At 36.7% G+C, this 72,089-nt stretch overlaps 2 protein-coding genes, 1 long non-coding RNA gene, 1 other non-coding gene and 1 pseudogene across 4 annotated transcripts; 2 read left to right on the top strand and 3 right to left on the bottom strand.

Annotated features, from left to right (window-relative positions):
• Positions 1-5,206: 5,206 nt before the first annotated feature.
• LOC148550818 (small nucleolar RNA R71) lies at positions 5,207-5,314 on the top strand. The gene has a single exon (XR_015892881.1). It is a non-coding gene; the product is annotated as a small nucleolar RNA R71 (small nucleolar RNA).
• Positions 5,315-33,542: 28,228 nt separating this feature from the next.
• LOC107608224 (uncharacterized) lies at positions 33,543-36,596 on the top strand. Its single transcript, XR_002351369.2, has 3 exons — positions 33,543-34,246; positions 34,441-34,598; positions 35,930-36,596. It is a non-coding gene; the product is annotated as an uncharacterized LOC107608224 (long non-coding RNA).
• A 14,606-nt stretch (positions 36,597-51,202) lies between these two features.
• LOC148550817 (uncharacterized) lies at positions 51,203-52,741 on the bottom strand (annotated as a pseudogene).
• A 2,331-nt stretch (positions 52,742-55,072) lies between these two features.
• LOC107609171 (glutamyl-tRNA reductase 1, chloroplastic) lies at positions 55,073-58,554 on the bottom strand. The gene is made up of 3 exons (XM_016311025.3): positions 58,029-58,554; positions 57,394-57,635; positions 55,073-56,536 (listed from the first exon to the last, which is right to left on the bottom strand). Exons 1-3 carry the CDS (start codon positions 58,273-58,275, stop codon positions 55,400-55,402), a joined length of 1,626 nt encoding a protein of 541 aa, XP_016166511.1. The 5' UTR covers positions 58,276-58,554; the 3' UTR covers positions 55,073-55,399.
• A 9,347-nt stretch (positions 58,555-67,901) lies between these two features.
• Positions 67,902-69,369, bottom strand: LOC107609562 (cysteine synthase-like). Its single transcript, XM_088492492.1, has 5 exons — positions 69,358-69,369; positions 68,784-68,921; positions 68,638-68,658; positions 68,188-68,247; positions 67,902-68,096 (listed from the first exon to the last, which is right to left on the bottom strand). Exons 1-5 carry the CDS (start codon positions 69,367-69,369, stop codon positions 67,902-67,904), a joined length of 426 nt encoding a protein of 141 aa, XP_088348618.1.
• Between the last annotated feature and the right edge of the window lie 2,720 nt (positions 69,370-72,089).

The following is a 72,089-nucleotide window of genomic DNA, read 5'->3' as shown; positions in this document are numbered from 1 at the left end:
GCGCCATTTTGAGTTCTGTAGCTCCAGAAAATCCACTTTGAGTGCAGGGAGGTCAAAATCCAACAGCATCAGCAGTCCTTCTTCAACCTCTGAATCTGATTTTTGCTCAAGTCCCTCAATTTCAGCCAGAAAATATCTGAAATCACAGAAAAACACACAAACTCATAGTAAAGTCCAGAAATGTGAATTTAACATAAAAACTAATAAAAACATCCCTAAAAGTAACTAGATCCTACTAAAAACATACTAAAAACAATGCCAAAAAGTGTATAAATTATCCGCTCATCACAACACCAAACTTAAATTGTTGCTTGTCCCCAAGCAACTAAAAATCAAATAGGATAAAAAGAAGAGAATATACTATAAATTTCAAACTATCAATGAAATATAGCTCCAGTCAGATGAGCGGGACTTGTAGCTTTTTGCCCCTTGAATAGTTTTGGCATCTCACTTTTTCCATTGAAGTTCAGAATGATTAGCATCTATAGGAACTCAGAGTTCAGATAGTGTTATTGATTCTCCTAGTTCAATATGTTGATTCTTGAACACAGCTATTTTATGAGTCTTGGCCGTGGCCCTAAGCACTTTGTTTTCCAGTATTACCACCGGATACATAAATGCCACAGACACATAATTGGGTGAACCTTTTCAGATTATGACTCAGCTTTGCTAAAGTCCCCAATTAGAGGTGTCCAAGGTTCTTAAGCACACTCTTCTTTTGCTTTGGACCTTGACTTTAACCGCTCAGTCTCAAGTTTTTACTTGACACCTTCATGCCACAAGCACATGGTTAGGGACAACTTGGTTTAGCCGCTTAGGCCAGGATTTTATTCCTTTAGGCCCTCCTATCCACTGATGCTCAAAGCCTTGGGATCCTTTTTATTTACCCTTGCCTTTTGGTTTTAAGGGTTATTGGCTTTTTGCTCTTGCTTTTTGGTTTTAAGAGCTTTGGCTTTTTCTGCTTGCTTTTTCTCTCTCTTTTTTTTTTCGCTATTTTTTTTTCTTCTGCAAGCTTTGTTCTTTGCTGCTTTTTCTTGCTTCAAGAATTATTTTTATGATTTTTCAGATTATCAAATAACATGTCTCCTTGTCATCATTCTTTCAAGAGCCAACATATTTAACATTCTTAAACAACAACTTCAAAAGACATATGCACTGTTCAAGCATTCATTCAGAAAACAAGAAGCATTGTCACCACATCAATATAACTAAACTAAGTTCAAGGATAAATTCGAAACTCATGTACTTCTTGTTCTTTTGAATTAAAACATTTTTCATCCAAGAGAGGTGATGGATTCATAGGACATTCATAACTTTAAGACAAAGTTACTAAATACTAATGATCATGTAATAAGACACAAACATGGATAAGCACTTAACATAAAGAAAACGAAAAACAGAGAATGTAAGAACAAAGAATGAATCCACCTTAGTGATAGTGGCATTTCCTTCTTGAGGAACCAATGATGTCCTTGAGCTCTTCTATGTCTCTTCCTTGTCTTTGTTGCTCCTCCCTCATTGCTTTTTGATCTTCTCTAATTTCATGAAGGATGATGGAGTGCTCTTGATGTTCCACCCTTAATTGTCCCATGTTGGAACTTAATTCTCCTAGGGAGGTGTTGATTTGCTCCCAATAGTTTTGTGGAGGAAAATGCATTTGAGGTATCTCCGGGATCTCATGGTGATGAGCTTCATGCGTCTCTTGAGCTCCATGAATGGGCTCTCTTGTTTGCTCCATCCTTTTCTTAGTGATGGGCTTCTCTTCCTCAATGGGAATGTCTCCTTCTATGTCAATCCCAGCCGAATTGCATAGATGGCAAATGAGGTGAGGAAAAGCTAACCTTGCCATAGTGGAGGACTTGTCAGCCACCTTGTAGAATTCTTGAGGTATAATCTCATGAACCTCCACCTCTTCTCCAATTATGATGCTATGGATCATGATGGCCCGGTCTATAGTAACTTCAGACTGGTTGCTAGCAGGAATGATTGAGCGTTGAATGAACTCCAACCATCCTCTAGCTACAGGCTTAAGGTCCAGTCTTCTCAGTTGAACCGGTTTGCCTTTTGAGTCAATCTTCCATTGAGCTCCTTCCACACATATGTCCATGAGGACTTGGTCCAACCTTTGATCAAAGTTGACTCTCCTTGTGTAGGGGCGTGCGTTCTCTTCCATCATTGGCAAGTTGAACGCCAACCTTACATTTTCCGGACTAAAATCTAAGTATTTTCCCCGAACCATTGTAATATAATTCTTTGGATTCGGGTTCTTACTTTGATCATGGTTCTTATTGATCCATGCATTGGCATAGAAATCTTGAACCATTAGGAGGCCAACTTGTTGGATGGGGTTTGTTAGAACTTCCCAACCTCTTCTATGGATCTCATGTCGGATCTCCGGATACTCATTTCTCTTGAGTTTGAAAGGGACCTTGGGGATCACCTTCTTCTTGGCCACAACATCATAGAAGTGGTCTTGATGAGCTTTGGAGATGAATCTTTCCATCTTTCATGACTCGGAGGTGGAAGCTTTTGTCTTCCCTTTCCCTTTTCTAGAGGATTCTCCGGTCTTGGGTGCCATCAATGGTAATGGAAAAACAAAAAGCTTATGCTTTTACCACACCAAACTTAGAATATTGCTCGCCCTCGAGTAAGAGAAGAAAGAATAGATGAAGAAGAAGAAGAAAATACGGAGGATAGGAGGGAGAGGTGTATTCGGCCAAGAAGGGGAAGAGAGGGTTGTGTTGTGTGAAAATGAAGAAGAATGGAGGGCTTTATATAGGGAAGGGAGAGGGGGTTAAGGTTCGGCCATATGGGTGGGTTTGGGTGGGAAATTGATTTTGAATTTTGAAGGTAGGTGGAGTTTATGAGGTAGGTTTATGGGGAAGAGTGGATGATGTGAGTGGTGATAGGGAAGAGAGATTGAGGTGATTGGTGAAGAGTTTTGGGGAAGAGTGTTTATTGGGAAGAGAGGATGAACATTGAGAAGAGGGAAGAGAGTGAGTGGTGGTAGGTGGGGATCCTGTGGGGTCCACAGATCCTGAGGTGTCAAAGATTTGCATCCCTGCACCCATTAGGCATGTAAAATGCCTTTGCATACAATTCTGGCGTTTAAACGCCGAACTGATGCTTGTTCTGGGCGTTCAACGCCCAGATGCAGCATATTTCTGGCGTTGAACGCCAGCCAGATGCTTGTTTCTGGCGTTCAGCGCCAGCTCTTCTTCACTGTGCATTTCTGGCGTCTGAACGCCAGGATGCTGCTTGTTTCTGGCATTCAACGCCAGAAACATGCTCTGTTCTGGCGTTGAACGCCAGACAGATGCTCCTTACTGGCGTTTAAACGCCAGTGAGATCCTCCTCCAGGGTGTGATTTTTCTTCTGCTGTTTTTGATTCCGTTTTCAATTTTTATATTTATTTTGTGACTCCACATGATCATGAACCTAATAAAACATGAAATAACAATAAAAATAAAATTAGATAAATAAAAATTGGGTTGCCTCCCAACAATCGCTTCTTTAATGTCAATAGCTTGACAGTGGGCTCTCATGGAGCCTCACAGATGTTCAGAGTATTGTTGAGACTCCCCAACACCAAACTTAGAGTTTGGTTGTGGCCTCCCAACACCAAACTTAGAGTTTGACTGTGGGGCTCTGGTTGACTCTGTTTTGAGAGAAGCTTACTGTGCCTCTTTTCCATGTTTACAGAAGGATGTCCTTGAGTTTTAAACTCAAGGGAGTCCTCATTCAATTGAAGGACTAGTTCACCTCTGTTAACATCAATCACAGCTCTTGCTGTGGCTAGGAAGGGTCTTCCAAGGATGATGGATTTATCCTCATCCTTCCCAGTATCTAGGATTATGAAATCAGCAGGGATGTAAAGGCCTTCAACCTTTACTAACATGTCCTCTACTTGTCCATAAGCCTGTTTTCTGGAATTGTCTGCCATCTCTAATGATATTTTAGCAGCTTGTACCTCAAAGATTCCCAGTTTCTCCATTACAGAGAGTGGCATGAGGTTTATTCCTGACCCCAGGTCACATAGAGCCTTCTCAAAGGTCATGGTGTCTATGGTACAAAGTATTAGGAACTTTCCATGATCCTGTTTCTTCTGAGGCAATCTCAGTTGATCCAATGCATTTAGTTCATTGGTGAACAGGGGAGGTTCATCTCCCCAAGTCTCATTACCAAATAAATTGGCATTCAGCTTCATGATTGCACCAAGGAACTTGGCAACTTGCTCTTCAGTAACATCCTCATTCTCTTCAGAAGAGGAATACTCATCAGAGCTCATGAATGGCATAAGGAGGTTCAATGGAATCTCTATGGTCTCTAGATGAGCCTCAGAGTCCTTTGGTTCCTCAGAGGGAAACTCCTTATTGATCACTGGACGTCCCAGGAGGTCTTCTTCCTTGGGATTCACGTCCTTCTCCTCTCTTGTGGGTTCGGCCATGATGGTCAATTCAATGGCCTTGCACTCTCCTTTTGGATTTTCTTCTGTATTGCTTGGGAGAGTACTAGGAGGGATTTCAGTGACCCTTTTACTCAGCTGGCCCACTTGTGCCTCCAAATTTCTAATGGAGGACCTTGTTTCATTCATGAAACTTACAGTGACCTTAGATAGATCAGAGACTAAGTTTGCTAAATTAGAGGTATTTTGTTCAGAGTTCTCTGTCTGTTGCTGAGTGGATGATGGAAAAAGTTAACTATTGTTAAACCTATTTCTTCCACCATTATTAAAGCTTTGTTGAGGCTTTTGATCCTTCCATGAGAGATTTGGGTGATTTCTCCATGAGGGATTATAGGTGTTTCCATATGGTTCACCCATGTAATTTACCTCTGCTATTGCAGGATTCTCAGGATCATAAGCTTCTTCTTCAGAAGATGTCTCTTGAGTACTGTTGGATGCAGCTTGCATTCCATTCAGACTCTGAGAAATCATATTGACTTGCTGAGTCAATATTTTATTCTGAGCCAATATGGCATTCAGAGTATTAATTTCAAGAACTCCCTTCTTCTGAGGCATCCCATTACTCACAGGATTCCTCTCAGAAGTGTACATGAACTGGTTATTAGCAACCATGTCAATGAGTTCTTGAGCTTCTGCAGGCATTTTCTTTAGGTGAATGGATCCACCTGCAGAAGTATCCAATGACATCTTAGCTAATTCAGACAGACCATCATAGAATATATCCAGGATGGTCCATTCTGAAAGCATGTCAGAAGGACACTTTTTGGTCAGTTGCTTGTATCTCTCCCAAGCTTCATAGAAGGATTCACCTTCCTTCTGTCTGAAGGTTTGAACATCCACTCTAAGCTTGCTCAGCTTTTGAGGAGGAAAGAACTTGGCTAAGAAAGCCGTGACCAGCTTATCCCAAGAGTTCAGGCTATCTTTGGGTTGAGAGTCTAACCACACTCTAGCTCTGTCTCTTACAGCAAAAGGGAAAAGCATGAGCCTGTAGACTTCAGGATCTACTCCATTAGTCTTAACAGTATCACAGATCTGCAAGAATTCAGTTAAGAACTGAAAAGGATCTTCAGATGGAAGTCCATGAAACTTGCAGTTTTGTTGCATCAGAGAAACTAATTGAGGTTTCAGCTCAAAATTGTTTGCTCCAATGGTAGGGATGGAGATGCTTCTTCCATGTAAATTGGAATTAGGTGCAGTAAAGTCACCGAGCATCCTCCTTGCATTATTATTATTTTCGGCTGCCATCTCCTCTTCCTGTTCGAAAATTTCTGACAGGTGCTTGCTGGATTGTTGTAATTTAGCTTCTCTTAGTTTCCTCTTCAGAGTCCTTTCAGGTTCTGGATCTGCTTCAACAAGAATATTCTTGTCCTTGCTCCTGCTCATATGAAAAAGAGGGCACAGAAAAATAATAATAATAGGGATCCTTTTTACCACAGTATAGAGGTCCCTGTGTGAGTAGAAGAAAAGAAGAAGAAAAGAATGTAATGTAAAGAAAGAAACACAAGGGTGGGGAGAGCAGAGATGTGAGATGAAGAGAAGTGTTAGTAGATGAATAAATAAATAGAAGGAGATGAGAGAGAAGGATTTTCGAAAATAGTTTTTGAAAAAGGTTAGTAATTTTCGAAAATTAGGAATAAAATTAAAATAAAAAATTAAAATAATTAGTTAATTAAAAAGAATTTTTGAAAAAGAGGAAGATATTTTTGAAAATTAGAGAGAGAGAGTTAGTTAGGTAGTTTTGAAAGAGATAGGAAACAAACAAAAAGTTAGTTAGTTAGTTGAAACAAATTTGGAAATCAATTTTGAAAAGATAAGAAGATAAGAAGTTAGAAAAGATATTTGAAAATCAAATTTTTGAAAAAGATAAGATTTTTAAGAAGATATGATTAGAATTAGTTTTGAAAAAGATTGGATTTTTAAAATCACAATTAATGACTTGATTCACAAGAAATCACAAGATATTATTCTAGAACTTAAAGTTTGAATCTTTCTTAACAAGCAAGTAACAAACTTGAAATTTTTGAATCAAAACATTAATTGATGATGTTATTTTCGAAAATTATGTGATAAAGATAAGAGAAAGATTTTTAAAAAATATTTTTAAAATTTTCGAAAATAACTAAGAAAAATGAAAAAGATTTGATTTTTGAAAAAGATTTTGAAAAGATAAGATTTTAAAATTGAAAATTTGATTTGACTCATAAAAACAACTAGATTTTAAAATTTTTTGAAAAAGTCAATCTAAATTTTCGAAATTTTAAGAGAGAAAAAGGGGAAGATATATTTTTTTTTATTTTTGAATTTTTAATGATGAGAGAGAAAAACATGAAAATGATGCAATGCATGAAAATTTTGGATCAAAACAATGAATGCATGCAAGAATGCTATGAATGTCAAGATGAACACCAAGAACACTTTGAAGATCATGATGAACACCAAGAACATATTTTTGAAAAATTTTCAAAGCAAAGAAAACATGCAAGACACCAAACTTAGAAATCTTTCATGTTCAGACACTATGAATGCAAAAATGCACATGAAAAACAAGAAAAGACACAAAACAAGAAAACATCAAGATCAAACAAGAAGACTTACCAAGAACAACTTGAAGAACATGAAGAACACTATGAATGCATGAATTTTCGAAAAATGCATAGAATTTTTAGAAAAATGCAGTTGACACCAAACTTGAAATTGACTCAAGACTCAAACAAGAAACACAAAATATTTTTGATTTTTTTTTTGATTTTGTGATTTTTTTGTATTTTTATTTTATATTTTTCAAAAATTAGTGTGAAAAAGGAAAAATAAGGATTTCAAAATTTTTAACATGAATTCCAGGAATTTTGCACTCTTATTCTAAATCTCCAATCTGAGGGTTAGACATGGCTTAATAGCCAGTCAAGCTTTAGCATGTAAATCTTTTGGATCTGGAACAGCAGCAGGTGGATTAGCAACAACTAGCTTGCTCTTGATAATGTTGGGTTGGAAGCCCCAGTCCAAATGAATTTAGACATGGCTTTACAGCCAGTCAGGCTTCAACATGCTTCATGAAACACTAGAATTCATTCTTAAAAAAAAATTTTAGAATAATTTTCGAAAACAGATGAGAAATTTTTGAAAGATTTTTGAAAACAAATTTTTTTTGAAAACAAAATAAGAAGAAAATTACCCAATCAGAGCAACACAATGAACCGTCAGTTGTCCAAACTCGAAAAATCCCCGGCAACGGCGCCAAAAACTTGGTGCACGAAATTGTGATCTCAGGCAACGGCGCCAAAAACTCTGTACGCACGTCTTAATAAATTGTTTTTCATTCACAACTTCGATACAACTAACCAGCAAGTGCACTGGGTCGTCCAAGTAATAAACCTTACGTGAGTAAGGGTCGATCCCACGGAGATTGTTGGTATGAAGCAAGCTATGGTCATCTTGTAAATCTCAGTCAGGCGGATAATAATTGATTATGGAGTTTTCGAAAATAATTAATTAATAGGCAGAAAATAAAGATAGAAATACTTATGTATATCATTTGTGAGAATTTCAGATAAAGGTATAGAGATGCTTTCGTCCCTCTGAACTTCTGCTTTTTCTTCATCCAATCAGTCATACTCCTTTCCATGGCTGGCTTTATGTAAGGACATCACCATTGTCAATGGCTACTTTTCATCCTCTCTGGAAAATGGTCCAATACGCTGTCACTGCATGGCTAATCATCTGAGGCATCACCGTGGTCAATGGCTGCATCCTATCCTCTTGTGAAAATGGTCCAAATGCTCTGTCACAGCACGGCTAATCATCTGAGGTTCTCGATCATACTGGAATAGGATTCACCCTCCTTTTGCGTCTGTCACTACGCCCAGCACTCGCGAGTTTAAAGTCCGTCACAGTCATTCAATCCCAGAGTCCTGCTTGGAATACCACAGACAAGGTTTAGACTTTCCGAACTCTCATGAATGCCGCCATCAATCTAGCTTATACCACGAAGATTCTGATTAAGAGATCCAAGAGATAATCATCCAATCTAAGGTGGAACGGAAGTGGTTGTCATGCACGCGTTCGTGGGGGAATGATGATGATTGTCATGTTCATCACATTCATGTTGAAGTGCGAATGAATATCTTAGAAGCGGAATAAGTTGAATTGAATAGAAAAACAGTAGTACTTTGCATTAATTCATGAGGAACAGTAGAGCTCCACACCTTAATCTATGGAGTGCAGAAACTCTACCATTTGAAAATACATAAGTGAAAAGTTCATGCATGGCCGAATGGCCAGCCCCCATGATCTAAGAACCAGACATCCCAAGATGATCAAAAAAGATGAAAATACAATAGTAAAAAGTCCTATTTATACTAAACTAGTTACTAGGGTTTACAGAAGTAAGTAATTGATGCATAAATCCACTTCCGGGGCCCACTTGGTGTGTGCTTGGGCTGAGCTTGAATTTTACACGTGGAGAGGTCATTCTTGGAGTTGAATGCCAGTTTGTAACGTATTTCTGGCGTTCAACTCTGGCTTGTAACGTGTTTCTGGCGTTTAACTCCAAACAGCAGCGTAGAGCTGGCGTTCAACGCCCTTTTACGTCGTCTAAACTCGGCCAAAGTATGGACTATTATATATTGCTGGAAAGCCTGGATGTCTACTTTCCAACGCAATTGGAAGCGCGACATTTTGAGTTCTGTAGCTCCAAAAAATCCACTTTGAGTGCAGGGAGGTCAGAATCCAACAGCATCAGCAGTCCTTCTTCAACCTCAGAATCTGATTTTTGCTCAAGTCCCTCAATTTCAGCCAGAAAATACCTGAAATCACAGAAAAACACACAAACTCATAGTAAAGTCCAGAAATGTGAATTTAACATAAAAACTAATAAAAATATCCCTAAAAGTAACTAGATCATCCTACTAAAAACATACTAAAAACAATGCCAAAAAGCGTATAAATTATCCGCTCATCACTCGTGCGCAAGGCACCCTTCCTGCACAGCTCCCGCGTAAATTTTTGTAAGGTTTAGTGTCGCATGTGACGCGTGCGCGTGGTTCACGCGCACGCGTAGGATGCCTTTTTCTCTTTGTTTTTTTTTTTTTATGAAGAATGCAAAATGCAGAGATGAATATGCAGAAATTATGAATGAATACTAATAAAAATAAAATAAAACAAAACTAAGAATAAAAATGAAAGATCATAGCATGGTGGGTTGTCTCCCACCTAGCACTTTTAGTTATTGTCCTTAAGTTGGACATTGGATGAGCTCATTGTCATGGCGGCTTGTGCTTGAACTCATCTTGAAACTTCCACCAACTCTTGGACTTCCAACAATCTCTATCAATTCCAGGTACATTCCCCAAGCTTTGATAGAGTTTTTCACAAACTTTGAGCTCCCAAAGTTGATCCCCTTGTATGCCCGGATCCCAAATCTTGATTCTACACCCGTCTTCAAGTTGATCATCATGATTCCATCCGGGTGGTAAGCAATCTGAATTCTCACTAAGGCATCCAAACAGCTTCCTAGACCCATTCAGTTGAGCTTTACACCAACCTTTGCATTTAAACTTTGATCCTTCCATCATATTGAATCTTGCATGACAACTCCTACCACTAGCCATCTTCCTCTTACTCGTAAAGCCACAAAGAGCTCGAAGTTGACCATCTGTCTCAAGTAAACCAGATTCAAGTGGAATGAGAAAGCTAAGAGATATGAATTTTACCCACTTGAATGTTGTGAAGGATGATGGTGACTTAGGGGGAGAGGTCTCCAACAACTTTGGCAAAGTAATTTCAAGCTCTACTCCCTTGTGCTCTTCCTTGACAACTTCTACCTCTTTGCAAGCTTCTTCAAGTTTAACCTCTTCCTCTTGGTAGCTTTCTTCCAATTCAATCTCTTCTTCATTACTCACCAAGGGCATGGGAGGTTGTGCTTCTTCTTCTTTAAACTCCATCTCTTGATCAACTTCTTCAAAGTCTTTAGCCATGATATGCCTTGGAGGTTGTACACCCTCTTCAACATCAAATTCAAACGTCTTGGAAGGAGGTTCTATGACTGGACTTTCCCATGAAGGTTCTGCATCTCCCAAGTCTTCAACCATTTCTTCCTCTTCAATAATTACTGCTTTGTCCAGTTGTTTTAGTATAAAATCATACTCATCCTTGATGATTTCCTTTCCATGACAACTCGTTTCAACTATTCCTTCATCTTCAAGGGTCTTTCCTACCTCCACATTTTGGGCCTCCTCTAGCTTCTTATGAAGTATGAATTCGCAAAGATGATCCCTTTTCTCTTTTTCCTTGTCAATAGCATAGCTAGGATCATCTTGCTCTTGGATTGATGGATGTGGGTGCTCTTCCATGGAGGGTGGTGATGGGATGGGAAGATTATTATGTGGTTGAAAAGGAAGCGCACTAAAGCTTGAGGGTTGAATATTAGAGGTAGAGGGTTGGTTCATGCGGGATATAAGATTTTGGAGTGTAAAGGTGAGACCAATAATGTTAGAGATGAGTGTGTTGTTATCCAATGGAGGTTGGGGTGGATAGGAGGGTTCATTTGTTGAGAGGAAGGGCTCATAATACGGAGGTTGTTCTTCTTGATAAGGATATGGAGATGGTGAATATTGAGGTGGTGGTTCTGGGTATGGTTCATGTGGTGGTTGGTGTAGTGGATGTGGGTTAGGGTCATATGGGGGTGTTTGGTGGTAAGGTGCTTGTGAGCATGGTGGTTCAAAGTTATGTTGAGGAGGGGGCTCATAAGCATATGGTGGGGTTTGTTGGTAACTACAAGGGGTCCACCATATTCATCATCTTTCTATGCTCCCTGGAATGGCTCTTGACCATAGTAATTTGGTGGAGGTTGGTTGTCACGAAAAGGTCTACCATAACTATTGTCTTGGTATGCATCATAGAATGGTTGTTGGTTATAGTGCATTGGAGGGGGTTGTTGCCAAGAGGGTTGATCAAATCCTTGTGGCTCCTCCCATCTTTGATTCTTCCAACCTTGATGCCTATTTTCATTATAGTTTCCATTCCTTACAACAACATTGGAACCAAACTTGAAACCAGAGGGGTGAGAATTCATAGTAGTTAAAGAAAATAAAAATTAATAAAAATTAATGAAAATAAACTCCTAATACTAGAAACACTAACAAAGAAACGAAAAAGCAAATATTTACAATAACCAATAATAAGGCACACATTTGCAATTCCCCAGCAACAGCGCCATTTTGACGAACGGATTTCTTCTAGTAAATAATTCACAAAAGTAATCACGTTGTAAGTATAGTTTCTAAACTAACAGAAAATCCTTTTGTACAAAATTTTGGTTGTCACAAGTAACAAACCCCTAATAAAATTGATAACCGAAGTATTTAAACCTCGGGTCGTCTCTCTAGGAATTGCAGGAAAGTATGAATTATTATTGGTTATAGAAAAATGTATGTTTTTGGGTTTTTAAAATAAGGAACAAGAAAATAAATTGGCAAGAAAGTAAATTAATAATTAGAAAAACTCTTGGCAAGGTATGAGAATTGGAAATCCCATCCTAGTTATCCTTATCAGGTGTGATGAGAATTGTTATTGCTCGCACTTAGTTAACCCTTACTAAATAAAGGAAAGTCAAGTCAACTAATCAATTTGATTCCTCAAGTCCTAGTCAACTCCTATGGAAAGACTAGCTTTAGAGGGATCCAAATCAACCAGCAATTTCCAACTTTCCATCAACAGCTAAGTTTTACAACTCAACTGTCACCAATTACTTAACCAAAGCCAAAAGGGAGAAAATCTATTCGAATAAAAATGCCTTAAATTGGAAGCAGCAGTAACATAAATAAAAGAAAGAAATCTTAAATCTGAAATACCTCAATTTGCATTAAATAAAGAAATCAAATCCAACATGGAGAGTTCATAAACCAAATTAGGAAAATAAATAATTAAAGTAATAGAATAAATAAAAGTAGAAGAGAAACTAAATTAAAGGAACATTGAACCTGGAATCAAGAAGAGATAAACCTAAAACTAAGAGAAATCCTAAATCATAAATCCTAAGAGAGAGGAGAGAGCCTATCTCTCTAGAAAACTACATCTAAAACCTAAAATTGTGAATTATGGAGTTGTGTGAATGAATGAATGGATTCCCCCACTTTATAGCCTCTAATCTGTATTTTCTGGGCCAAAAACTTGGTCAAAAACTGCCTAGAAATCACCCCCAGTAATTTCTGATACATCCAGCACGCGGCAAAGACACGCGTACGCGTCGTCCACGCGTACGCATGGATTGAATTTTCTCCAGGTCACGCGTACGCATGATCCACGCATGAATGTCACCTATCTTCAGGGAAGCTATAAAAAATTATATATCGTTACGAAGCCGCGGATGTTAGCTTTCCACCACAACTAAAACCGCCTCATTTGGACCTCTGTAACTCAAGTTATGGTCGATTTAGTACCACGAGGTCAGGCTGGACAGCTTTAGCAATTCCTTCAACTTCTTGTATTCCTTCCACTTTTGCATGCCTCCTTTCCATCCTCTAAGTCATTCCTTCCCTGTAATACCTGAAAATACTTAACACACATATCACGACATCGAATGGTAATAAGATAGGATTGAGATTAGCTAAATTAAGACCAAAGAAACATGTTTTCAATTATAGCACAAAATCAGGAAGGAAAATATAAAACATGCAATTACATGAATAAATGTGAGTATAGTGGATAAAATCCACTCAATTAAGCACAAGATGTACCACGAAATAGTGGTTCATCAAATCTCCCCACACTTAAATATTAGCATGTCCTCTTGCTAAGCTCAAGAGGAACTATAAGAGTGAAGAGGAATGGTAGAAAGTATGTAATGCAACCTATCTATATGAATGCAACTATATGCAAAATGCTTTTACCTACTTGGTTTAAAAGTAACTAAATTCTCCAAGAATAAATATGCACTGGATCTCACTAATTCAAATCACAAAATAAAGTACAAGTGAACTTGCAAGAAGAAAATAGCTCATGAAAGCCGGGAACAAAGAATCGAGCATCGAACCCTCACTGGAAGTGTATACACTCTAATCGCTCAGGTGTTTAAAGTTCGACTCTCTCAATTCTCAACTAACCTTGCTTTCTAAAGCTTGATTTTTCTCTACCAATCAACACAAATTTGATGCACAAATATACATATCAAGAGGTCTTTTAAGGGTTGTAATGGGGTTAGGTTAAAAGGTAGGATTGTATTTGGTCAAATGGACTAAAATCTGAATCCTTAATTAACCTAAACTTCCTACCTAACTTAAGACAATCCATGTAATCACAATACAAAACCTAACTGTCCATTAACCATATTTTGCACATATTCATGCATCCTGATTTGAGTATAGTACATATGCATTGCTATCACCATTTACTTTGGGAAATTTTGTCCCCTTTTATTATTTGCTCTTTTTTCTTTTCTTTTTCTCCTTTATTTTTTTCCTTTTTTTTCCTTCTTTTTTTTTCTTTTTATTTTATTTTATTTTATTTTTTTAATTTTCTCAATGCATATGATTAAATTATTGAATGCATGAACATGTCCTAAACATTTCTTTCATATTCTCATAAAGATATACAACGCCCAATTCTTAAACCAAACGTTTCCAAACCCAACATCCCCACACTTAAATCATGAACACTCTTACTAGTCTAAGCTAACCAAGGATTCAAATTAAGGACATTTTTGTTTTCCGCTTAGAGTTAGTGATGAGCTAAAGTAAAGAATAAAGGGGTAAAATAGGCTCAAAATTGGTTTGCAAGGGATAATAAAAGGTAAGGCCATATGGGTATGTAAGCTTAGTGAAATAAGGCCTCAATCATATAAGTACATGCATACATCAAATAATAGAAATATAGAATTAAGCAAGACAAAGATCACAATCTTAGAGAGAACAACACACACCAAAAATAAAATATTGGTTGATAAAATGCAACCAATTCAAATAGGCTCAAAATCTCACAGGTTTTGTGTGTTCGAGCTCTAAACCATGTTCTAGTATAATATTCCTTCAAACAAGTTTATCAAAAATTTTAAATCAAATTAGTAAAATGTTATAAAAAGTTTCTTGAAAAAGAAAATATTACTTCAACCAAGTAGTGGTAAAATATGCACAAAATCAAGCAAACATGCAATCAAACATGCAAATGCAACAATGAACTAACAAAGAAAATTAAACATTAGTGCTGAAAAGAAGGTAACTAACCCACGGAAGTCGATATCGACCTCCCCACACTTAAAAATTACACCGTCCTCGATGCATGCTAAGATGTGCAAGTGGACGGGTTGCTCCAACTGACACTTTTCTCGATAGATTGTGCAGATGGACTTGTCTTTCGCCCCTATTGAAAAGCTTCTCGTTTCCCTTCTCGGTGGCCATCCTGAAAGAAGAGGAAAGAAAAGAAAAGTAACCCAGAATTAAAGATAAGAAAATAAATAAAGTATTGGTGGGTTAATGCCGAATAATGAGGGTCTCAATTACATGGTAGCTATAACATGCAAGTGTGAAAATAGTAGAAGCAAATGGCATATCAATAGTGCAAAAGTTGCAACAATGGGGGAGAGAGTGTGGGTAATGCACGATAATATAAATTCATGTCAATGCAAAAGGGATACAGGTATCATAAAAGATTGGCATTTACAGATAAATAATGTCATAAAAGATTGACCATCTGTCTCCAGTAGCCCATATTCAAGTGGAATGAGAAAGCTAAGAGATATGAATTTTACCCACTTGAATGTTGTGAAGGATGATGGTGACTTAGGGGGAGAGGTCTCCAACAACTTTGGCAAAGTAATTTCAAGCTCCACTCCCTTGTGCTCTTCCGTGACAACTTCCACCTCTTTACAAGCTTCTACAAGTTTAACCTCTTCCTCTTGGTAGCTTTCTTCCAATTCAATCTCTTCTTCATTACTCACCAAGGGCATGGGAGGTTGTGCTTCTTCTTCTTTAATCTCCATCTCTTGATCAACCTCTTCATAGTCTTTAGCCATGATATACCTTAGAGGTTGTACACCCTCTTCAACATCAAATTCAAACGTCTTGGAAGGAGGTTCTATGACTGTAATTTCCCATGGAGGTTCTGCATCTCCCAAGTCTTCAACCACTTCTTCCTCTTCAATAATTACTGCTTTGTCCAGTTGTTTTAGTATAAAATCGTACTCATCCTTGATGATTTCCTTTCCATGACAACTCTTTTCAACTATTCCTTCATTTTCAAGGGTCTTTCCTACCTCCACATTTTGGGCCTCCTCTAGCTTCTTATGAAATATGAATTTGCGAAGACGATCCTTTTTCTCTTTTTCCTTGTCAATAGCATAACTGGGATCATCTTACTCTTGGATTGATGGATGTGGGTGCTCTTCCATGGAGGGTGGTGATGGGATGGGAAGATTATTATGTGGTTGAAAAGGAAGCGCACCAAAGCTTGAGGGTTGAATATTGGAGGTAGAGGGTTGGTTCATGCGGGATATAAGATTTTGGAGTGTAGAGGTGAGACTAATAATGTTAGAGATGAGTGTGTTGTTATCCAATGGAGGTTGGGGTGGATATGAGGGTTCATTTGTTGAGAGGAAGGGCTCATAATATGGAGGTTGTTCTTCTTGATAAGGATATGGAGATGGTGAATATTGAGGTGGTGGTTCTGGGTGTGGTTCATGTGGTGATTGGTGTGGTGGATGTGGGTTAGGGTCATATGGGGGTGTTTGGTGGTAAGGTGCTTGTGAGCATGGTGGTTCAAAGTTATGTTGAGGAAGGGGCTCATAAGCATATGGTGGGGCTTATTAGTAACTACAAGGGGTCCACCATATTCATCATCTTTGTACGCTCCCTGGAATGGCTCTTGACCATAGTAATTTGGTGGAGGTTTGTTGTCACGAAAAGGTCCACCATAACTATTGTCTTGGTATGCATCATAGAATGGTTGTTGGTTATAGTGCATTGGAGGGGGTTGTTGCTAAGAGGGTTGATCAAATCCTTGTGGCTCCTCCCATCTTTGATTCTTCCAACCTTGATGCCTATTTTCATTATAGTTTCCATTCCTTGCAACAACATTGGAACCAAACTTGAAACCAGAGGGGTGAGAATTTATAGTAGCTAAAGAAAATAAAAATTAATAAAAATTAATGAAAATAAACTCCTAAAACTAGAGACACTAACAAAGAAACAAAAAAGCAAATATTTACAATAACCAATAATAAGGCACACATTTTCAATTTCCCAGCAACGACGCCATTTTGACGAACGGATTTCTTCTAGTAAAGAATTCACAAAAGTAATCACGTTGTAAGTATAGTTTCTAAACTAACAGAAAATCCTTTCGTATAAAATTTTGGTTGTCACAAGTAACAAACCCCTAATAAAATTGATAACCGAAGTATTTAAACCTCGGGTCGTCTCTCTAGGAATTGCAGAAAAGTATGAATTATTATTGGTTATGGAAAAATGTATGTTTTTGGGTTTTTAAAATAAGGAATAAGAAAATAAATTGGCAAGGAAGTAAATTAATAATTAGAAAAACTCTTGGCAAGGTATGAGAATTGGAAATCCTATCCTAGTTATCCTTATCAGGTGTGATGAGAATTATTATTGCTCCCACTTAGTTAACCCTTACTAAATAAAGGAAAGTCAAGTGGACTAATCAATTTGATTCCTCAAGTCCTAATCAACTCCTATGGAAAGACTAGCTTTAGAAGGATCCAAATCAACCAGCAATTCCCAATTTTCCATCAACAGCTAAGTTTGACAACTCAAGTGTCACCAATTACATAACCAAAGCCAAAAGGGAGAAAATCTATTCGAATAAAAATGCCTTAAATTGGAAGCAGTAGTAACATAATTAAAAGAAAGAAATCTTAAATCTGAAATACCTCAATTTGCATTAAATAAAGAAATCAAATCCAACATGGAGAGTTCATAAACCAAATTGGGAAAATAAACAATTAAAGTAATAAAATAAATAAAAGTAGAAGAGAAACTAAATTAAAGGAACATTGAACCTGAAATGAAGAAGAGATAAACCTAAAACTAAGAGAAATCCTAAATCCTAAATCCTAAATCCTAAGATAGAGGAGAGAGCCTCTCTCTCTAGAAAACTACATCTAAAACCTAAAATTGTGAATTATGGAGTTTTGTGAATGAATGAATGGATTTTCCCACTTTATAGCCTCTAATCTGTATTTTTTGGGCAAAAATCTGGGTCAAAAATAGTCCAGAAATCGCCCTCAGTGATTTTTGATACGTCCAGCATGCGGCAAAGTCACGCGTACGCGTGGATTGAATTTTCTCCAGATCACGCGTACGCGTGATCCACACGTGCGTGTCACCTATCTTCGGGGAAGCTATGGCAAATTATATATTGTTGCGAAGCCCCAGATGTTAGATTTTCAACGCAACTGGAACTGCCTCATTTGGACCTCTGTAGCTCAAATTATGGTCAATTTAGTATCAGGAGGTCAGGCTGGACAGCTTTAGCAATTCCTTCAACTTCTTGTATTCCTTCCACTTTTGCATGCCTCCTTTTCATCCTCTAAGTCATTCCTGTCCTGTAATCCCTGAAAACACTTAACACACATATAACAGCATCGAATGGTAATAAGAGAGTATTAAGATTAGCTAAATTAAGACCAAAGTAACATGTTTTCAATCATAGCACAAAATCAGGAAGGAAAATGTAAAACATGCAATTACATGAATAAATGTGAGTATAGTGGATAAAATCTACTCAATTAAGCACAAGATGTACCAAGAAATAGTGGTGCATCAATCCATCTTTCCGACATATATCACAGAAGAAGCAGAACCTCGGCCTCGAAAAGAAGCATGCATTCTTGGTGGAAACAAAAAAAAACTGATAAATGCTGGCTTCATACAGGAAATCCGATTCACAACATGGCTGGCAACCGTCGTCATGGTAAAAAAACATAACGGTAAATGGTGCATGTGTGTTGATTTCATGGATCTCAACAAAGCATGCCCAAAAGATTCCTATCCTTTTCCCTCTATTGACTGTTTAGTAGATAATACTTCAGGTTACCAAACATTAAGCTTCATGGATGCATATTATGGTTATAACCATATTCTAATGCATCCATCCGACCAAAATAAAATTGTATTTATCACTGAATATGGAAATTACTGTTATAAAGTTATGCCATTTGGACTTAAGAATGCAAGGGCAATATACCAACATCTTATGGATAAGGTATTCGCTGATCAAATCGGCAAGAACCTAGAAGTTTACGTCGACGACATGGTGGCAAAAACAAAGCTCGGAAAAAGTCACCTCGACGACCTCTTAGAGGTCTTCAACCAAATACGGCGATACACTATGCGACTTACCCAGAGAAATGCGCCTTCGGAGTGCAGGGAGGAAAATTCCTCGGCTTCATGCTTACTAACCGAGGAATCGAAGCCAATCCCGAGAAATGCCAAGCTATACTGGACATGGCAAGCCCACAAACAATCACAAAAGTCCAACGATTAACAGGGAGACTTGCTGCATTATCTAGATTCCTGCCCTGTTTAGCATCTAAATCTTTTTATTTTTTCCAAACACTAAAAAAGAAAAACGACTTTAGTTGGACTAATAAATGTGAAGATGCTTTTGCTAACATAAAAAGAATTCTTTCAAAACCACCCATTTTACAAAAACCCCTTCAGGGGGAAGCACTTTATTTATATTTATCTGTCACTGACTGGGCAACAAGTTCTGTTCTTGTTACAGAAAGGAACAAGCAGCAACAGCCGACTTAATTCATTAGCAAGTCCTTACAGAATACCGAGTTTTGCTATCCAAAGATAAAAAAATTGGCTTTGGCTTTAGTCTTCTCAGCTCGGCGTCTTCGACCTTATTTTCAGAGCCACATCGTCCACGTCCGAACTGATCAGCCCTTAAGACAAGTGCTACAAAAACCAGAACTGGCTGGCCGACTAATAAAATGGTTGGTAGAACTCTTCGAGTTTGATATCAGATACCAAAGCCAAGGTCCAATAAAGTCTCAGTATATTGCCGATTTCATAGCTGAGTTCATTGTACCAAGCTCGGAGAACAACCTATCATAGTGGACTTTATATGTGGATGGGGCATCCAACCCCCAAGGCTGCAAGGCCGTAGTCTTGCTTGAAGATGAAAATGGCATAGTGCTAGAACAGTCTCTACACCTCTCCTTCAGGGCGAGCAATAATCAAACAGAGTATGAAGCTCTAATTGCAGGCCAAAGGCTTTCAGCCAAACTAAAAATTTTGGACTTAAAGGTATACTGTGACTCTTTGCTCGTTGTCCAATAGGTAAATGATTTCTTTCAAGTGAAAGACCCTCTATTGGAAAAATATTTGGATATTGTCAAAAAGATTATTTCTAATTTTTCAAAATTTGAGATTCTTCATATACCTCATGAGCACAACAGCCGATCTGATATCTTATCTAAGCTAGCCATCTCACAAACACCGACTTCTACACTATATCAATCTGTGCTACACGAACCGAGCATAATACTAACCAAAATTCTAAGTGTTACACAGGAAGAAGATTAGCGTACGCCGGAGTTATTCCAGACAACATTGACAATACTCGGCGATTCCGCCGGCAAGTATCTTTCTTTACCATATATAACAATTTTCTATATAGACGAGATTTTTCTCGTCTCCTTCTTAAGTGTCTTTCCAGGTCGGGGGCCGAGCTTGCGCTTGCCGAAGCATATGAAGGTATATGTGGTACTCATGTTGGAGCGCGAAGGTTGTCATCCAAAATACTACGCGCTGGTTTTTTTTGGATAACATTGCAACAAGATTGCAACAACAAAGTGAAACATTGTAACAATTGCTAGAAGCACAACCCCATCACACACCTTCCGGCTGAGGCCCTTCAGAGTTCCGAAATAAGTTGGCCTTTCAATCAATGGGGGCTCGATATCCTCGGCCCTTTTCCTTTAGCAAAGGGACATGTAAAATTTTTAATAGATGCAATTGATTACTTTTCAAAATGGATAGAGGCAAAGCCTCTAGCTAAAATAACATCGGAACAGATGGTCAGCTTCGTATGGAAGAATATCATCTGCAGATTCGGCATACCTCGGCACATTATTACTGATAATGGTCGCCAATTTGCCGATAAAAAATTTACCTCTTTTTTGTAGAATTTAAATATCCATCAACATTTCTCATCAGTAGAACACCCGTAAACAAACGGCTTAGCAGAAGCCACAAAAAAAGTTATCTTACACGCCTTAAGAAAGAAACTGGACGATGCAAAAGGTTTATGGGCTGAACTAGTACCAGAATTAATATGGGGGTACAATACCACCATGCACTCAACAACAAAAGGGACGCGTTTTCGGCTTGTATATGGATCCGAGGCTATGATACCATTAGAAATATCTCAATCCTCTATCAGAACTCAAATGGACGACCATAATAAAGCTCGGAGTATATACCTTGACCTAATCAAAGAAGTAAGAAACATCGCAACCCTTCGTCACCGAGCAATGTGGCAAATAATTTCTAATAGAAACAACCAAAGGGTCTATCCCCGATCATTTCAAGTAAACGACTTGGTTCTTCGCAAAACAGAGCAAGCTCGCCGACCATCATCACATGGAAAGCTCATCGTAAACTGGGAAGGCCCATTCCGAGTTATCGAAGTCCTCGGAAACGGGACATATCGACTACACTCTTTGAATGGTACAACTATACCTAACACTTGGAATGTTTCTTCTCTAAAATAATACTATAGCTAAAGTCAGGGACAGGCTTGTACTCCTTTTCCTACTACCAAGATTTTTCCCAAAAAAGGGTTTTGCTTGGAGAGCTTTTAACGAGGCATACCTACCTGCACATTTGCAAAAAAAAAAAAAAGTCAACCAATATATGATTCAATATTGTTATCTTGATCTGTCTTGTTCCAACACTCTAATACTTATCATAACTAGCACTCTAAATCACTGACTTATGGTTCACAAAGGCAACAATCGGATTTCTGAGCAAAACAATACAACCTCAAACAATGCTCGCCAATATTAACAACCAAATTATATCTCTCCAAGATATAACAATCAATCAAACTATTAACTAAACGTCAACCAAATATTAATACAATCAGTGTATTCCTACTTCTATTAGGAAAACAATACAAATATCTACTCAAACACATAACAATCTAAATCAAATCATGCAACAAATCCAACTAAAACAATTTGTGCAGAATGGCTTAAAAGCCAAAATGCTCCATAGAAGAGCACAACAGACCAAAACAAGTTTCAAAGTCAAACTACACAAAATAAATATTTCATCAACATAAATCACTCTAAATTCTCGTCTTCCTCTTCAGCTGCACCATCATCATCCACCATAGCTCCATCTTGAACTATCTTTTCCAGTTTCATTTGAGAAAAATCGAAGTCTGGAACCAAGAACTTCGCCTACAGTAGAGCATGTTCAAAACCCTCTTTGGAATAATATTTCTGCCTCTTTATTTTTCTCCATCTCTTTCAACTTTGCAGTTACTTCAATCACTTGGGCGTTCATACTAGAAAGGTTGGCCTCCTTCTTCTTCAGATCTTCAACCTCTTTTACATAATTTTCTTTCATCAGTTTCAATTCTTTTTCCTTATCAGATAATTTAGATTCCAAATCAGCTATTGTAGTCTTTTTCAATGCCAACTCCTCTTTCAAACTCTCCTGTCTCTCTCCAATAAGCTTTTTATGCTTATTCTCCTGGCTACGCCCTAAGCTAGCCAAACAAAAACCAAGAACCTTGCAAAAACAAGAAAAAAAAACAAAAAAACCCACACCAGTTTACAAAACCAAATAGAGAGCAATACCTGCATGTATTGGCCAATTGCGATGTCCCCAACCTCATTCGCCAAAGATACATCTGCCGACAATTGGCAAACCTCGTCAGCAACGACCATATAAGAAAATTCCTTTTCCCAAACAGACGACCCATCACTTTGGTCGGTAGCTTCATGCAGTTTCTTTTGATTATCCATAAACGCATGTATTTTCTCAATAAAAACCTCGTCCCTATCTTCATCAGAACCCTCAAATAATCTACCACATCAGTTTTCCTTTTCTTTAGTATGACTTTCTTCCTTCTCGACTGAGGTTGATTAACCTTGCCACCGCCAGCAGCCTTATCTGGCTTTGATGTTGAACCTTCCTTTTCGAGGTTTTAATTTTTACCCGAGCTCTTAGGGTAGCAGCAGACACCCCAAGATACTTCCCCCCTACAACAACACAAACAGTTAGCAGAATGTTAACTCAAAAACCTACAAATATATATTTCAAAACCTCACCTAAATATTCTACAACAGCTTGCATATTTTCTTCCCACTGAAGCAAATCAAAAACAGAAATCAACTCTTTCCGATCAACCACCTCCACTAAATATTCAATAATACATTCATTTCTCAGACTAATAGTTTCGGGCCCCAGAATATTCTGAGATTTGAAGCACCACCACAAGGAAAAATTTTTCCCCAAATGTTCATCCAAATAAAATGGAAAATCACCCTCAGCATTCCTAACCTTCAAGTACATTTCCTTAAAGTCTTTAAAAGAAGATTTATAAAGTTTGAAAACAGCAAACCTGGGCGAACTATTCAAATTCACCCAGCTACCCTTCTAGACACCCTTGGCCTGGAATAAAAAGAAAAGCAACTCTAGAGAAGAAGCATCCTCCAGAAACTCCATTAACACCTCAAAACTTTGTAGAAAAGCCTAATCATTAGGGTGAAGTTGTGAAGGAGCACAATTTAATTGCTTCAAAACCTAGCATTGAAAACCCGTGAAGGGAAGCTTCACTCTCAATTCTTTCAGAACGCAATTGTACATATAGAAGAACTCAAAACATTCCCCCTATGAAAAACATGATTACTACCAGAACATGGCAGTAACTCTAACCGAATCCCAGAACCATGTCTTACAATCTTATTCTTATCTATTTCCTTGATAGCTTCTTCATCCACAAACAAAGAAGACCGCTTTCTAACATCATCATTCACCCAGTCATACGACCAATCTATATTCTCCTTTTTATCCTTCTCAAAATCCATCGACACAACCTAAGAAAAGAAAAAGAAGAACAGAAAATGCAGAGAACAGAGAAGTAAAGTAACGTACCTCTTTTGCTCATTCTTCTTCAAAAATATTTTTGATAACAAGCGAAAATAAGTGCAAACCAACACACCATTTTGGATTCCAAAGCCTTTAATTAAACATCACAAAAACTATTTAGAATCCACCCCAACCATCCTATCAGTTACATCAAAGAGAACACAAAACATTGGAAACACGCGCGTTCTTTAATGAGTTTTCAATTTTTCTCTCTTCTAACCATATTACTAACATTTCAAATTAATTAATCTTTTAATAAAGCACCTTGATCTGGGGGCTCCAGAGCTAATTCAATAACCGACTTATGGCTCATCAAAAGCTCAATTTGCTTCATTAAAACACATTCCCAGGCCAAGCTTGGGGGCTATGATATGGCTGTTACAAATAAAAATCCATAACTCGACGTTATACGTTATAAATCGGCATCATGCGTTATAATTTGGCTATAAATGAATTATAACCTAGAATAAAAACGTTCGGCCAGATGCTGTAACCTACCAATCTATAATATTTACTCTTCAATATAGATGACTAACGGAACCTTAATCGACCTGTTCTACCTCACCTATAAATGTATGATATTTTATCTTCTTAAACACATTGAATTCACAATACTAACTTAAGCATCGAAGTGCTTTTTGCAGGTTGATAAACCACTATTTTATAGTTTATCTTGTACTCAATTTAGTGGATTTTATCAATCTTTCATACACTTATTCATATGATTTGCATGAGTTTACGTTTTCCTTCCTGATTTTGTGCTATGATTGAAAAAATGCTTCTTTGGTCTTAATTTTGATATGTTTAATCTTCTCTTATTACCATTCGATGCCTTGATATGTGTGTTAAGTGATTTCAGAGATTACAGGGCAGGAATGGCTCAGAGGATGGAAAGAAAGCATGCAAAAGTAGAAGGAATACAAGAAGTTGAAGAAATCGCTAAGCTGTCCAGCCTGACCTCTTCGCACTCAAACGGTCATAACTTGAGCTACAGATATCGAAATGACGCGGTTCCAGTTGCGTTGGAAAGCTAACATCCGAGGCTTCGTAAACATATATAAATTGCTATAGCTGCCTCGAAGCCAAGCTACGCGAATGCGTGGATCACACGGACACGTGACCTGGCAGAAACGCAATCCACGCAAACGCGTGGACGACGCTTCCGCGTCACTTTTCCGTGACCTATACATACCAGAATACGCTGGGGGTAATTTCTGAGCTGTTTTTGACCCAGTTTTCGGCCCAAAAAATACAGATTAGAGGCTATAAAGTGGGGGAATGCATCCATTCATGAAGAGGTCTTCCATTATTCACTTTTCATAATTTAGATGTAGTTTTTAGAGAGAGAGGTTCTCTCCTCTCCCTTAGGATTTAGGATTAGGATTCCTCTTAAAGGATTTAGGATTTCTTATTATTTCAACTTACAATTTCTTTTGAGTTCCAGGTTCAATGTTCCTTTTACTTATTTTCTCAATTTAGTTTATGAACTCCTTATGTTTAGATTGATTTTCTATTTAATATAATTTGAGGTATTTCAGAATTATGATTACTTTCCTTTATTTATATAAATAATTTAGATTTTCTCTTTTGGCTTTGGTTGATTAATTGGTAACTCTTGAGTTGTCAAACTCATCGTGATTGATAATTGTTATCTTTGCTGATTGATTTAAATTCCTATAACTCTAGTCTTTCCTTAGGAGTTGACTAGGACTTTAGATGTTAAATTGATTTATCCACTTGACTTACCTTCATAGTTAGAGGTTGACTTAGTGGGGAGCAAAATATAATTCTCATCACCATTGATAAGGATAACTAGGATAGGACTTCTAATTTTCATACCGTGCCAAGAGTTTTATTAGCTATTGATTTATTAATTCCTGCAATTTACTTTCTTACCATTTACTATTCTTACTTTTTATCTTATACATTAAAAACCCCCAATTTACAAGACTCATAACCAATAATAAATTATACCTCCCTGCAATTCCTTGAGAAGATGACCCGAGGTTTAAATACTTCGGTTATCAATTTTTAAAGGGGTTTGTTACTTGTAACAACCAAAACGTTTGTACGAAAGAATTTTCTATTGGTTTAGAATCTATACTTACAACGCGATTACTCTTATTCTTTACTGATAGGAAATCCGATTCGTCAAAATGGCGCCGTTGCCGGGGAATTGCAAATGTGTGCCTTATTATTGGTTATTGTAAATATTTGCTTTTTACTTGTTTATTTGTTTTTATTTTTGTTTTTATTTTTGCTTTTTCATAAATTAAGAGGTTATTGGTTTTTATTTAGTTATTAAAATTTTTTTCAAAAATTTTTTCTTCGTGTTCATCTTGATCTTCAAGTTGTTCTTAGTCGTTCTCTTCGTTTTGATCTAAAAATTTTAAGTTTGGTGTCATTTTATTGTTTTCTCTTTCCTCATTTAATTCAAAAATATTTTTTCTCTTTATTTTAATTAAATTTTCGAAATTTGCATAAAAAAATTTTTAGATTTCTATTTTAAAATTTTTATCTTATCTTATCTTAGTTTTAAATTTCAAAATTTAAATCTTTTTCAAAAATCATATCTTTTTCAAAACCTTATCTTATTTCAAAATCAAATTTCAAATTTCAATATTTAAAATTCAAATTTCAAATTTTAAAATTCAAAAATTCAAAATTTAAATTTCAATAACCTTTTAATTTAAATTTGTTTTTATTTTTGTTTTTAATTTTTATTTGCTATTATGAGTTCTAACCCCCATCGCTTTAAGTTTGGTTCCAATGTTGTTATAAAGAATGGAAACTATAATGAAAATAGGCATCAAGGTTGGAAGAATCAAAGATGGGAGGAGCCACAAGGATTTGATCAACCCTCTTGGCGACAACCACCTCCAAGACACTATCAACAACCATTCTATAATGCGCACCAAGACAATGGTTATGGTGGACCTCTTCGTGACAATCAACACCCACCACAAAATACCTATGAACCTCCTCCTCCACGTAATTTTTAACCATCATACTCACAAGTCCCTTACCACCAAACACCACCATATGACCCTAACCTATATCCACCACACCAACCACCATATGAACCACACCCAGAACCACCACCTCAATATTCACCATCTCCATATCCTTATCAAGAAGAACCACCTTCCTATTATGAACCCTTTCTCCAAAATAATGAACCCTCATATCCACCCCAATCTCCAATGGATGACATCCTTCGTGGTCTTCTTCAAGGGCAAGCGAAGATGCAAAGGGATGTAGTGGAACTCGTGACTGCCTTAACCGAGGTAGTAAATAAATTAGCTTCTCAACATCTGAGCACTCAAAGTACTCCCATGGCTGCATGTGGAGAATCAAAAGAAGAGCGTAGCATGAAGGAGACACTAGAAACTTCGGTGGACAATGAGGAACATAGCTTTGTACTGGAACAAGTGGAGGAAGCCATAATAGTTGCAGAGGAAGAAATGGTTAAAGATTTAGGAGATGCTGAACCTCCATGGGAAAGTCAGGTTATAGAACCTCCTTCCAAGGCGATTGAAATTGATGCTGAGGAGGGTGTACAACCTCCAAGGCATATTATAGTTGAAGACTTGGAAGAGGTTGGTCAAGAGATGGAGATTAAAGAAGAAGAATCACAGCCTCCCATGCCTTTGGTGAGCAATGAAGAAGAGATTGAATTGGAAGAAAGCTACCAAGAGGAAGAGGTTGATATTGAAGAAACTTGCAAAGAGGTGGAAGTTGTCAGAGAAGAGCACAAGGGAGTGGAGATTGCAAATTCGTTAGAAATACCTCCCCCTAAGTTGCCATCATCCTTCACAACATTCAAGTGGGTAAAATTCATATCCCTTAGCTTTCTAATTCCACTTGAATATGGGCTACTGGAGACAGATGGTCAACTTAGAGCTCTTTGTGGCATTAAGAGTAAGAGGAAGATAGTTAGTGGTTGGAGTTGTCAAGTAAGGTTCAACATGGTTGTGTGCTCAAAGTTTAAATACAAGGGTTGGTGTAAAGCTCAACTGAATGGGTCTAGGAAGTTGTTTGGCCGCTTTAGTGAGAATTCAAATTGCTTGCTACCCGGATGGAATCATAATGATCAACAAGAAGACGGGTGCAAAAGCGAGATATGGGACCCCGGAATTCATTCTGGCAATCAACACTCTTGGGGCCTTGTCACTTGCTTTAACTTGCTTGAAGGCTTTCTGCGCCTAGTTTGGGATCCCGGAGGATACTGAAATTGCAAACATTGGTGGAGATTCAAGGATCAGTACAAGCACAAGCCACCATAACAAAGGATTCCCCAAATGTCCAACTTAAGGACTTTAACTAAAAGTGCTAGGTGGGAGACAACCCACCATGGTATGATCGTTCCTTTTTCAATTTTAATTTTATTTCGTTTTGTTTGTTTTTAAGTTTTATTTTATTTCATTGAACCTAAAATTATTCATGACATCCACATTAGCATTGCATTTTGCATTCTACAAAAAAATAGAAGAAAAATGGCACGGGACGCGACAGCGTCGCCAACGTGTCCGCATCATATGTGCGCTGGGAAGAAAACAAGATTGAATAGAGAATCACGCGAAAGCGTGGCTGGAGGCGTGCCTTTGGCACAAATTGATCCACACGAACGCATGGCCCTGTAAAATCGACGTAAACGGGTGTTTGGCAGCAAGTTAGGATGGAATGGGGCTGGAACCGCGCTAGAAGCACAAGTCCCACCACGCGAACGCGTGCCCCACGCGTCTGCGTCGTTCTTCAAAGTATGGCCATTCACGCGATCGTGTCAACCACGCTACCGCATCACCCAGATTTTTGGAAAAATGCATTTAAAACAGAGAGTTGCGCGACCGCGAGGCTGCCCTCGCGCTAATGGCACAAATCACTCCACGCGAACGTGTGACCCACGCGTCCGCGTCACTTCATAGAAGCGCTATCCGCGCGAACGCGTAACCCACACGCTCGCGTCGCCTGCGCCACACAACTTATCCAGATCAGCGCCAATTATCTTATCTTTTCTTTTCTAATCCTAATTTCTTTTATCTTTTCTTCTTTCTTCTTCCTTTTTTTAATTTCTTCTTCTTCATCTCTTTAACTTCTCATCCCTCTTCACTTCCATTCTATTTCATTTAATTTATTTGCATACTTTCTTTCATTGCATTATTTTCATTGGTGTTAGAAATTTATTTGGGTCATTATTTTTTATATTTTGCTTGTGGATTATTAAAGGAATTGTTTGACAATTATATATTATTTTTTAAAGGGTTGCTTGCATGTTCAATTTAATACATTCAATAACTTAATTACCATGCATGCTATGTGTTGGCATTGTGCACTATTTTTAGATTTCTTTTATTCTACTACTCTAAATGCTTGCTTTTCACAAAATTCTTTTTATATTTTATTAATTAAATATAATTGTTATTCCAACATGTTAGTTTGAAAGACTCGGTAATCTAACTTGGACATGGAATGCTTGATCTATGCTACTCATGCCTTTGCCAGCATGCCAATAAACATCTTGCATTTAATTGTCATTACATGCACTTGCTATATTTCCATTGATGAACTTTTCACATGTAGTCATGACCATGTGTTAACGTCATTCTTCTTTATTGTGCATTGATTACCACCTTTCCCGCTCTCTTCCTTGCTCTAACCCTTAGCTTTAAAAGTTATATTCTTTTTCTCTTTTCAGGATGGCCACTAAGAAGGATAAAGAGAAAGCTAATCCCAAACCACCGGCAAGGAAAGGAACAAAAAGAGCCCCAGCTGAGGAACCACAACCCCCATCCACTTGCACATCTTAGCATGCACCGAGGACGGTATAATCTTTAAGTGTGGGGAGGTCGATACTGACTTCCAGAGGTTAGTTACCTTCTTTTCAACACCAATACTCTATTTTCTTTGTTTGTTCAATATTGCATTGCATAATAGATTGCATGTGTAGTTGATTGTTTGCATTTAAGTACTACTTGGTTGAAAAATAATAAGTTTCTTTTTAAGACCCTATTTTTGAAAATTTTCACAAATTTAAATTAAAAAAAATAAAATTTTCTATGTGTTAAATTTGTTTGAAGATCGTAAATTGGAACATGGTTTTTGAGCTAAAGAACACACAACATGTGAGATTTTGAGCTTATTTATATGGTTACATTAGTTAACCATAAATATTTTATTCTTGTGTGTTTTCTTCTCTATAATTGCAATCTTTACCTTGTTCCACTCTATATGTCCGTTATTTAGTGTATTTACATGCTTGCATATGATTGAGGCCATTACTTGTTTTCACTCACTTATCCCAAATAAGCCTACCCTTTTATGTCACCCTTGTTAGCCACTTTAAGCTTTTTAACCCCTCTCTATTCCATAACCACATTACTAGCCTTAAGCAGAAAAATAAAATAAAAATTCCAAGTTGAATCCTTGGTTAGCTTAAGATAGATATTGTGTATAATTTAAGTATGGAGAATTTTATGGGAACATGGGATGATAGAAAAAAAGGGGAATTAAATTGAATAAGTTATTTGAAAATTTGGGAAGCATGTTCATGTGAAATCAAAATAATTAAATTACCATGTGCATTGAAAAAAAAATATTAAGTAATTAAATAAGGGGATACAAAAAAAAAAGAAAGAAGAAAAAGAGAAAAAATAATATTACCCCAAATGCAAAATAAAAAGAATCAATGCACATGGGACAAAATTCAAAAATAAGTTTGATACACGAGCATGTAATACAAAAGTGGAAAAAATTTGGGTAGCTAGGTAAAGCATTTTAAATTATATAAAGTATGTATATGTTAGGTGAGATCTTAGACTAATCAAGGATTCACTTTGTTAGCTCACTTAGCCTTATATATATATATATATATATATATATATATATATATATATATATATATATATATATATATATATATATATATATATATATATATATCCTTACCTTTACCTCAGCCCCATTACAACCCTGAAAAGACCTCATGATGTTTGCATTGGTATACTAAATATTTGTTGATTGGTTAGATGAAGAATAAGGTTGAGAAAGCATGACTAGGAAAGAGTAGAGTGATTGACCCTAGACACTTGAGAGTTAGAGTGATATACACTACCAGTAAGGGTTCAATGCTTGATTCTATATTCCCTGCTTTCATGAGCTATCTTCTTACAAGTTTACTTATTTTTACTATATGGTTTGAATTAGAGGAATTTGATTTATGTTTGTCTTGGAGAACTGATTTATTTTTAACCAAGTAGGTAGAAGCATTTCACATTTATTTGTATTCATATAGATAGGATTGTATTTCATACATTTTACTATTCCTCTTCACTCCTTTATAGCTTCTCTTGAGCTTAGCATGAGGACATGCTAATGTTTAAGTGTTGGGAGGTTGATAAACCACTATTTTATGGTTTATCTTATGCTCAATTGAGTGGATTTTATCAATCTTTCATACACTTATTCATATGATTTGCATGAGTTTACGTTTTCCTTCCTGATTTTGTGCTATGATTGAAAACATGCTTCTTTGGTCTTAATTTTGATATGTTTAATCTTCTCTTATTACCATTCGATTCCTTGATATGTGTGTTAAGTGATTTCAGAGATTACAGAGCAGGAATGGCTCAGAGGATGGAAAGAAAGTATGCAAAAGTGGAAGGAATACAAGAAGTTGAAGAAATTGCTAAGCTGTCCAGCCTGACCTCTTCGCACTCAAACGGTCATAACTTGAGCTACAAAGGTTGAAATGACGCGGTTCCAGTTGTGTTGGAAAGCTAACATCCGGAGCTTCGTAACGATATATAAATTGTCATAGCTGACCTGAAGCCAGACGACGCTTCTGCATCACTTTTCCGCGACCTGTATGTACCAGAATACGCTGGGGGCAATTTCTGGGCTGTTTTTGACCCAGTTTTTGGCCCAGAAAACACATATTAGAGGCTATAAAGTGAGGGAATGCATCCATTCATGAAGAGGTCTTCCATTATTCACTTTTCATAATTTAGATGTAGTTTTTAGAGAGAGGAGTTCTCTCCTCTCTCTTAGGATTTAGGATTAGGATTCCTCTTAAAGGATTTAGGATTTCTTATTATTTCAACTTACAATTTCTTTTGAGTTCCAGGTTCAATGTTCCTTTTACTTATTTTCTCAATTTAGTTTATGAACTCCTTATGTTTAGATTGATTTTCTATTTAATATAATTTGAGGTATTTCAGAATTATGATTACTTTCCTTTATTTATATAAATAATTTAGATTTTTTCTCTTTTGGCTTTGGTTGATTAATTGGTAACTCTTAGTTGTCAAACTCATCATGATTGATAATTGTTATCTTTGCTGATTGATTTAAATTCCTATAACTCTAGTCTTTCCTTAGGAGTTGACTAGGACTTTAGGTGTTAAATTGATTTATCCACTTGACTTTCCTTCATAGTTAGAGGTTGACTTAGTGGGGAGCAAAATATAATTCTCATCACCATTGATAAGGATAACTAGGATAGGACTTCTAATTTTCATACCGTGCCAAGAGTTTTATTAGCTATTGATTTATTAATTCCTGCAATTTACTTTCTTGTCATTTACTATTCTTACTTTTCATCTTATACATTAAAAACCTCCAATTTACAAGACTCATAACCAATAATAAATCATACCTCCCTACAATTCCTTGAGAAGACGATCCGAGATTTAAATACTTCGGTTATCAATTTTTAAAGGGGTTTGTTACTTGTGACAACCAAAATGTTTGTACGAAAGGATTTTCTATTGGTTTAGAATCTATACTTACAACGCGATTACTCTTATTCTTTACCGATAGGAAATCCGATTCGTCATAGGTACACTCCCCCTCTTTGTTCTCTTCACAACGTGGTACACTCTCGGACTTCCAAGCTTATAATTCAGTGTCAGCTACCAGAAACCGAGTTGTCCCAAGTTCATCCACACAAGAGCATATCCTATATAAAAATGTTTGAGCAGCGTAACTTTAAATTAACACTAATCTAAATATTATGTTGATTCAATTCTAATTATTTTTTAATTGAAATGTGAATAGAATTGAAAAACAGGTTAAAGTTTACTAAGCTGGTCCATGTAACTCGCAAAAAAAGTGGCCAAACTTAAAAGGCTAACTGTTCAAAAAATGCATGCTCGTCAAATTCCCAGCCTGACCCACGCTGATTTTCAAGTTATTTTGTGAGAACTTCGATTATATTGGTGAATTTTCATAACCTCTAAACCTTCTTTTCTCAGTTACTTTACATTGATGTGAATTTTTTGTCTCACATTGTAAGATGTAAGCACTCTAGATTATTAAAATACACTTAGGTTATAGCTTTTGGCATAACTTCTTAAATCTTATCAAAAAATTGTAGAATAACATTTATAATTAAATATTTCAAAGTCACTACTATTTAAATATTCTTTTCCAATTTCGTTCAAAATGACTGTGAAATTGAGGGAGAAAAATACGTTTTCAATTTCGTAGCCAATGAATACAAAAATTTTTTTCTTAGTTTTATCTGCACAATCTGTAAATTCAGAGATAATGCACAATAACATAATTTTGCTACAATGATTTAAAATAAAAATAAAAAATTTTTACTTAAATAAAAAAGACAATATTAACCTAATATTCTATCTTCTGTAGAAAATAAAAATAGTGTTAAATATCCATTTGTATTACCCGATTTTTGTCAAAATTTGGAGAATTCCATCGATTAATTAATTTTATTGCACATGTCATTATTTACTATTTTTATTTTTATTAGTATCATTATTATTATCGTTATTATAAATGAATAATACACTAAACTCAATATAAATATAAAAATTAAATATGAAGTTAAAATATCAATTAAAATTTAAATTTTTTACATTGATTTTGACAAAAGAAAAAGTTAACTTTAATTTTGTGTTCTAATTTATTTTTTTATCTTTTTTTTTCTTGGATATGATGAGAGCCGGGCATATCCAGCCTACACCCAAGCAGGACTCGAAACCAGAGACCCACCCAGACCTACACCTTCTAATTCAAACTACCTTTCCCTCTCACCTTCGGTCAACTTCCTCAATGCTAAACTCCGACAACAACTATTCTCACTCCCTAAATTAGCACTGTGTACAAGACCGGAAGATTACAAACTGCTACTGCTCTGGTAAGGACGATTCCCACACTCTCTATTGTTGGTTCTGCGTTGATGGAAGTACGGTTGTTCCAATGATGGTGAAGGGAGATGGGTATTGCTGCTCCGTCGATCGATGTGCATGATGGAGAAGATGGCGCGACTGTCAGAGAGGAGGACGCTTGGACGCAGGAGGTGTGACGCTCTGGGTAGGCACTAGGGGCATGCTTCCATTGGTAGCCTAGAACCACGACTGAGATTTACTGGCTCTTGGCTGCAAGTTCCTCCCATGGTTGTGGAATGTTGGAACTGGAGACAAAACTTTATTTCTGACGCTGGTTGTGATCTCTGAATCCGTTGCTGGGTTGTACTAAAAAAGATTGGACAGGGATAAAATGGGGGATCTCCGGTCTCTTTTTTTTATGATGTCTGCTACCTGAGTTTGGGGATTAAGAATCCATGAATTGAGTAGCTAGTTCTAGTGTTTTAATTGTGCTAAGGATGTATGCCAGTTTGTTTTCCCCGCGAGGCGTCCAGGTAAAACCAGAAATAAATATTCTTCTTTTGATTTTCCTTATGTCCTGGATTATTGGATCAACCTCCCAAATTGTACAGCCTGTTTTGAGGATTTGAACTAGTAATTGACTGTCTGATTCAATGGTAGCCTTTTGAATTCCTAGGTTGTCGGCCAGAATTATAGCTTCTCTAACTGCTTGTGCTTCTGCTAACAGAATTGATTGTGCTGTGATTTTGGTAACTGTTCCTCCCAAGACGTTTCCGTTGTGGTCTCTGATCACTGCAGCTACTGTGCCTATTTTAGTTCCGTCTGATAAGGCTGCATCGATATTTAGCTTGAGCCAGCCCTGTGGTAGAGGTTTCCATTTAACAGGTACTTTGCTTGTTATGTTTGTCTCCATTACTTTGATGTTGATTTCCTTTGTATGGCTGATATACTCTTGTTCTAATTTTCTTGCTTTGTTAATGATTAGTTCGGGGTTAGGTTCTATATAGTTGTACACATGCATATTCCTTTCCTTTTATATAGACCACGTAATGATGCCAATTCTGCTCCAATTCTGAGTTGCTTCTATCTTGCACACCCTCTTACCACTCCTATACATCACCTAGAGCCAGTCTCCTATTGATTTTACATTCTCCTTCGAGAAGATGCATTGTGACTGAGAGCCAAACCACACTACTGCTCTTGTCCAATCACATAAAAGTAGAGCATGTTCACTGGTCTCTTCTTCCGAAAAGCAAATCTTGCAAATCTTGGAATTAGTAAGCCTTTTTTTTTTTCAATAAATTCGCTCTTACCGGTATTATATTTTGTGTAGCCTTCTAGATAAACATTTTAATTTTCTGTGGAAACTTCATATTCCATATCCCTTACCATAGTTCCTCTATTGAGTTGCTTGTCGAGGGGTTGTCCTTGGGTTTTTTACTTCTTCCTCTTTTTTTTGGCCGCATAGTATCCTATTTTTGTTGAATATTCTTCATCTTTCCTGTACGGCCAAATAAGCTTATTTGAATCTGAGGTTTTGCTGATTGGAGTCTGAACTATCATATTTGCTACAATTGGGGGAAAACTCCTTTGAATTTTCTCTTTTCCCCATGATCTGGAGTTGGTGAGAAATTCTTCCACTCTTTGATTGTCACTGCAGCCCCTTTTTTAGTGGTTCATTGATACCATGAATCCAATTATCACCCTAAATTCTCACCCCACTTCCCTTGCCTAAATTCCATTTATCTTTGCTTTTCAAAAGATCTCTTCCTTGTAATATGCTATCCACATCCAAGATCCGTTTCAGTGCTTCTGCGCTTCCCAAAGTTTGCAATTTGAAAAGTATATGGCTTTAAGAGTTTGCAACCAAATGGCTTCCGGGGTTTTTTTTATTATTCTCCATGCTTATTTGGCCAATTGCATGGTGATTTAATGATAGAATTCTTTGAATCCCAAACCTCCCTCTTTTTTGCTTCTACATAATTTTGACCAGGCTTTCCAATGCACTCTAATAAACTCCTATTTTATGATGTATTTTGTGCTCAAATTGAGTGTTTTTATCAATTCTTCACCCACTTATTCATATGAATTGCATGGTTTTACTATTCCTTTCTTATTATATATGTGAAAACATGTTTCCTATCCTTTAAAAATATTAATTTTAATTATTCTTTATTACCATTCGATGCCGTGATCTGTGTGTTAAGTATTTTCAGGCTTCATAGGCCAGGAATGGCTTAGAGGACGAAAAGAAAACATACAAAAATGGAAGAAAAACATAAAAATGAAGTTTTGAAGAAAAGGCAGTGATGCAAACGGATGGACGACGCGAACACGTGCCTAGCGCAAAATGGCAGCGACGCGTACGCGTGGACGACGCGGACGCGTGCCTTGAGCAGAACGCAAAAGACACGTACGCGTGACTAGGAAAAACTCCAAACCACGCGAACGCGTGACCCACGCGCACGCGTGGCGGACGCCACGTATAGGAATCTGCAGAAAACGTCCTCAGTGATTTCTGGACCCTTTTTCGGCCCAAATCCAAGCCAGAAACACAGAATATAAGCCAGAGAATGGGGGAATCAAAGAGAACAATTAAGAGGACACATACAACATTCATAATACATAATTTTAGGATTTAGATGTAGTTTTAGAGAGAGAGAGAGACTCTCTCCTCTCTCTTAGGTTTTAGGAATTAGGATTCCTCTTATTTTATGATTACTTCTTCAATCACAGGTTCAACGTTCCTTTAATTTACTTTCTAGTTTTATTTATTCTATTACCTTAACTGTTATTTATCTTTTCAATTTGATTTATGAACTTTCCTATGTTAGAATTGATTTCTCTATTTAATATTATTTGAGGTATTTCAGATTAATGATTGTTTTATTCTATTTCTTTTGATGCTTTCAATTTAATTTATGATTTATTTTCTTCTTTTGGCTTTGGTTAAGTAATTGGTAACGCTTGAGTTATCAAACTCAACAGTTGATTGGAAATTAGGATTGCTGATTGATTTGGACCCCTCTAAAGCTAATCTTTCCATAGGAGTTGACTAGGACTGAGGAATCAAATTAATTAATCTACTTGACTTACCTTTATTTAGTAAGGGTTAACTAAGCGGGAGCAGAATCCAATTCTCATCACATCTGATAAGGATAACTAGGATAGGATTTCCAGTTCTCGTACCTTGCCAAGAGTTTTCTTTATAATTATTAATTTATTTTTCCTGTCATTTAAATTATTTGTTCCCTATTGCAAAAACCCAAAATTCTACCTTTTCCGTAACCAATAATAAATCATACCTCCCTGCAATTCCTTGAAAAGACGACCCGAGGTTTAAATACTTCAGTTATAAATTTTATTGGGTTTTGTTACTTGTGACAACCAAATTTTTGTACGAAAGAATTTTCTGTTAGTTTAGAAATTATACTTACAATGCGATTAATTTTGTGAATTTCTCTACTAGCAAAAATCAGTTCGTTCAAAATGGCGCCGTTGCCGGGGAATTGTAAACGTGTGCCTTATTATTGGTTATTGTAAATATTTTATTTTTCTTGTTTATTTGCTTTTATTTTTGCTTTTTAATTTTTATTAGCTACTATGAGTTCTCACCCCCGTCGCTTTGAGTTTGGTTCCAATGTTGTTGCAAGGAATGGAAATTATAACAGGAACATGCATCAAGGTCAAAACAATCAGAGATGGACGGAGTCACGAGGATCTGATCAACCCTTTCGGCAACAACACCTTCCAAGATGCCAGGGACAACGACCATTCTACAATGCATGTCGAGACAATAGTATTGGTGGACCCCTTCGTGACAACCAACACCCACCAAATTACTACAGTCAATAACTATTCCGAGGTGCATACCAAGATGATAGATATGGTGGACCTCCTTGTAGTTACCAACAAGCCCCATCATATGCCTATGAACCACCTCCTCAACATAGCTTTGAACCACCATACTCACAAGCCCCCTACCACCATTCACCTCTATATGACCCTAACCCATATCCACCCCAATTCCAATCCCATTACCCCCAAGAACCACCACTTCCCTATGCACCATGTTCATATCCATCGACCCAAGAATCACGGGAGCGTCTCAAGGAAATAGTGGAAAAATTTCATGCAACCCTTCACCAACTGGAGCAAGCGATCAATCAATTACCTTCCCGATGTTCGGATACTCAAGGAATCCCCATGGCTTCCTGTGGGCAATCTAATGAAGAACGTAGCATGAAGGAGAAACTCTAATGGACAGTAAGGAACATGACTTTGTACTGGAACAAGTGGAGGAAGCTGACATTATCGAAGAAGAAGAATTGGTTGAAGATTTAGGAGATGCTGAACCTCCATGGGAATCCAGAATTGTGGAGAATTCCGTCGAGGAATTTGCAATTGATGCTAAGGAGGATAGTGCACAGCCCCCAAAGCAGGTATCTTATGACGAACTGGACGGAACAACTCAAGAAGCGAGTTTCCTTGATAATGATAATCACAAGTCAAGTTCTCCTAGTAATGAACTTGCATCCGCAAGTGAATTCTTTGAGACTGAAGAATCTTCCCCAAGTGAATACGAAGATGATGTGGAGGTAGAATTCTCTCAACCTCCAACTTATGACTTGAGTGATGAGGAGGATATCGAAGACTTTGATCAAGACGTGGTTACAGTTGAAGAAGTTTGCAAGGAAGTGGAGGAATTCACAGAAGAATACAAGGGAGTAGAGCTTGCAAAACCACTGGAAACACCTATCCCAAGGCCATTACCACCCAATACAAACTTCAAGTGGGTAAAATTCTTAGCCTTTATCTTTACTTTTACACTTGAATATGGTTTGCTTGAAACAGATGGCCAGCTTAGAGCTCTTTGCGGCTTTAAGAGTAAAAGAGAAATGGTTCGCACTCGGAGCTGGTATGCAAGATTCCATGAAGCTCCACACTTCAATTTGAGGTACAAGGATTGGTTTCGAATTCAATTACATGGGTCTCGGAAAATGTTTGGTCATCTTGGTGAGAATACAAATTCCATACCGTCCGGCTGGACAAATGCAAATCAAAACAAAGGCGGATATAAAAGCAAGGTTTGGGATCCTGGAATCTATTCTGACATTCAACACCCAGGGAACCTGAACACCTATTTGAATTTAATCAAGGGCTTTATATGCCTAGTTTGGGACCCCGGAGGCTGTTGGCATTCCAAACATTGGTGGAGATTTTTGGATGAATTCAAGCATAAGCCACCATAGTAGGAAGCTCAGCAAATGTTCAACTTAAGGACTTTAACCAAAAGTGCTAGGTAGGAGACAATCCACCATGGTATGATCGTTCCTTTTCTTCAATTTTGATTTTATGTCGTTTTGTTTGTTTTTGAGTTTTATTTTATTCTATTTTCATTGAACCTGGAATTATTCATAGCATCCACATTAGCATTGCATTTTGTATCCTGCGTATTATGAAAAAAAAAAAAGCACCTCACGCGTGCGCATGGGCCACGCGTGGGCGTCGAGTTGAAATCGGCGTAAAAAATCCAACGCCCAGAAAGTTGGGCTAGAATCGTGCGGCTGTTATGCATTAGGCACAAATTGGGCCACGCGTTCGTGTCAGTGACGCGAACGCGTCACTTTCACTTCACACACACCACGCGAAAGCGTGAGCGACGCGTATGCGTCACGTGGAAATCTTAGACCCCTAATTGGAAATAGAGAGTTGCGCCAAAACGACGCTGGAATCATGCGTTTAGCACAATTCTGAGCGACGCGTATGCGTGTCCCACGCGTACGCGCCAATTTCATTATCTCTCAATCACGCGATCGCATGATCCACGCGTTCGCGTGGATTCGAATCCACTAAACACCACCCACGCAAAACCCCAACCCATTTTGCGTCACTTCCCCCCAATCCCCCTCTGCACTCTCTCTTATCCACTCCCCAACCACCATACCACCACCATCGCCGACCAGGAATGCCGCCCCCGCCGCGCCGTGCCCCTACCACCACGCCGCCCTCACAGCACCCCCCTCCTCCCTTCTCTTCTTCTCCCCCTCTTCCTCCCCCACCACCATCCTCCCTTCTCGACCCCAGCCCCGTCCCCGATCTGCCCCAGCACCGCCGCCACCTCTCTAAACCTCTGGTCGACCACCACCACCATCTCCCTGAGCCCAAATTCTTGTTCCTCTGCACACCAGGTTCTGCCAAACAGCGGTTCCTCTTTCCATTAGTTAGTTGCATTTTTTTCAGATTATGTTCAAATTAGGATAGTTAGAGATCGCATGATCCACGCGTTCGCGTGGATTCGAATCCACTAAACACCACCCACGCAAAACCCCAACCCATTTTGCGTCACTTCCCCCCAATCCCCCTCTGCACTCTCTCTTATCCACTCCCCAACCACCATACCACCACCATCGCCGACCAGGAATGCCGCCCCCGCCGCGCTGTGCCCCTACCACCACGCCGCCCTCACAGCACCCCCCTCCTCCCTTCTCTTCTTCTCCCCCTCTTCCTCCCCCACCACCATCCTCCCTTCTCGACCCCAGCCCCGTCCCCGATCTGCCCCAGCACCGCCGCCACCTCTCTAAACCTCTGGTCGACCACCACCACCATCTCCCTGAGCCCAAATTCTTGTTCCTCTGCACACCAGGTTCTGCCAAACAGCGGTTCCTCTTTCCATTAGTTAGTTGCATTTTTTTCAGATTATGTTCAAATTAGGATAGTTAGAGATCGCATGATCCACGCGTTCGCGTGGATTCGAATCCACTAAACACCACCCACGCAAATCCCCAACCCATTTTGCGTCACTTCCCCCCAATCCCCCTCTGCACTCTCTCTTATCCACTCCCCAACCACCATACCACCACCATCGCCGACCAGGAATGCCGCCCCCGCCGCGCCGTGCCCCTACCACCACGCCGCCCTCACAGCACCCCCCTCCTCCCTTCTCTTCTTCTCCCCCTCTTCCTCCCCCACCACCATCCTCCCTTCTCGACCCCAGCCCCGTCCCCGATCTGCCCCAGCACCGCCGCCACCTCTCTAAACCTCTGGTCGACCACCACCACCATCTCCCTGAGCCCAAATTCTTGTTCCTCTGCACACCAGGTTCTGCCAAACAGCGGTTCCTCTTTCCATTAGTTAGTTGCATTTTTTTCAGATTATGTTCAAATTAGGATAGTTAGAGATGCATGATCGTAGTGGATTCTAGGTGGTTAGGTAGCTAGGATATGGTTAGTGGATTTAGGCCTGATAATTGCGCCGTTCTTGTTAATTGTTTAATCTGTTTCGCAATTTGAATTTGCTGTGATGATAATGCTGTTCATATGCTGCTCTTTACTATTCTTTGATGCAGATTGAGTTTGTTTATTTTGAATTCATGTGAATTACTATTTGTTACTCTTTCCTACACTATTTTATTATCATATGAACTGTTTTGGCTGTTGTTTATTACCCAGGAATGTCCAATTTTTAGACGAAATGCTGCCCAATTTTTTTTCAGCAAAATGTTTCAATCAATTCCCATTCATGAAATAGTTTTGGAAATTTTAAGTTTGCACTAATTGGTTTCAACCAAAGCAATTCATGAATGCACGTGCTAGCTTTCTTATTCTTTCCGATTCTCTTATTTGATTAAATCAAATTATTGATGATTTCACTTTAATTTTGCAATTATTTTCTATAACTAATCATCAATAATCTGCAATTCTTACTTGAATATGAGTTACTTGTTAGTCAATTTTGTGCAATTTTAGTTACTTGGAAACCACAACCCCTTGCCACTCACTTTAACTTCATTTTAACTCTTAACTACTTTAACGTTCTAACTTTTTTGTTTTCAACTAACCACTTTCAAACCACTTCAATGCATGTTTAGTGTTGTTCCTAATTAACAAACAATTCTGCACATCAAAGATTTTAGATTGTGATTTTTCTTCTCCAACTTTTAACTTGCCTACAATCCAAAATTTCACATCAATTTAACTCAATTCATGCTTATATTGCCACTTTATTCCTCTTTTGCCCCTCTATGCTTCTATTGATATATTCCTATTTATTTACCTGTTTTCCTGCTTTAGTTCTTAAACTGTATCCTGAAATTTCTGCTTTTTAGGATGTTTGACCCTAAAAGTAAAGGAAAGGGTAAAGCAACCACAGGCAAAAGGAAAAGAGGAAAATCCTCTACCTCTATTTTGGATATCCTCCATGACGATTCCTGGCGAGAGAAGAACTTTATCCCGCAGGAAAAGGCTGATCAGCTACTGCCTGCCACAGACCCAGTAAAGTTTACCAACAGATACTGTGAGCTAAAGTATCCAGTTTTTGCCACTTCCAGGAACCTATACCTGGAAAGGACCCTCAAAATTTCAGAAGAACTCAAACAATACACTTCAAAACAAATTAAACAGAGAGGCTGGTTGTTCTTGGAAAGAAACTTGACTGAAGTCAACTCATCCTGGGTCAGAGAATTCTACTGTAACTACTTCAAAACGTCCCTAGATGCAGTACAGCTTAGAGAAAAGAAAATTCTGATTACTGAGGAAGCCATTGAAGAAATCCTCCAACTTCAGCCTAAGTCAGATCAGCCAGACGATTACCAAAAGGCTGAGGAGGATATGAGATTCATGAGATTTGACTGGAACGCAGTCAAGAGGACTATAGCTCTTGATCCTACTGTCCCCTGGGTCATGAGCAAATCCACAGTGGCCCCAAAAGGAATAAAGATTATCTACCTGAATGATGAGGCTCGGCTTTGGCAGCAGATTTTGAGTAATTACGTGATGCCGAGCACTCATGAGACGGAGGTGCTAGCTGCCATGATCACCCTCATCTAGTGTGTGATGGAGGGAAAGGACTTATATCTCTCCCGCTTTATCAGGTATTACATGGCCAGAGTCCATGTTAGAGGCACCCTCCCTTTTCCATATTTGATTACTCAGTTGGGCCGCCGAGCTGAGGTGCCCTGGGATCTAACAGATGAGAAGCCAACCGCCGCCGACTGCAAGAAGATCATCCCTCACAGCAGGAAGTTTCAGGCCTTGCGCTACCGACCTTCTTTTCTCACTGACTCTGCTAAGGCCGCCACATCTTCTACTGCCCCTTCAGCACCTACTGCCCCAGCTACCACTACTGCACCCTCACCAGCTTCAGAGCCCATCTACCACCTCGTGCATCGCCTATTTGACCGGTTGGACCAGATGGAGCGCCGCAACCAGCGGCGATATGAGAGATCTGAGCGTCGCAACAAGCGACGCTATGAGCACTTAAAGTTGATGATCCGATCTGGCCACCACAACATCCCCTCCGAGCCTGACACCCCTTCTGAGCCATCTGATGCGGAGGCGGACGATCACGAGGAGGAGGCACGTACAGAGGCTGAGCAGGCAGGACCTGAGCAGGCTGCCCCACATCATGAGGAGCCCCATCAGATACAGCCAACTGATCCAGAGATCCCTCTACAGACAGAGCCTCCGCTTCAGCAGGCAGACCCTCCGACACTCATAGAAACTGCAGACCCTCAGCCCACCACCGAGACACCAGCAGCACATCCTTCCGGAGATGCCACTTCTTCACACACAGTTTGATAGAGCATCGAGGACGATGCTATTAATTAAGTGTGGGGAGGTCGCCATCTCTGGCGAACTTTATCTTGGTGAACCACTTTTTAGACTCTCTTTTATCCTATTTTGCTTATTTTATGTATTTTTATTTTTTATTTTTATTTTATCTTATCTTATTTATCTTTCAGTACTTACACATTTTTCTTTTGCTGTATTTTTACTTTATTTCTGCATTTTTCACTTTGGTTTATATATATAAATCTTAGATATTTAGTTTAGATTGCACTTTTAGTTTATTAGTTGTGATATAGAATATATGGATTAATTAGTTTAGTTTACCCTTTTAGCGTATGTTGAATTGATTTAATTGAAAATAAAAAGAGTAAACTAGAAACTTTAGTTTAACAGAATCATAACAATCCACACACACACTATATATATATATATATAGCAATAAATGTTGATTAATTGACAACAATTTTCAAGGAAAATACTTATTTTATAAACAGCCATTCAGAGATTCACATTGAGTTGAATGTAACTTCTTGATTTCTACTTGCATGACATACATAACTGATATATGGTTTTTGAGCCAAAGAGCACACAACCCGTGAGTTTTTTAGCTTAATTGTATGGTTACATTTAACCATAAATTTCAGTCCTGTGTGTTTCGCCATTCTTTTCTATGCTTATAATCTTTACTTTGTTTCAATATATATGTCCAATATAGAATGTAGATACATACCCACATATGATTGAGTCCATTGCTTATTTTGCTCACTTATCCCAAATAAGCCTACCTCCTATATCACCCTTGTTAGTCCCCTTAAGCCTTTTAATCCCCTTTTTTGTTCTATAACCACATCACTAGCTTTAAGCAGAAAAATAAATTAAAAATTCCAAGTTGAATCCTTGGTTAGCTTAAGATAGAGATTATGTATCCACTAAGTATGGGAAAACGTGGGAACATGAGTTGATAGGAAAGGATTAAATTAATAAGAATAATCAGAAAATTGGGAGCATGCTCATGTGAAACCAATTTAAATTAAAATATCATGTGCATTGATATATGTTGTGTTTGGATTTAAAAAAAATCCTTTTTAATTAAATAAATAAATAAGAGGACAAAATTACCCCATTAATGAGTTTAGTAAAGAAATCAATGCACATGAAGGTAAAATCAAAAATAAAATTGGTGCATGAGTATGTGACACAAAAGTGAAAAAAAATTGGGAAGACCAGGATAATTTTAAATTTTTATAGAGAATGTATATGTTAGGTGAGATCTTAGACTAATCAGGGATTCAACTTATAGCTCACTTAGCCTTATATACATCCTCACCTTTACCTTGCCCCCATTACAACCTTCAAAAAGACCTCATGATGTTTGTATGTATACATTATATATTTGTTGATTGGTTAGATGAAGAACAAAGTTTTAGAAAGCATGAATAGAAAAGAATAGAGTGATTAACCCCAAACACTGAGTAATTAGAGAGTAAACACAAAAAAATCCAGTGAGGGTTCAATAGCTCATCTCCATAAATCTAAATTTAATTATTTAATTGTCTTGCAAGTTTATGAATTCCTTTAAACTCAACTCAATTGTGAAAGTGCTTTAACATGACTTAGGCTTGGCTATGCATATGTGATTCCTTGAAATTATGAATCAAATTAACCACATGTAAGCTCTATATAAATAGGTGGATAGTAATTAGAATTTCATGATTCATTTAGGTAGCTTGCATTTAGAATAGGTTGCATTGTATAAGATTCCACCATTCTACCTTTACTCTTTTCTCTTGGATTTAGCATGAGGACATGCTATTGTTTAAGTGTGGGAAGGTTGATAAACCCCTATTTTATGATGTATTTTGTGCTCAAATTGAGTGTTTTTATCAATTCTTCACCCACTTATTCATATGAATTGCATGGTTTTACTATTCCTTCCTTATTTTATGATATATGTGAAAACATGTTTCCTATGCTTTAAAAATATTAATTTTAATTATCCTTTATTACCATTCGATGCTGTGATCTGTGTGTTAAGTATTTTCAAGCTTCATAGGACAGGAATGGCTTAGAGGACGAAAAAGAAACATACAAAAATGGAAGGAAAGCATAAAAATGGAGTTTTGAAGAAAAGGCAGCGACGCGAATGCATGGACGACGCGAACGCATGCCTAGTGCAAAATGGCAGCGACGCGGACGCGTGCCTTGAGCAGAACGTAAAAGACGCGTACGCGTGACTGACGCGTACGCGTGACCAGGAAAAACTCCAAACACGCAAACGCGTGACCCACACGCACCGCGTGGTGGACGCCACATACAGGAATCTGCAGAAAACGTCCTCAGCGATTTCTGGACCCTTTATCAGTCCAAATCCAAGCCAGAAACACAGAATATAAGCCAGAGAATAGGGGAATCAAAGAGAACAATTAAGAGGACACATACAACATTCATAATACATAATTTTAGGATTTAGATGTAGTTTTTAGAGAGAGAGAGGCTCTCTCCTCTCTCTTAGGTTTTAGGAATTAGGATTCCTCTTATTTTATGGTTATTTCTTCAATCACAGGTTCAAGGTTCCTTTAATTTACTTTCTAGTTTTATTTATTCTATTACCTTAATTGTTATTTATCTTTTCAATTTGATTTATGAACTTTCCTATGTTAGAATTGATTTCTCTATTTAATATTATTTGAGGTATTTCATATTAATGATTGTTTTATTCTATCTCTTTTGATGCTTTCAATTTAATTTATGATTTATTTTCTTCTTTTGGCTTTGGTTAAGTAGTTAGTAACGCTTGAGTTATCAAACTCAATAGTTGATTAGAAATTAGGATTGCTGATTGATTTGGACCCCTCTAAAGCTAATCTTTCTATAGGAGTTGACTAGGACTAAGAAATCAAATTAATTAATCCACTTGACTTACCTTTATTTAGTAAGGGTTAACTAAGTGGGAGCAGAATCCAATTCTCATCACATCTGATAAGGATAACTAGGATAGTATTTCCAGTTCTCGTACCTTGCCAAGAGTTTTCTTTATAATTATTAATTTATTTTTTCTGTCATTTAAATTATTTGTTCCCTATTGCAAAAACCTAAAATTCTACATTTTTCATAACCAATAATAAATCATACCTCCCTGCAATTCCTTGAGAAGACGACCCGAGGTTTAAATACTTCGGTTATAAATTTTATTGGGTTTTGTTACTTGTGACAACCAAATTTTTGTACGAAATGATTTTCTGTTAGTTTAGAAACTATACTTACAACGCGATTAATTTTGTGAATTTCTCTACTAGCAAAAATCAGTTTGTTCACACTCCTCTTTCTTTTCTTTGGTTCCTTCACCAGAATTTCACCACTTTAGCATTCAATTTATTACATAAAAATTTGGGAAATCTAAGGTTGTTCATGGCATAGATTGGTATCGCTTGTATGACTGCTTTGATCAGACCTCCTTTCCGACTTAGTTTAGAAGGCTCTCCTTCCACCCTTCAATTTTTCTTCCACTTTCTCCATGATCTATTCTAAGGACTTGTTTTTTTCTCTTCCCCATTGTGCTGAGAGCCCTAAATATTTATCCATGTTGTCCCAAGAAGGAATGTTCAGAATTTCTTCTATTTGACTCTAGTTTGGATTGGAATTTGGTTGTCAAAGGTTATTCCATATTTTTTCAGGTTGATCATTTAACCAGAAGCCAAGGTGTATAGGTTAAGAATTTGAATCAATTGATAAATTTCCTCCTCTTTTTCTCCTAAAAAAATGATGCAATCATCAACGAACAATAAATGTGTTATGGTTGATGCATTAGATGCTAATTTAATTCCAGAAATTTGTTTTTCATTTAATGCATTACCCATCAAGATTGTGAAAACCTCAGATGTGATGTGTGAGCATCTTTTCTATATTTTCTTAGTAATTTAGACATAGATTTATTGAGTTTTTATTAGATTTTGGTGTTTTAGACTAATTTGGATGCTGCTTTGATTTGCACTGTTGTTTAGATGATTTCAGGTAAGGTTCGGGCGAGTTGACAGAGTTCTTACAGAAGAAAATGAAAAAATTTGAATTCTATCACCTCGCACCAAACATCATGACCTGATGTTTAACGCCAGGAGCTTCGTAATACGTGCCCAGAATGTGCGCTAATGGCGCTAAACGCCGCTACCTGGAGTTTAGCACCAGGAGGCCAGTGAGTCCAAAAATTGTCTCTGTTCAAGCGGCGCTAAACGCCGAGCCTGGCGTTTAGCACCAGTAACGCGTTTTTCAGATGTTCAAGGAAGGCTTTGTTAGCTTTAGTTTTTATTATTTAATTAAAATAAAACAAAATCTTTTCGGGTTTGTAACTTTATTTTATTTTATTTTCAAATCAATTACGATTAGATATGAAAGGAGAAAGATTCAGCCCTTCGCCCTCTCTTCGCTTCTTTTTCCTCATTCGGTACTTTGAGACTTTTTACAACTCTAGTTTTTTTTAGCCATAAGCAACTAAACCTCCTCTGTTAAGGTTAGGAGATTTGTTTATTTTGATGGATTAATACTATTGTCATTCTACTTTTAATTAATACATTGATTTAAATTCAAGGATTGATTTCGTTCTTCATCCTAGGAATTAGAATATATTGGAAGATAACTCTTTTTCTAATTGAATTCTTGTTGAATCTTGAAAAAGTAAAATCAGTTGAATAATAGCTTGAAACTAACTCCTCATAATTCTCTAATTACTCGGACTTAACGTGATACATGACATATAATCATCTTATCTTTGGGTACTTAGAGTTTTGTGGCTAATAAACTAGAATTGGACTTAAACCTTTAATCTAAATTAAGTGACCAAGGAATTGACAGTTGATTAGGTTAGAGGAGATTAAATTACTAACGAATTAGAGTTTAATCAATTAAAGTTAACCATGAATTGAATCTTGCATGATTAAAGTAATGGGTAAGAATTGTTAATCCGAAAAAGGAAACATCTCCAAAGCCTTAACTGTTTTCTCATATAATTCTCACAACTCATTCACTGTTTGCTTTCTTAAATTCTCTGGATTACTATTTATTGCAAATTTGAACCAAACCATTTCTTTTTGCTTGTCTGACTAGTTTAATCACTCAATCATTGTTGCTTGATCTATTAATCCTCGTGGGATCGATCTTCACTCACCCAAGGTATTACTTGGTACGACTCGGTGCACTTGCCAGTTAGTTTGTGTTATTCAAAACTCTGCATCAAGTTTTTGACGTCGTTACCAGGGGTTAACTGTGATTGACAACTACCTATTGTTTGATTACCTAGATTAGACATTCTTTGCTTTAATTTGTTTAATTTTTTCCCTTTAATTTTCGAAAATTGTTTTGTAGTTTTTTCTTTGTTTTATTCATTGTATTTTCTTGTTTTTTCTCTCATAATTTTCAAAATTTTATTTAAAATTTATCTTTAATTTTTGAAAATTTATATTTTCTGTTTTAGTTTACCTTATTTTATTTCTTTTACTCAGTTTATCTCACTGGAAATTCTCTTCTTCTCACTTTTTCTTATTTTTTGTTTGTTTATGAGTAAGAATAGAGACATGGAACCTCTTTTTATTTTGATCCTGAGATTGAAAGGACTGTTAGCGCCAACAGCAAGTTAGAGCTTTTAGAGCTGCTGAGAGTCTCAGAAAAAATTCTAAGGAGGAAACTGAAGAATTCACGACATTTTCGGTGTGGGACAGGTAAAAAATATAAAAATATAACTAAAATTATTTATAAATTAATTTTGAATTTAATTTTGATGTATTATATACAATTATTCAATTACATATATTTTTGAATAACTATTCATGCAATTAATATAAAAATAATTACTTTTTACGTAATATTATATAATTGAATGCACATGTAAACTATTTTGCACTCATATATATTAAAATTAAATTAATTATTTAATATGATATATATCCAATTAAATAAAATTTAAATTATTTATTATTATATATAATTATTTAATATAAATTTGTTTATTGTATTTTTTTTCCAACAATGTTTTAATTATTTTGCGAAAGTTATATCTTCCTGTTCAAAAAGACATGTATGTCAACTAGTAAACTTTTATGAGACCGTCTACTAATATTTTAGGAAACATTTCAAGTGCACCGGGAGTATCGATGCTCCAGTTGTTTTCACCGTTGATCTAAATTATAAAAAATATATATAATATATATTAATTAAAATCAACGGTTAAAACAACTGGTGCACCGGTACTCTCCGGTGATGTTTCCAATATTTTATTAGATACTTTTTCTACTTAGCCCATTCTCTGCATACTCATCTTATCATTGTTCTAGTCACCAAAAAATCTTATCATTGTTCTATCACGTTACAGAACTCATCTCAAACCACGTCACACACACACACACAGAACTCATCTCAAACCACGTCTCACACACACACACACACACACACATTGAATAAATGAGCTCAACACAGTAATGTGGAACGACAGACAAAGAACTCAGATAACAAAGCAACAAACAATCTGGACAGAATCCCTGTTGTTATATTCGGCATTGCCATCAACAACAGAAGGGATCCACACTACGCTACTCTCTATAATTAGTCAAAGATTTGTGAAACACCTCTTGAACACCTGCTTCCTTGTTGTTAAATATCTGTCCATTTCTCTCAAGCCAAACATTCCATATGACTGCAAAAAAACATATGAGCCACTTGTTGCGCTCCTCTTTCTTGCTAATGACACCCGTCCAACTCTCAAAGTGCTCTTTTAGTGAACCCGGAACAGACCACAACCTCCCAAATTCAGATATCCATTCACACCACACCTGCCAGGTAAACTCACAACCAAAAAACAAGTGGTGAATATGTTCCACTAATTGCATATCTTGGACCCAAGTCTTAAAATCTTCTGCAGACGCTGTTAATCTGTTCTGATCTTTCCTCTCTTCAATCTGTATAACCTCATTAAAATCTCTCATGTAGTATATCGGGACTTGACATAACCCGGCTAAAAAGCTCAGTTCCTCCCACACAGCCAGTTTGTCTACTCTAGTATGAGCACCATATACTAAACAGAAAGCACAATTGAATTCATTTTTTGATAGGACTCCTTCAATACATAACCATCTCTCCCCTTTATAATAGTTATTCATTTTAAACAACAATTCATCCCACATTAATAATAGACCTCCGGATGAGCCTTCCGACCCTACAAACTCCCATCCCACAGCATCACTCCCCCAAATATTAGCTATATCAAACTTAGTCACAATTTGCATCTTAGTTTCAACCAAACCTAACAAATTCAGTTTTTGTTTCTTTTTTAATTCTTTCACCATACTCGACTTTCCAACACCCCGCAACCCCCTAACATTCCAAGTGCTAAAAATCATTTTAAAACATTATTACACACCTTTTTCAGTTTTTTGGGTCTGCATCTTCGTGCCTTCTCTTTCTGCTTTGCCAACCTCCTTTTTTGAGCTAGTGCTTCGTTCTGTTATTGAAGAATGGCCATGATGTCATCTTCGTCGTTGTACTGCACTGCTCCTGATTCAACCGCCAATTCTCACGTCTTCCTATTTTCAAGCATCTGCTCCTCCCGTTCCAAATCTTTTATTTTACTGTTTCCCTGTTTTTCGACGTCAGTATCCACCACACCCCCGGGCCCAGTACTGCATCCATCAAGTCCCGTACCACCGACTATTATACAGTCACCCATGGCGTCTCTTCCATTCTTGACAATGCTTTGTTGAAGGTCCGTAATACGACTAGTATCTATCTGGGTCACTACAGGTTTGTCCACGGCTTTCTCCCCTGGCCCACCATCCCTTGGAGATTGAAACCTCACTATCGGCATCACTAGTCGGCTCGCCTCATCCGTCGTGCACTCCATGAGGGTGGTTTTCATCGGGCAAAGCTCAAGCGCAACCTTCACCATCGCAGGCCCGCAATCATACTCGCCTCCACGATCCCATCGCTGTTCCACGGTTCTGAGCTCTCCGTTACCGACCGAATCAGGCATTTGTCCCGGATTTGATTCGCCTGATCCACCTGATTCTGTGCAGCGTCGCAAAGCCCGGGAGTGGGTGAGAGCTCAACCCGACTTGGAGTGACCCGATCCGCATCCACCAGCACCAGCCCACCACGTCCAGCATCTTCAGTATGCAACGGGCTTCTGTTTAAGCTAGTTGGGCTCAATCTACCTCCATTTGCACAATTTGCACAAAACACTCTATTGGGCCAGCCAACAAGCTTTTTTTGCTGTCTTGTTTTCCTCCAATAGTTACCTTTCTTCAGCCCATCAATGCTGTAATCCCAAGTAATAGTATTTTCGGATTCAGCATCATTTATTAGCAAATCATTATATCCCCTCAAATCAGCACTTCCTTCTAAATTAGGATCATCCGTTTCTTTTAATTTTTGAAATTGAATTGAATTGCAATAACTCCATTCATTCAATATGTTCTCAAAAATTACTACTCTACCCTCGTCTACTTCTTCTTTCCTTGGCACCGCTGTCATCAGCTCAACCACCGGATCCCTGCTTGCCACCGGCACTATGGTGCTCGAACTGCTAGCAACCAAATTCTCGCATGATTTTAGGGGACAAGAATTGTCTACCTCTCGAAGCTTACATTCCCGACCGTAACTCTCCTGTCCCACCTCTTTAACTAGGACGTCGAATCCACTAGTTCCAATTGTGATGTGAATCCACTCTTTAATTGTGTCCATAATACAAGTATCGATTTGTACTCGTCCCACACTGAACGACAGGCATTATTCCGTAGCTTCGTCGCAGCCAATAACTTCTCCCCAATGGCTTCCTATTATCTTGAACGTCTCTGCTGACCACGTGTGCAGAGGGACCCCAAAGCACTCTAACCATACCCTTCGAGTTTCACTACGCTCCTCCTCATCCCATCTCCAGACGTTATGAAAAAGTTGCAGCAAGTTATTCATTTTGAACGTGTAGGCTTTTTCTACACTCAAAATGCTGTCAAAGGTCATGAGTGCTTTGTAGGCTCCAAGTTCTCGTACTTGTACAACCTGAGGAAAGTTCTTTCCAATTATAGTCTTCAAGGATCTATAGTCAATAGCCTTCGTAGTTCCGCATATTAGACTCCTCTGTAGCCATTCAAGATTCTCCTTTGCCACAGGAACCTCCATCTTCTTCGTCCACCTGTTGCCATGTGGATCTTCTTTTTTTCCTGCTTCTGCCTGTCTCCTACGCTCTTCGATACTCTTCCCTGAAACCTTTAGACCCTCCTCATGTTGAGATTGATGATGAGCAATTTTTCGGCCATCGCCCTCCACTTGATGCCTCTTAACATTCTCCACTTCATTTGTTCGTCTATACCTCGCTTCTCCTATTGAAACAACCTTTCCTCGTAACCTCGTTCTATTCATCTCCGCAATAGCTTTTGTGGCTCCACCCTTCGTTGTATACCGAATGAACGCAAAAATGTACATATTACCATTTTTTTGTTTTCGTGAGAGATAAATATTATTTATTCGGCCAGTCCAGTTGAACAAGTGGTACAGCTCCCTCTTTGATATGTCTTCAGGAAGATGATCTACAAAGATAGAGAACGATTCATTTTTCAACCTACAGTACTCTTCTCGATTCCAAACCCTCGGATCTCTACGAAATTGCCTAATTCTACCCCTCCCTGTGTTGCAATTACATTGCATTTAATGGAATCTTTGTATTTCTATACATATTTGAATATTTACTGTATAATTTACCATATAAAAAAGTGTAACTTGATCGTTGGATACAATTAATGGTTGATGTATGAAAAATGTATACAGGTTTAATCCACACCATTGATAATAAAAAATTATAATAAATTGTGTGGTACTTTAATTAAAACTGGTTGGGACTTATAGAGTAAAAGAGAAACAAGAAGTTTTGACAAAAAAATGCTTAGTTTAATACTTGAAGAAACACATGAGCCATAACGGTTAGTTGATTTTCATTTTATTTGATGAAAAGAAGAAATTTCCTATAAAATAAAAAAAACACCTATAAGTTGGTTGAACTTCCTAAAAATAAGAAGGCTCTAAAGAACAAATAGGTGTTCAAACTCAAGACAGATGGCAACAAGCTAGTAAAGTACAAGTTCGTGCTTAGTTGTTAGAACCTTTGAACAAAAGTCAAGAATAGATTTTGATGAGATTTTTTTTTTCTATTGTCAATGAGTTCTATTCGGGTGATTCTCATATTGACAGCTTGCTTAGATTTGGAGCTTGAGCAGTTAGTTAGATTTGACGACTACATTTCTCCATGGAGGTTTGGAGAAAGAAATCTACACAAAACAACCAAAAAGATTTGTAGGACTTAGAAATGAAAATATGATCTACATATTGAAGAAGAGTTTGTATGATTTAAAGCAGCTTTTTAGATAATGGTACAAAAAGTTTGATTCTGTTATGGTGAGTCATAGATACACCAGAACGAATACAGATCATTATGTATATATCAAAATATCTATAGGTGATAAGTTCTTCATCGTACTGATATGTGTAGATGATATATTAATAGTAAGGCAAGATACATGGATGATTGGTGATTTGGAAAAGGAATTATCAAATTGGTGATTGGTGATTTTGCAACGTCACCGCGGAAGATTGAAGAGAATGGTGCGACATTCTCCTCCCCCTCCAAGTCTGTTTGTGTGACTCTGTTCTCTAGCTTTTGTTTGTCTTCGTCGCTAAAGAGAAGAAATAAGAGAAATCATTTAAAAAAGGGAAGACAAATGGTTACTCAAATAAGTATGTTTGGAGATTTCACTTTCCTTCTCACATCATTTGTCACATTACTAATATTTGTTAATGATTTAAACACTGTTAATTAAAAGAGTAGAATTGATGTAAATTAAAAAATTTTGAAACGAAATTAAAACAAATTAAAACTTAAGAGTATTTTTAAAATTTTTAATAAATTTTAGAGACAAAAAATATATTTTACCATCATTTAAAAATCCAAAGATATATAATCAAACAAAAATATTTGATAAATCCGGTGAGATTTTTTTTCTCTTCAATATCATAAAGACCAAATTCTAGCTGTTGATCTTATAGTTAAGGCTCATAAAATCTTCATACAAGATGACTAGCAAGGATGTAGTGTCCTTTTTTGTTTCACTTTAGATATATTGATACCAAAATCATGAATTTATGTATTGTTTGTTGTTTATACTTGAAAAAAAAAAGCCCTAAAACCTCAAAGTATAACTCAGAAGTCCACATAGGAAACTAGATTATGCAATCACTTCGCACATGACAATGTGTCAATGGGATCACCGCTGATACTGTATTAGTGGACAAAAACAAACTATGCTCGTCTTCTCTCCATATTAAGTTCCTCTTCATTCTAAACAGACATCATTTTACGAACTACTATGCAAGATCTAGATAGTTAATAATAAAGCTCAACTCCTTAATTCAAGATTGAAGTAGAACTCATTAAAAGATAACAGAAGCACATCTAACTAGATTTATTTTATACCCTCCCTAGACTCCACATTATGAAATTCTTATGGCTGGATCCAAATCTTTTAAAGTGAGAAAGTTGATAAAATAATAAAATAAAGAGTTAATGATTCTTAAATTAAAATAATGAGATAAACATATCATGAAAGTTACAAATTCAATAGTGATTAACCACTCACTTCGTTTCTTTACTAACTCACTTTGGAAAATCTAAATTCCTTGTGCCTTGGACCCTTTTTTCAGTGTTCAGCTCAAAGGTTTTTTATCTACAATCTAACTCACGCTAAAAAAATAGAGCATAAAGAATGACAAGAAAAACCATTCTCTACTTAGTAGTATTAACAAGTCATTATTCCCAATAAAGGGAACAAATCTTAGGCATACATCGTTTGTGATAAATACAAAGATCGCCATAGTTCACTCTATTATGTATACTACAAACTACAAAGCCGAACGGCTATGTACTATGAGGTTCAGGAAGAAGTTGAAGTTCCCTCATGGAGACTTACATTGTTTCAACCAGAAACTTATAAGTTACAAAAACAATCCTAAACAGGGGTGTGGATGTTTTCAATTTTCCTTTTGCTTTTTGGAATTGATGAAATAAATGAGTGTAATCAATGAAGTTGGAGTTTAGTTGTCACTATGGTTTTGTTCAACCTTGGCTCGAATCTTCTGCTCCAACACTGATATTTCAGTCTCAAGGCTAAACATTCTATTCAAAGCATGCATGTTCTCGAGGGTCTCGGTCAGGGTCCGGCTATCACTGCCGTCGCACCTCAGGTGCTGCATTGGACCATGAAGCAACTTATTGACTATGCCACGGCTAAGATCATCCACGGCACGCCGTGTCTTCTTCGAGATATCATCACCCATCTTACCTAAGCATTTCTCAAGCTCAGCAGCCCTGATTCTTTCAGCATAAGCCCTCAATTTTTTTATGGTAGGAACGGTTTCAAGCGAGTCCCTCCAAGCTTCGAATTGTTGTGATTCTTCACCAATGATTGCCTGAGCTTCCATTGCTTTTCTCAGCCGATCCTCTTTATTTGCAGCTACAACCTCTTTAAGGTCATCAACATTGTAAACTCGCACAGACTCGATATCTGAGACACATGAACCCACGTTCCGAGGAACTGAGATATCAATAAAGAGGCGATGGCCTCCAATGTCTTGACTCACAGAAGGAAGGTCTTTAACATCATCTTTCAAGAACAATGGGTTTTCTGAGGCTGTACCGGTGAAAACTACATCTGCTTCACCTACACAAGCAAGCATTTCTGAGAGGGGTTTGTAGATTATCTCAACATCCTTTAGCTCTTCACGGATTTCAGCAACTCTCTCCTCACTTCTATTGACAACCACCATCTTTGTGCAACCCTTTGCAACCAAATGTTTGATCACAAGCTTCCCCATCTTTCCAGCTCCAATAACCAACATCTTAGCATTACCATGTGAAGTTTCAGGTAGCTTCATCAAGGCCAATTCAACGGCAGCTGAGCTAACAGAAACAGCTCCTGCAGCAATATTAGTCTCGGCTCTAACCCTTTTCCCGACAGTAATCGCATGCTTGAATAGGCCGCTGATGTTCCTCCCAAAGCCATTGACTCCTTGTCCAACTTTGACAACTTGCTTAACCTGGGCAAGGATTTGGCCTTCTCCCAGCACAAGAGAGTCAAGACCAGCTGAGACTTCGAAAAGATGCTGTGTGGCATCTTTGTTATACAACAAAAATCGATGCTGGCAAAGTTCTGAAACAGGGATTCCACTAGTCTGCAAACAGGATCAGGATTGTGCAATATGCATTTATTAGTTTTTGAGCGAAAAAGAAATTCTAAACTCCCTATACTTGGTCCTCCAAGAATTCGTGCATCACTATATTTGTTGTTCAAAGGGATTTTCAAGCTCTCATAAACAAAAATATATATATATAATGATGAGGTAATGCTTAATTTGGTCCCAAAATTTTCAGCACCCATCAAAACGGTGCCTAACTTTTGAAAATAACCGAATTGGTCCCTGAAACAAATCGTGAATCGCCTGTGTACCTAGTTCAACTTCAACTGCCGTTAGCACAGTGCTGACATAGAGCGTTAAAGTATCAGTGTGGCATCATAACAACCTAACAATAAGGTGACATGGCTAAGACTTCAGTATAATCAAATAGGTGTTGTAAGTTGATTAATTGGACTCATTTTAGTTAATTAGTTTTATTTTTATTTTTATATTGGTGTAGAGACTAAAATGAATCCAATTAACTAATCTAAGATGCCTAATTCATCATATAGAAATTTAGTCATGTCACTTGAATGTTGAGGATGCCACACCGACACTTAAAAATTCTATATCATCATTGTGTTGAGGACAGTTAACTTAGAGATGAAGGAGATTCAGTATTTATAAACTAAGGGACTAATTTGGTCATTTTCAAAGGTCAGAAACTGCTTTGATGTAGGATGGAAATTTGAAAGACCAAATTGGACCTTATCTCATAAAACAATTATCAAATTCATCCTTTGATGTGATTAATCTATTTCTTACAAAAAGAATAAATATGGCAAAACTTTTGAAGGACCAATATGACAACACATGGAATCTCTGACGAAAAATGAATCGACATTAGACATTACTCTTGACATCCACTCGGTGACTTCTTTTACACCGCGATGCTGAGAGAGAGCAACAACATATATCTCCATTCGGTTACAGGTGCTGAGAACAGCTGCTTCTTCAATATGATTGAGGCCGCAAAGCTCTCCAATGGCTCTGGGCCATTCTGCTTCTGGAATGGCAAGCTTTTCACGCATTTCCACAGGTGTAGTATGCACGCTGAGTCCAATCACCACGATGCTGCTCTTTTCCTTCGTATACCCTGCCATAGTTGATAAACTTCAATAATTTCATTAATTTGACAGCAAAGTTAATCAATTAAAGGTGAGTGAGTCATAGTCGTAATCTTAGTTTTTCAATCAAATTAATGTTGATGCTGATTTCATTCAAACACAATCAAATCTCTTGAGTGTGGATTATCATCACACTTGATTCATCAGTGTGAACCGATAGGAAAAGAAACAAAATAATAAATTCACACTGAGCTATGAGCGCCTGCAGAGTCATGTAATACCACATCCAAGTGAGACTTCACGCACACACTTGAATTATGAATACAGAAGAGAACAAAGAAACAACGCAATTAAATTTTCCATTATGTAAGCAATAAAATCAGATAATCGGAAAAAATAGAAATGAAGGAAGGAAAACTGACTATCGGCGGCATAAGTCTTAAGTTGCTGAAGAGCAGAGACGGCAGCAGCATTGTCAAGAATAACATCAGGAGAAGCCGAAGCGTCACAACGAACCAGGCCTCTCCGAAACGGCGTCGTTCTGGTGGCCTTGGCGGCGGTTTTGGAAGGCACACACAAAGAATAAGCAGCATTGGCAGAGGAAGAGGAACAACATTTGAGGAACAAAGCCTCCAACTTAGCCCCCGAAAAGCTCGTCGAAACAGCCATCGTGGTGACCGGAAATGCGTGAAAATAAAAAATTATGGAGTAATGGTAGGTTAGGTAGTTTAGTTGTGGTGGTGTGTTGACCGTTTTGGTTTTGGTTCGTTGTTGTGTGGAAATGGTGCAATAGATGTGGCGGAATGGAAGGTGTTTGGATGGATTTCAGGGGATTGGTGTGATTTCTCTTTATTCTCATTGGCTGTTGGAGAACACGTTTTATCCACACTCCCATTCTAAATTTCTCTTTCTAATGTAATCTCCCTATATCCTACACTACGCCCTCTTACTGTAGTCTTACTCTTCATTTCTTTCCATTTTTTCCATTTATTTTATTTATTCTTCATGGACCCCACCTTTGCTCCTTCTAATTATTATTATTTTTAAGATTTATTTATTATGTGTCTTAAGAATACATGTTAAAATTATAAAATAAAAAAAATTATTAAAAAATAAAAAAATTTTAATTTTAATATATTTATTTTATATTTATTAAATAAAAATATTTAAAATTTTTTATTAATAATAAATTTATAAAGACATATGTTAAATAAACCCACCTCTTAAATTATAACCGACCCTACCATCTATTCAATTAAATCATTAATTAGAAGGTTGTCGTCCTCCCTAAAGTTAACCAATTCAATATCCCAAAAATGCAATACTCATCCAAAAAAAAAAAAAAAGTCTTAAGGGTGACAATTTTTGTGTTTTCAGATCAACACTTAATTATTAAAATAAAAGTGAATAATTTTTTATTATTAAATATAATCTCATACCATTAAAAACACTATTAATAATCAATTGATAATTACAAAATACCAAAATTGCTACGCCTAAGATTCCTCAAAAAAACAAAAGAATACAAGTGCAAAACGAAGAATATGCCCACCAAAAAAACAAAAATAGTTATTTCGAACTAAGCTGTACGCACATAAGGGCTTCTTTAAACTCGTGGTACATCTGAAACTAAATTTTCCCTTGATCTCTTATTGCAACTTAGTACCATGGTAATCAACATTAACTTCATAGCACGAATGGCGCAGTAAAACTACCACCAAAATTCTCTCAAGACCCGTGAGCACCAAGTCCAACTCCAAACCCAGGGTGCAGCAAGGATTCGGAACGTAGAATGTAGATTTCGGCACAAAAAACCGTTTGATATTTTAATTCTAAATGTTTCACATATTTTTTAATAAAACAATCACCTATTAATATAATTAAACATTACATTTCGCAGCAAAATAATCAAGCATGTCATGAGTCATGACAAAATAATAAAACTTTTTTATAATAATTTAATCAAAATTCTTTATGAACAATAAATATATATCATGATACAAGCTAATATTGGATGTTTATGTAGGTTCATGTAACATAATTGATGATGGATAATAATAAGGGAGGAATGTTAGATGAGAATTTATTGTTTATGAGATAGTTATTAATATTTAAAAGTATAAGATAAAATATATTCTTAAATTACTAAACTAAATAAATTGAGTTGATGGCTAAGTGATAGTCAAAAACAACCAATTTTCATGGTATTCTAGTATTTTTCATAATAAAACAAGGTGAAAATTTAGATACAATTAATTTCGTGAAGTTGATATTGAAAGTTATAAGATGACAATTTAATCAAACCTATCAAATTATTAAATGACTCTCAACTATCATCTTTACATAAAGTTAATTGCACATGAATTCTCACCTAATAAATACATTATTTTTTCTTAGAAAATGGTTGATTATGTAGATTTTTTACCTTTATTTTAAAACATCTATTTTTTTTTGTTTTCCGATGGTATCCCAACTCGACATATTAATCTGTCGTGAACCGAAGTTTCATTTAAGGATTTGTTAATGGCTAATGGATTGTAGCATGTACAAGTCAGAATTCGAATCTTTGACATTTATGTAAGCAAACTAGTGAACTAACTACTATCCTAACCGAATTTGATTTATTTTAAAACATCTAGTAATAAACTAACCTTTCGCTAATTCAAACAATAGAGTGTATTTGAATTAAATAATGTTTTAAGTTAAAAAAATAGGTAATCAACTCTCATTCTCCTAACTTTTTAAAATATCAACCAACCTTTTGATATTTAGAAGAAACATTCAAAAATATAAAAAGAAACCAAAATCATACGATAAAAAAACCTCCAAAATTATTAAAAAATATCCAAAATCACACAATAACAAAAAATCATTAAATGTAAAGAAAAGATATCTAAAAATAAGCGAAAAATAAATGTATCAATAGTTATTTTTAGGGTTAAGTACGATTTTGGTCTTTATGGTTTAAGCTGAAAATTTTTTTCGTCACCAACCCTTTTTTTCATACAAAATCATCCCTAACATTTAACGTAATTTTAAAATCGTCTTTTTAGACAGATTAATTTTTTAAATGATCTCTCTTCTTACCACCATCATCATCATCTACTCTTCACACCATTACCATTGCCACTACTGCCGAATACCCGTTTCTCTCTTCTCATCACCACCATCACCACTACCCTACCCACTACTACCCCATTACCATCTCTTCATGAATCCAACAAGAAAATCCAACTTTCAACAACAATTTCAAATAAATCAAAACCAAAATAGCAATTCAACAACAACACTCCAACAAACAAAGAAAATCATCATCATCATCGTCAAAACAAACATTAACAAAAACAACAAACATTTTGTTCTTCCTCCAATTTCTCACAAAAACCAAAGAACCAAGAAAAGCAACAACAATCTAGAAACAAGAACAGAACACCACCACCTATGATGGCAATAATGACGGTGGAGCTGCATAGTGGTGGTGGCAGTGAGTTTGGATGGTGAAAGGCAGGAAGAGAAGGGTAAGGGAGACGCGGCAATGATGCTGGAAACGCAAGGAACACGAGGCAAAGGAGAGGGCCAAGCGCGGTGAGGCGAGGCGAGGACGAGTCGCGACGCTGCGAGGGCGAGGGCGAGGGCGAGGCACGGGCAAGGGAGAGGGCGAGGCGCGGGTGACGGCGAGGGCGAGGCGCGGGCAAGGGCAAGGCTTCTTTCTCTCCTTCTCTCTCTCTTTCTTTGGGTTTCTGCTTTTCTCTCTGAGTCTCTACTTCTCTCTCTTCTGAAAGTACGAGTCAGAAGAAGAACATATAACAGGGTTGCAATGGAGATGGTGTTATTGAGAGTATAATTGTCTGAAAGGCGATTTTAAAATCAAGTTGAACCTTAGAGACAATTTTATATGTAAAAAAAAAAGTTGGAGACAAAAATAATTTCGGCCTAAACTACATGGACTAAAATCGTACTTAACTCTTATTTTCATTACTTTATGTGAAAAAAACACCTAAAAATGTAGAGAAAAGAACATCCCAAAGCATATTATAAAAATCATTCGAAATTAGAATACAAGAGTAAATACCAGAAATAATTAAGATTGAAAGACAAATATATGTATGTTGTCAAATCTACAAAGGCACCGTGCATGTGCTCATCGCTTAGATCCACATTATCTCACTCTAGCTATAATATCTTTTGGAATCAACAATGCAACATATATGTGGAATTTGATTAAGAAAATTGAAAAAGAAAAAGAATGATATGAGGAAGTTGTTGCAGGTTCAATTATAATCTGGGTGGTGGCCTCCATTGATCTGAGAAAGAATCTAGAAGCTTGGAACTAATGAAGGAGAGAAGCAAAAAATGAAAGACACGGAGGCAACGATGATGGAAGATGATGACGAGACCACAGCTACGGTAAATGACAATGATGGTAAAGGCTGGAAGTTATGGCATCGGATGAAGGAAAGAAGCTAAGATGAAAGACGTAGGGTAGTGACGATAAAAGAGGCGGAAGTGGTAAGTGACAACAACAATGAGGACTGATTTTTCTTGCAGAGTAAAAGGGACAATGTGATAGAAGTTTTTTTTTTTTTTTTACCGAAAATGTGAGTTGATTTATTTGAGGGAGAAAGAAGAGAATGAGAGGGAGAGTGTGATGCGTAAGTATGATTTTTTTTTTAGAGGATGTTTGTTTAAATAGTTTTTTAATGTTTTTTCTTTGTTTTGTAGGCTTGATTTTGGTCCAATAAATTATTAGTTGATATTGGCTAAAATATAATTAGTTACCTAACATGATTGTATAATTAAGGGTAAAGTACGATTTTGGTCCCTAACGTAGAGGCCAAAAATTTATTTTATCTCTGGCCTTTTTTTGCTACAAAATGGTCCTGAAGGTTTTAGTTTGTTTTAAAATCGTTCTTTTTACCAAATTTTTTATTTTTATTACCATTTTACCCCTAACTAAAAGAATTATAAAATAAAATAAAAAAGAAAAAAGAAAGAAAGGGAACGACGAGGGGGGGAGAGAAAGAGAATCGGGGGGAGAAAGAAAAAGGGGAAAGAAAGAGAGTCGGGGGTGGGAAAGGTAGCGCCGTCGCGCCGCCGCCTGTGATGGAGAATGGGGAATCTCGATGCCGCCGCCGCCGCCGCTCCTTTCTTCCTCAACACACACCCGCGCCGCCGCCACCACCGTATCGCCGTTCTCGTCGCAATTCGCAGCGTCGCCACCACTGCCACATCCCTTTCCCTGCAATCTGCCACCACCACCGCAGCTCTCCTTCCCTCGCGATTCGCAGTTCACTGCCGTAGCCCCTCCTCCCCCACCACCGCCGCATCCCTTTTTCTTTAATCTTTCTGTTTTTTCTTCTGGTTTTTCTTTTTTGTTGCTCTGATTTCATTATCCATTGTTGTTGGTGGTGTTGTTCTTTTAGGTGGTGTTGTTGTTTCACCGCTTCTGCTTTCTGCTTCTGTATTCTGCTTTTGCCTGCTTCTGTTTCTATTTTTGATTCTGCTTCTGGTTTTACTTTTGTTGTTGCTCTTATTTCATTATCCATTGTTGTTGTTGGTGTTCTTCTTCTAGGTGTTGTTTCATTGTTGTTGTTGTTTCACTGCATTCTGCTTCTGTCTGCTTCTGTTTTTGCATTTTGGGGAAGAAGGAAGAAGGGAATTTTCGTCCGAAGGACAACTTTAAAACAAATTAAAACCTTTGGAACCATTTTGTAGCGAAAAAAAGGTTGGGGACGAAAAAAATTTTCAGCGCCTACCTTAGGGACCAAAATCGTACTTTACCCTATAATTAATTATATAATTAACAACCTTTTGCAAGAGTTACTAGTCTACAAATTTTCTACTTTTACGTTGCTTCTACTAGGCATTTTCATTATTTTTTTTGTTACAATTACTCGCTATAATTTCTTTTGGTTATATAAACTACTTTACTTAAACTTATAAAATACAAAAATTAATTTATAAATAGAGAAAAAAAATGGTAAATTCCAACAATATTAGATTATCACTACAAAAAAAAATTTGGTTAAAACGGCAATTTTTTTGGGTATTTACGGCGGTTTGAACCGCTATTATTACCGAGAATGGCGGTTTTGGAAAGTGACGTAATTCTGAGCGCCATTTTGGTTATTACGGCGATTTTCTGAAAACCGCCACAATTTCCTGGGTTAAAACGGCGGTTTTTAGGTAAGTTAAAACGGCGGTTCAAACCGCCATTATTTTCGACTAAAGGCATTTTCTTGTTGGTTAAAATGGCGGTTTAAACCGCCGTTATTTCTAGGATTAAAATGGCAGTTTGAACCGTCATTATTACCCTACAGAGTGGCGTTTTCGTTGGTTAAAATGGCGGTTTGAACTGCCATTATTACCTTGACAGAGTGGCGTTATGGTTAGTTAAAACGATATTTTTGAACCGTCGTTTTTACCTTGACAGGGTGACTTTTAGTTGGTTAAAATGACGTTTTTGAACCGCCGTTTTAACCTAATAGTGACATTTTTTTTCATTTAAAAAGGCAGTTTTTACCCTCATTTTTATCCTGTTAAACAAATGATTTTTTTATTAAAATTTCACAATAACCAAAAAATCATAATCCATAAACAAAATATTATATAACTCACAAACAAAGTATTAAACATAATATATGATTTTTTTAGTATTGAAAATCAAAAGTAATAACTCTTATACAAAGTATCAAGCATAACATGATTTTTTAACTATAAATGTCTTAACATTAACTCTTAATACATAAAATCTCCATATTTCACGATGCTCTGTTGCTCGCTCCAGAAGACCTACTTCCTACTTCCTACTTCCAACTTGGACATAACCGAGGAACACTAACAAATATGGTAGGTTTTAGAGCAGCTATGTCATCCATTAGCTTCATATTATCCTGCATGCAGATGGTAAAAATAAAGTGTCAGGTTCATATGAAAATATTGCAGCATATATACAAATCTAAAGCAGCAATTACATAACTCAATCAAACCAAATAGAGAAGTAAGCCATCTCAAAAGAAGAAAGAAGCCTAATTTTTTTAAGGTTACATATCTGGTAGAATCCCACTGCAATACCAAAATATACAGTGAAGACCTGGTTAACTCGTTCATAAATGTGAGCCAAATGGAGATAAGATAAAAAAAAAACTGAAAGTTGAAAGAATTTCAGGAAAAGACATTAGAATAAAATACCAAAAGAAATAATATCAAACAAGAGGAAATCTTCTTGGTACTTCTTGTGCGTAACTTACACTCCTGATTTTGTTTGATGGACTATAGCTTTGATTTGTAATTAGCCAATTTGATTTGAAATTAGTTTGCAAAATATAACATAGATTTAATTTATTTACAAGAAACTACACTTCAATTCCATATTTGCTACAAGATGGTTATTATATATAGTGATAAGAGCTATACTTCATATCTGTATATATAAATGGAAAGAGAGGGTAGCAATCAGACTTCAAGTTGTATTAACTAGTTCATATAAAGTTGGTATTTATTTGTGAATTATTTGAACTTGTTAGCTTCCTAAATAATACGTTATTATAATATATATAAAAGTTAATTAAGTGCATATATATATGCTTTATATTTCTTACGGAATATTCTATGTATATATTCAATTGTATTCTTATACAAGTAAATGAATTAAAAGTATAAATAATAATAATAATAGTTTACCTTTCAAATCCTGCACTTGATAAGTTAAGATTCTCTTCAAGAACTTTCTGATCTTGAAGCAGCAAAAATTAAGCTACGCACATGCTTGCCTATTTATTATAGGAAGTTAGTTTAGTAATTACATAGGTAATTGCTATTCATAATCTCTTTTTCTCCTTAAATTGCTATTAGTATTATCATCATTATACTTACATAGTAAGAAAAAATTTTCCTGGTACTTCTTGTGCGTAACTTGCACTCTTGATTGCTTTCAATTCCTAAAGAATGCCAAGAATAAAATCCTTATTTACCACTTCCAATAAAATCCTTATCTCAATTCCTAAAGAATGCCAAAAATTCTAACGAAGCTTTAATGCCAATTAGTCAATGATTTTTAGAATATATTTAATGATTGATATATAGAATATATTTTTAATTGTGACTATTGAAATGTTTCGTGAGAAGTATATAGAATCTTCTAGGCCAATATATCTAAGAACCTCACAGTTTACACAACAGCACAAAATTGAAGCAAAGTCTTATAACAGTTCATTCAGCAAATAAGCCAGAAATTCCATAAGCCATTGACCAACATTAACAACAATCAATGCTTGACAATTTTGGGAACAAACATGTACCTGATTAAGCATCCGCTTTAAGCCGGTTGCAGCAGAGCATTCATTCTTGGAAGCACTATTGAGGCCAAAAATTATATATATGTATGAGGGAAGAAATAGACACCAACCTTTTGATTAGCCTTTCAACTCTCTCAAAATTTACATAATTAAAAGAAGGTGTTGTTATTTCTATCTCTTTTGGATTTGTACCATCAACAACTCTGAAAGCAAACACCAAATTAAGAGTAGTTTACCATCAACTTGCATATAGATTTTGAATCATGATTAGTTCAAATGGGAGAAGATCAGATAAATAAATACCTTGCTTTTGCCTTGTTCGTGGAAGGTGAGAGTGAGAAGTATGAATATATATGAATATGATTTCATGACCATTGCCAGAAAGACTTCACAATTCTAGGAATAATAAATAAAATAACAATTTATTTGAATTAGGTGTAGAATGTGCTTGAAATTACAATTTTGTCTCCAACTCAAACATCATCAACCCAATATATCTCCCATCTCACCGAGGTTATTCGTTGAATTGGGGGAGTTAAAAGTTAAAAATATAGTAAACATGCAAATATAGCTTGTTAGGAGCTATTGGTAGATAAAGGTTTTCACCATTCAATTCAATTTTCTCCAATAAACAGAAGCAGTAACTTCAACCAAACAATAAAATTGCACTTAAGAATTCACATAAAAATTATGCTTTCAGGTTCTGTCCATACCTTCGGATACCAGCTCGGCGTTCTTCCTTAGGGAGTGGAAATAGTACACCGGATATGGATGTAACCTTGTCAAAGAAATCAAACTCTCTTGTAAAAATGTCTAGAGCCTTTCGAATGAAACCATCAATTATATGTTGCCTTACAGCAGGCAGCGGCTCTAGGAATGATCCATTCTGAAATAAAAAAATAGATACAGACTATTAAGGATGATTTGCAAACACACAATAGATTCTAAAATAAAAAATAAGCATTTACAGTAAGATTATTCATGAAATGGATATTACAAAATCTATTGATGCCATGATCTAATTTCTCTGCAGGTCCATAACCATTTAGAGTAGGATCATTCATGATTCCCAATCCTTCAGCAACAAGAAAAGATGTCTCCAAAGCCAGATGGTAAGCTGCAAAAACTGCATACTGAACCACATGCTTTACCTTCTTCAATTCTTCCTCATCAGCACCTTTAAGAAATATCTATTCAACGATGTCAAAATTAGAAAAATATTAATGATGTGTAGTTGGTAGTAATGACAATTAAGTTATATTTTTTCCTTAAAAAAGACACATGCCTTGTGGTTGCTAGTGCACACACATTTTACATGATTTGTAATTTACAAGTTAAAGTCTCCATAAGATTTTTTTTATAATAATAAAATAATAACAATAAAATTTCTATAAAATAAGATTAGATTAGAACTGTGCAACCCAATTGCTTTGGACAGCGGTAAAAAAACATCAATGTTTTCATTGGTTTTTTACTACCTTGAGCAGCAGCACTACTCAGATTTTCAACAAACTTTTCAACATGAAAAGCTTCACGGTAACCCAACTTTGGTGATGAAAGATGATCAATTGAAGGCACAATTTGAGTGCCTGTACTCAAGAGCTCCTCCAAGGATCAACAAGCGAGGTTTATCAACTTTTGATGTCATGCGACGATGAGCCACATTATTCTTATAAACAACTCCTTTAACAACCCTACTGTAAAAAAGAAAATCTGATAAGTATGACAACATAGAAATCACATGCAGAAAATCAGATAAATTATAGCATTTACCTTTCAATGCGGCTAGCACAAGCAATGCATTTGACTTTCACATTACCAGCTGGTCCATCCCTCTACTTTTGTTAGTATCTGGCTTCAATAAAGTAGCACCTTCCCACGAGAGAGATGTGATTAGTTCCATCCAAACGTTTTCACCATTGTCTTCAACAGGTAGGTTTTCGACCTGTAACAGCTGAGCCACCAATGCCCTAAAAGGTCCATCTACTACATTCTTCATTACCTTCTTCTGCTCCTCACTTGTCCTATCCTTATGGCGATGCTCTCCACTTCCAAAACTGTTTGAAGATATCCCCACTCACCAATGGCATTCCCATTCCCGTCATTGTCTTCATCATCTTCATCAACAAAAAAAGTTTCTCGCTCGTCTTCTGCATCTTCTGGTTCAGCAGGGAGCCAGAGAATTCCATTATTCTCAAAATCAACAGGTTCAACATCAACAATAAAGTTAATAAATTACAAGTGTCACAAAAGAATACTAATACACATACATTGGGAAACTTACAAACAGGCCTTCTTTAAGCATAAGTTGCTTTGCAGTTTCTATAGCTTCTTCACTTGATATCTGCCAATTTAAACATATCTCAAGAGTTAACAAAACATAAAATGCATCATTTTTTTAGTCTTATTCCCAATTAAAACATATTGAATGCTCGTGTAACTTTTAAGGCAAATACTACTAAAAGGTATTCATGAATCACAACATTTTATCAACTCTTGAATAAAGCTTACTTGAATGATTTCATTGAGAAGATTGACTTCCTATACACTAGGGACAAAGCCTGCACCACCCTGGATCTTGTGTGGACTTACACATTAATAATGACAAATTGCAAATCACTGGGTACTAAAAATAAAGTTGTGGACCTTAACCCTGAGGACTTCTAATAAATAAATAACCTTTTTTTAAAAAAAATATAAGAAAGTCATTATCACAAAAGAGGTTGTAACTCACCAGGTTTTCCTCCTGAGAGCACTGGACTTTCAGTTAGTTCCACACCAATCAACTACCAAAAGTCAAAAGAAAAATGATAACAAGAAAATAACACCATGATTATAGTAGAAATTATCTTCTGCAAATGTATCTAAAGAATAGCTAACCTTTATGTTGGAATTATTCTCTTTCAGATATTTTCCTATACCAGTGATGGTACCACCAGTACCTATCCCGCATATAAGCATGTTGACTTTTCCATTTGAACCTTTCCATATCTCTGGGCCAGTAGTTTGATAATGTATCTGTCACAAGAACAAAATTGATCACCCAAAGTTGGCAAGAATTAGTTGTACTAAAATGTACTAAAAGCAGAACAATGTCTCAAAATCTTTTGACTATAGTTGAATCACGAAAGACTAAAACTAGCACATTTTTCTAAAGTTGTGCATTGATGAATTCATATATCGACTCCAGTAAAGAATCTCATCTATCTATCGTAATCAAATCAACAAATTTCCTAAAACAAAAGCAGAAAAAAAGACTGTTGTGAGCGAATCCTAATAAACTTCTCCATCGCGGTCCTCTTTCTACTTAACGATTCACAGAAAACATAAAAGGAGATAAAATAAGAAATTGAAAATCACAATCAGCATATCCGATATAAGTGAAAGGCATGAAGAAGGAAGAATAGAAACAGAGAAATCAAAGTACGGAACCATTTCGCGACGAATCACTGACCGAGGATGCCATCAAACATTTTGGTAGATCTGATTTGCTGGCACGACTCAGTGAGCAAGCATTCCCTATTTTTTCCTACTAGATCATAAACTAGATCTAAAAGTATGAAGTGAGAGAAAAATCAAAAGAAGAAGATGAAATAAATTACCTATTAGAAGTGACAGAGAAGGAACAACCAAATCGCAGAGCTCATTGAAGGCAACATCAACGACATTGTTTGCAGCGGCGACGCCGGCAAGGAGATGAGCTGCAATGGGTGGCCGAAAAGAGATGAATGAGAGAGGTGGAAGATGAACAGCGACAAGAGATTAGGGTTCATCATTCACATCACTCTCTGATAAACCCCAATTTTGTGGTTTATCTTGTGCTTAATTTAGGGGATTTTATCACATTTTTCCACGTTTATTCAATGAAATAGCATGGTTTTGTAATTCTCCCTTAATTTGTGCTTAGGTGTAAAAACATGCTTTTTAGGCCCTAAAATTGGTCATTTTAATTCACCGTAATTCCATTCGATGCCTTGATGTGTTTATTAAGTGATTTCAGGTTCATAAGGCAAGTATCGGATGGAAGAAGTGAAGAGAAAAGCATGAAAAGTGGAGAATCCATGAAGAAATGAGCAATTGGAGGATTGAGGGCCACGCGCACACGTGAGTAGAGGTTTTGGCCAGCGACGCGCACGCATGATGCTCGGCACATGACCCACTTAAAGTGAAATCACTGGGGGTGATTTCTGAGCTGCCTAGGCCCAAATCCAACTCATTTCTGAAGCTATTTGATGCAGAATTCAAGAGGGAACAAAAGGGGGGAGCAATTAGTTGTAGGATAGCATCATGTAGTTTAGTTTCTAGAGAGAGAAGTTCTCTCTTCTCTCTAGAATTAGGGTTCTTAGGGTATTTGCATCTTAGATCTAGGATTTAATTCTTGTTTCCCTTTAGTTTTCCTTGTAATTTCTTGTTCCTACATCTTAATTCTCTTAGTTTGCATTGTTAATTTTCCTTTTATGCCTCTCTTTAGTTTTATGAATGCTCATATTGGATTTGGTTTTCTTTAATGCAATTCATGTTTGATGTTCTTTTATTGTTGATTTGAGTTGTTATTATTATTTCCTTGCAATTGGTAGTGGTAGAATTTATCTTTCCTTGCAATTTATTATGCTTTTCTTTTATGCCTTCTAAGTGTTTGACAAAATGCTTGGTTGGATGTTAGAGTAGCTTTTTGAGCATTCTTGGCTTGGAAAGAGAAATTGGGCAATCTTGAGTCATGAATACCCAACTCATGTTGGTGATCTAGAGTTGTTAGCTAGTATTGTTTCCATTAACGCTAATCTTTTACTAATTCAATTAGTGATTTGATTAGGACTTTTGGATTGAGATTAGCTAGTCTTATTTGACTTTCTCTCTATGTGAAGATTACATTGTACCTTCTTCCATTATTGGAGATGACGAAATGAGATAAAGTCTTGTTAATTATTGTTACTAGTGACTAGGATAGAAAACCTATATTCTCAATCATTGCCATGAATGTCTCTCTTTTATTAATTGCTTTCTTTAATTGTCTGCTTTACTTTCTTGCCCTTTTTACCAAATCAAACCCCCCGTACTCCTTCATAGCCAATAATCATTCACTTCATTGTAATTTCTTGTGAGACGATCCGAGGTTTAAATACTTCGGTTAATTTTCATTGGGTTTGTACTTGTGACAAAACCAAATTAAATTTGATGTGGAAATTGTTTGTTGGTTTGGAGCTATGCTTACAACGAAGTTCTTATTTCTATAAGAGAAATTCTAGACCGACAACAATTTTCGTATCACTCTCCCCTTCTCAAATGCAACACTAATCACTTTCAGATCCATCACCTCCTCAGTTTAAAACACATAAAAAAGGAAAAAAAAAAGAAAATGACTGCCAAAAGAATTGAACATTATGACAGACACTAAAACTGTCGAAATTAGCCAAAAAAATGGCAGTTTTATGGACATGCCATAATATTATTGCCATTTTAATCAAAATTTTTTGTAGTGTATGGTGTGTTATGCAGAAATATGGATCTACAAAATGACGCACTTGCAAAACGCAAGATGCATTTGTCAGTAACAGAATAAAAAGTAAAAGAAAAAGAAAAAAAGCGCCGCAAAACATAACCTGCATTTTGCATAAGATTGGATGCATGCTCAAAATGTGTCTCCCATGTCCTAGTCGTTTGACCAGCTTTTGGTGGGACAAAGAAAAATGCAACCTGCGTTTCGTAGGCGCGCAGACTAAAGCACAACCTGCGTTTTGCAGGTGCACTGCGTTGAATGTCCGTTCATGTGTGACACTTATCCCTTTTTTTTTACTGCTTTTCTTCTTTATATGCGTGTTGATCCATCTGCGTTTCGTCTTGACATTGTGTTGAACTCCTTCATGTGTGAGAGAGGAGGTGAAAAACTTAAACTTCTTCTTTTCTTCATCAGCACAAGTTTTTTATTTTTTTTAAATTTAAGTTAATTAAAATAATTTGTCATTTTACATTAGCTGCGGAATATGTTATTGAATATTTAAATAATTTTCAATACGTAAATTTTTTACTTTTTTGTTAGTATATTATTATTATTATTATTATTATTATTATTATGCGTACGTACGTACTACTGCTTTTTGTTATTATTATTACTATTATTTTTATTATTATGTGTGTAAGTACTATTGTTTTTATTATTACTGTTATTATCATTATAATAATTATTAT

Source organism: Arachis ipaensis, chromosome B7 (assembly GCF_059453495.1).
Source record: "Arachis ipaensis isolate K30076 ecotype BB chromosome B7, ASM5945349v1, whole genome shotgun sequence".
Lineage (NCBI taxonomy): Eukaryota > Viridiplantae > Streptophyta > Magnoliopsida > Fabales > Fabaceae > Arachis > Arachis ipaensis.
Note: the sequence above shows the minus strand (reverse complement) of the source record. Positions and strands in the feature narration are given on the sequence as shown.

Bases quoted from the DNA above. Each gene is read 5' to 3' on its own strand.
- LOC107609562 (XM_088492492.1), bottom strand. The intron at 68,659-68,783 runs GTTAGCTATTCT...CTGAAAGTCCAG, and splicing joins AGAATAATTCCAACATAAAG to TGCTCTCAGGAGGAAAACCT. The intron at 68,248-68,637 runs GTGAGTTACAAC...TTAAATTGGCAG, and splicing joins GCTCTCAGGAGGAAAACCTG to ATATCAAGTGAAGAAGCTAT.
- LOC107609171 (XM_016311025.3), bottom strand. From the start codon at position 58,275: ATGGCTGTTTCGACGAGCTTTTCGGGGGCTAAGTTGGAGGCTTTGTTC. The intron at 57,636-58,028 runs GTCAGTTTTCCT...CAACTATGGCAG, and splicing joins TAAGACTTATGCCGCCGATA to GGTATACGAAGGAAAAGAGC. The intron at 56,537-57,393 runs GTAATGTCTAAT...TCCTGTTTGCAG, and splicing joins TCACCGAGTGGATGTCAAGA to ACTAGTGGAATCCCTGTTTC.